The sequence below is a fragment of the Malus sylvestris genome, chromosome 4, assembly GCF_916048215.2.
Source record: "Malus sylvestris chromosome 4, drMalSylv7.2, whole genome shotgun sequence".
Classification (NCBI taxonomy): domain Eukaryota; kingdom Viridiplantae; phylum Streptophyta; class Magnoliopsida; order Rosales; family Rosaceae; genus Malus; species Malus sylvestris.
The window spans coordinates 11,800,407-11,872,495 of record NC_062263.1 but is presented as its reverse complement, the minus strand read 5'-3'; the positions used below and the strand labels follow the sequence as shown (position 1 = coordinate 11,872,495).

General features: G+C 37.6%; 4 protein-coding genes and 1 pseudogene across 5 annotated transcripts; 1 reads left to right on the top strand and 4 right to left on the bottom strand.

Annotated features, from left to right (window-relative positions):
• Positions 1-17,512: 17,512 nt before the first annotated feature.
• LOC126617767 (uncharacterized) lies at positions 17,513-22,811 on the bottom strand. 2 transcript variants are annotated; one of them, XM_050285815.1, is made up of 6 exons: positions 22,390-22,810; positions 20,705-20,820; positions 20,218-20,364; positions 19,623-19,716; positions 19,206-19,541; positions 17,513-19,105 (listed from the first exon to the last, which is right to left on the bottom strand). In XM_050285815.1, exons 2-6 carry the CDS (start codon positions 20,813-20,815, stop codon positions 17,808-17,810), a joined length of 1,986 nt encoding a protein of 661 aa, XP_050141772.1. In that variant the 5' UTR covers positions 20,816-20,820; positions 22,390-22,810; the 3' UTR covers positions 17,513-17,807. The 2 variants fall into 2 exon arrangements, with proteins under 2 accessions (XP_050141772.1, XP_050141773.1); XM_050285816.1 differs by lacking the exon at positions 20,705-20,820 and having other exon boundaries at positions 22,390-22,811.
• A 10,769-nt stretch (positions 22,812-33,580) lies between these two features.
• Positions 33,581-35,425, bottom strand: LOC126618119 (uncharacterized). The gene has a single exon (XM_050286213.1). It carries the CDS (start codon positions 35,423-35,425, stop codon positions 33,581-33,583), a length of 1,845 nt encoding a protein of 614 aa, XP_050142170.1.
• A 9,766-nt stretch (positions 35,426-45,191) lies between these two features.
• On the bottom strand, positions 45,192-47,465 carry LOC126617765 (uncharacterized). Its single transcript, XM_050285814.1, has 2 exons — positions 46,456-47,465; positions 45,192-46,009 (listed from the first exon to the last, which is right to left on the bottom strand). Exons 1-2 carry the CDS (start codon positions 46,735-46,737, stop codon positions 45,275-45,277), a joined length of 1,017 nt encoding a protein of 338 aa, XP_050141771.1. The 5' UTR covers positions 46,738-47,465; the 3' UTR covers positions 45,192-45,274.
• Position 47,466: 1 nt separating this feature from the next.
• LOC126617766 (3-oxoacyl-[acyl-carrier-protein] synthase III, chloroplastic-like) lies at positions 47,467-52,034 on the top strand (annotated as a pseudogene).
• Positions 52,035-52,237: 203 nt separating this feature from the next.
• Positions 52,238-53,818, bottom strand: LOC126617764 (probable xyloglucan galactosyltransferase GT19). The gene has a single exon (XM_050285812.1). It carries the CDS (start codon positions 53,764-53,766, stop codon positions 52,342-52,344), a length of 1,425 nt encoding a protein of 474 aa, XP_050141769.1. The 5' UTR covers positions 53,767-53,818; the 3' UTR covers positions 52,238-52,341.
• Positions 53,819-72,089: the final 18,271 nt, after the last annotated feature.

Below are 72,089 nucleotides of genomic sequence, written 5' to 3'. Positions count from 1 at the left end.
TTGGATGATTACATACAACAACCCAAAGCATTCTTCACAAGTTCTCTACATGAATTGCATAATAAAGATACGAGCAAAGATCATTAAGTTCTATGAAAATCATAAGCATTGACGAGGCACTTGTAGCTATGAATTGCATGAAACTTATGCCAAGAATTTACTTAACACGATTGTGACAAGCAACCTTCAATACTTATGAATATAAGTTCATAACGATTAGATGAAACTCCCTTATATCCTAACATCAGATTATGCATGAAAATTAAGCGTGCACTCTCAACCAACACACACAAATCAGTTTTAATTCAAACGGATAAGTAAATAGAATTCACAACTTATGAATCACAACTGGATGTAATCAAATCATATTGCAAGTATGAACATGGTTTCGAATTCCCCCTAGCTAAGAGGGGTTTAGTTCCTTATACTCACAAAACAAAGATTATTGAATTGAAACATTGAAAACAAAAGAAAGATTACACCTAAAACGTTCTAGCAATCATAGCTCGAATGGCAAGCACGTCCAAGGGCTCTCTTCCTTCCTTCTTGCTGCGGCACAAGGTTTGATGGTGAGTTTTGGGGGTTATGGATGGTGTAGAAGGATGGGTTTATGGTTTGGATCGATGTATGGTGCGACAAGGGTTTATTAAGGTCAGAAATTATGGAGAATGGTGAAGGATGGATGCGGCAGAGAGTGAGAGATGATTCCTGGCGTGAATGGGTGAATGAAAAATGGATCCCTTTGGGCTGCAAAAAGGAAGTCTATTTAAGGTTTTCAGGAATTAAAAGCTTCTCGAAAAAGGGAATAAAATCAGAAAACTAAGGGAAATAGGCTAAGATATGCGGCAAGGAGATAAAACACAATAGGAATGTATTTTAATGCAAGGAAATAGGAAAGAACACTCTCCCTTGCACGACAAGGAAGAGTAAAGGGCCAGCAGGGTGCGGCATGTGATTTAGGGAAGGATAAATGTCCTAAAACTGAAGGGAAAGAGGTTCCCCTACACGGCAAGGGAAAGGGAAAATGGGAAGAGTGCGGCAAGGCCTTAGATTGTGCAAGGAAGATATATTTTGTGTCCTAGAATGCTTAGGAGGCCTTCAATGTTGCTGGAATTTAGATACATTTAGGATTAGGAAAGGTCAAACCAAAATAGGAAACCTTGGCTTAACTTTCCTACTTCAAGTAGGAATCCTTATTGAAGTAGGAATCCTCCTTCTTCTAGGAATCCTTCGTTGATTAGGAATCCTTACATCTTCAAGTCTTCAATTTCGTCCATTCCTTTTGCTCCAAGGATGTGATAACCATTCCAAGCCCAATTTTGCTCCAAAAGGCTCCAAAATGCACCTTCTTACATACTTTGTCCTTAGAACCTGAAAACACACGAAAATGGCTTAAAAAACTAAAATAACTAAGAAATAACAACGTAAATGCACAAGAACAAGTCAACTAAGTCGCCTAAATATGCTCCTATCAAGTATTACCTCTTCTTGTTTGTGATACAACGTTATATCTTTTATTTTTAATGTTTTATTTTCAAGAACTTTTAGCAAGTTTATACTTCAGAATCGAAATAAGCATACAAATATGTCTCACTTCTTTTAATCGTATGAACTCAATATCTTCAACCTAGCATTTTTAATAATTTCAAGCACATATAAAGCGTTGGAGAGAAATGAAGAAACATAACATAAAAAGTTGACTTAAATCCTGAATGAAACATAATAATAAATGGTGACAACTGATAAGATTCATAAGAATGTCAAGTGCCCAACAGAATATGTGGAGGAGGTTCAGACGGTAAGTAGGGTCAAACTGAATAAACTAAACTATAGGGTTTGTTTAACCTATCCACAAACACATTAGTAGTAAAACATGCATCATATATACTACGCATGATTGGTTTGTTAACAATAATCTGGTTTAACATCTAGTTATCACATGACACGTTTGCGTGTCTTACAGCTGGTGAAACTACGTTCCACATTAGGAAAACCTGATTTAATTCCCGTTTTGCATGCCTTTTTAGATTTCTTCCTCCCTTTTGGTGTGAGAGTTTCAATCATGCTCAAAATCAGTGGTGCCGACTCTAGCTTCGGTGGGGTCGGTTGCCAGTTTCCCCTTTCTTTCTTGTCTCTTCTTTTTTTTTTTTCTTTTTTTGTTGCTTTTTCCCCTCCTCATCTGGATTTGCCCTTTTATTCTTACTTACCGACATCCCTTTTCCTCCTTCATTTGAGTTTCGATCTTCAACCATACTTGTCTTGGAGATGGTGCGTAAAGTTTCGATGCTTCGACCGACTCGGGTGTTCCCAACACCACCACCTTTTCTCTGTCCTCTGCCGTATTTGGCAATGTTGCTCATGATGTTCTATGGGCTTTTTTTTCTTGATGGTCGACTGATTTCCTTTAGTTGTTGATTGTCTTTACTATGTGGTTGTGCTTGGAGAGCAGATCAGAGTTGGATGATGAGGTCGGCGAGGCGATGTTCGGTGGTGGACAAGGATTTGTGCGGGTTCAGATGCACTGTTTTGGTAGAGGCGCTAGCAGTGGACTTCCCAATTTTTTGTTTATTCTGTTTTTGGACCTCAACTGTTTGGTTGGGCTCTTGTTCGTTTGATGTTTGACCAGCATTTTTGCTTGTTTATGCTTTTCTGTTTTTGAATCTTTCGTTTGTAAATATGCTTCTTCATAGTTAATAATAATTTCCTTGAAGAAAGAAAAAAAAACTGAAAAGCAAACTTGAACCATGTTCTTATCTTTTGGTGTTTTGCATGAACAGTAGGGGAGAATCACTCGTCCATTTCTATCGTGTTTCTCAAGTTATTCCAAGAAAATTAATTGGTGTTTCTCTTGAACGTGCCTCATCTTTTCTCCTACCTTAACCCTAGTACATTGCGCACGCATCATGGGTGCGTAATCCGTCTACCAATATTATCAAGGCTCTCTTATTACTCATCACATATGAAAATTTATATTTAAGTGTTTTCGTCACAAAATTATGCATTTCAATCTAGTTATATCCTGCTTTCCTACTTTAGTTTCTTTCTTCAAATGGTTTTTTTAGATTATCCTACAAGATAAATGCGAGACATATATCTTCTTTTACATCTTGTGATGTCGTCTCATGATTAAAATTGTCCATTGTTTGAGTGACCTTTTAACGTTTTTCATTTTCTGGGTCACAACCAAGGATATTTCCCATAAAAACTCAATACATATCCTATTTTTGTACTACATTTTTTTTTTTTTGGAAATTGTTATTAGCACTCCAAAAATCTCATTCTACACTCCAAATTTTCTATATTAGGAAAGAAAAATACACTTATGAGGAGTGTAGAATGAGATTTTTGAAGTGCCAATAACACTTCCCTTTTTTTTAACACGAATTAAATGAACTATTTTTTATTTGACAAATTTTTTGGAAAGGTAATTTTTATAAGACCAAATTGTATATACAAAAGAGAATATACAAACATATTTTATATAATCCGTTACTTAAATTCCATCATATTTGATACGTATGGTGTGTGTCACATCCCGACCCGGGCCCCACCACATCCCGGGCTCAACTCCACCATAGCATGATATTGTCCACTTTAAGCCTCGACCACGCCCTCACGGTTTTGTTTCAGGGAACTCACACGAGAACTTCCTACTGGATCACCCATCATGGGATTGCTCTCGCACGAACTCGCTTAACTTCGGAGTTCCGATGGAACCCGAATCCAGTGAACTCCCAAAAGGCCTCGTGCTAGGTAGAGATGGGAATATACATAAAAGGCTTAGAGGATCCACTCCCCTAGCGATGTGGGATGTTACAATCCACCCCCCTTAGGGCACCAACGTCCTCGTTGGCACACTTCTGACCAGGGATTGGCTCTGATACCAAACTGACATACCCCGACCCAAAATGTTCGCTAGGACTCCGAATCGAGCTGTGTTGGCCGACACCTGGAAGATGACGAAGCCATAAAGTATAGTGATGTGGAAAATATGAATAAATTTCAACTTAAGAGTGTCGAAAGAAGAAAGTGCGTTGTGAGGGGAATGAACCCATTTCACACGTGACGTCAGAGCATAAGTAAAGTACAGTAGTGTGGGTAAAGATCATACCCGCAGAGGTAGCCACCTATTCTAAGATTTGTCAAGGATCCTCGTTGATACGAACGTTCAGTAGCTAAAACCTGGAGGGGCGCAAAACAGAAAACGTGAGTGGGCAAAAACAAATCTTTTGAAAACGCATTTCTTTTTCTAAGCATAATAACCCCTCACAGGAAAACCCGTATAATTTCCCAAAAAATAACAATACGTACGTATATAGAAATTATGCTCAAGAGCAGTGAAAACCAAGTATATGCCATGTCAAGCATCTCAGTAATATATATGCAAGCCAGGTGAAATGACTCAATGTAAAATGATATGTCAGCCGGAGTATATAACGTGACCTGTATGGCTGAATCTATAGCTCATAAACCAATTTCCTGCACATGAGTAGGAACCACCTAATGTGGTCTGTACGACAGGGCTGGGTGTATATAAGTACGCTTAAGTGCTACGATCACGTGAAGGTTGTGCGAATAATTGCAGGTCACCTACAAGTCAGAACCACCTATTGTGGTCTGTACGATAGGACTATGCACCAAACTTGGATCCAAGGTGAGCGTGCGGTGCGGGAGGTAAACATCATGTGAAGGACTGTGCCCTGGCCACGGGCGGGAGCACTAACACCGGGGTGCAGGATAATGAGCTCTAAATGCATCTATGTATAACCATACACAATGCAACCACCATTATCATAATATACTCACCTGAAGCTTACCTGGACCTCTGCAGCATCATTTAGTAGTATGCAAAACTATTCTAATGCAAATACTAAAATATAATGCAACCTTGACATGGCATTTAAATCGTAAATTCATTTAAAAACAGTTTTTGGGAACCGTAAAACATATATACATATATATAGAAAACAAAAGCCCATTCACCTGGATTCCGTGCTACAACTCCCTAATACACACATCGATCGGCGCCTAGAACAATTATCAAATCATGTCTCAGAAATCTTATCGATAGATTACATAATTTATATAAAACACATCCCTACGTAATTCGATCCGGAAGATCCACATCATGGATTACTGATTTGATATTTCCAAAGTTCCACATTATGCTTCTAGAACAACATCCTAAAGTTTTGGAACGATCCAACAGTCGGATTTCTGCCAATTGCCAAAACCAAATGGATGTCGACGTTTTATTTTATGAACTTACAAATCCAATTCGGGAAGATCCGTAAGTTGGATTCCCGATCTGTAAGTTCCAACATTCCTCAAATATTACGTACTATAACATATTAAAGTTTGGTGACGATCCAACGGTCGGATCGTCGATACAGATATTGACCTATTAACGTATCTTAGAGAATTTAGGTTCCAACAATCAACCTACATTATACGATTACCAGAACTGAACTCAAGGCATCTAATTTAACCTAAGAATAGCATCGACGGCCCCCTGACCACGTGCTGCCTCACGCGCCGTAGTGGGTGGCTGTCGGCCGCCCCGACTCGCCGGAAAAATCTAACTATTCCAAAAATTACCACAATTTACAGGAATGAAGATCTCAATGATTAGAGTAACTGCCATACCTATGACCAAGGCCAATTAGGCCGGGAAGAGCTCCAATTTCTCTAAAACCCGTCAGAAACCCTATAGAGGGTGTTTCTTGATTCGACTCCAAACAAGTTCCGACGCCTAAACCATTGCTTGGGCTTTGTTCCTAGGGTTGAGGGGAGTCTATTAATGGTGGTACTTAGAGGAAAACATTTTAGGATTTGAGGAATTTACACTCGAACCTGCCGCACACACCGTGCGGGATTTCACATTTTCAAGACCAAATTCTCTCAAATTTGGGGTGTAATTGGTAGAGGGGAGGTTATGGTTGCAAGTGATGGATGGGTGTGTTTCGTCAGAAAGATTGTGGAAATTGGCCGAAATTACCCTGGCCGAACGGGTTGGGCGTGTGAGGGTACACGGGTCCAGAAAGATGAGGGTTTTAGGTTCCCTCTTTTCCCCTTCTTGCTCTCCTTTCTGATTGGGTCGTGACCTACCCCTCCTCTCCTTTCTCTTCTTTGCTTTCCATCTTGGCCACACATGTGGCATCACCAGATTTTTGGTCCAAAAATCTGGAGCCTTCCACAAAATAATTAATTTACCATTTTGTCCTCGACTTTAAACGTTAATAATTTTTTTGTTATAGCTCCAAATTCGATTCTGGTTGCGCCCACGCGTCCGTAGCGATGAATACTACGAGTATACGCCAAGAAAACAGATTTTACATGTCATGAATAGGTGGTCAACAAAAGTCAACATATTTACCTCGAAGGGCATTTTCGTAAATTCACTTATTAAAATTTTAAAAACTATAATTTGTAGGGACGGGTCGTTACAATCTACGCACCTTAAAAAAATTTTGTCCCAGAAATTTAAAATCATTTGCTAGACAAAAGTAGTGAAAAGACAGTAGAAAATAAATACGTAAAGGAGATATCAAGTTAGAGTGGCTGCATAAAAGAGAATGCTATTCCCTCGCGATCAGAGTGTAGTGATTCCTCTTTCATGCCTCCAAGCTCAAACTTTCCTTCTCCTTCAGTACAATACTTCAATATAAAATCCTTTACAAAAACATCCGGTCAAAAATATATATGAAAAAAAAAACATAATGTCAAATTACTTATAAATAAATAATAACATAAAGTTAAAGTAATTGTATTGAAATAAAAAATTGAACATAGAAAGATTTCATCTATGCTCTCGTAAACGGACCTAGTTGTGCACTTGCTTAATGAACCCATAATAAGTTATTGATATTACAATCTGCAGCCCACAATACCAATAACTCACTATCGTCTCGACAAGCAAGTAATGAATTCCCGATGGTGCAATTTTACCATCTTGCCCCTCATTGGGAAATACACCTACATCGCCTGAACAAAGTCATGATCGTGCTCACGCACTATCTCCTTAGGCAACATCGTCAAATTCATAAAATCTCCATGACACAATCTTGATTATTCAAATACCTGATCACAATACTCTTCTGTAAATCACATTCTATGCATAAATATTTATACCATATCGAATGATGCCATGCTCATATCTAGGAATGTAACCACAGTTACACATAGTTCTAACAAGAGTAAGTGTCTGCCAATCACGTACTGAGCGTAAAATCTCTATATGTCAGTTCCAATGGCACCATAGCTAAACCAAAATTGTAGCTGTAGTTACAATCAACAAAAGAGAGATAGTGGTATGTTACAATTATACTACCTGTGGGACAAACAAAATGCAACATGTCCACTAAGGTCCAAATAGCTCGTTCAGACTAATAGTTAATCTAAGGGTGGAAAAGTAATACTAAACAAAATCTAGTACTCATAACCTCCAAAAAGACTTCCAAAGACTTAGAAGTGATATGCGTAGCTCAGTGAAATATAAGTACGTCAAGATGATAATCTGATATGGTTTCTATTTGCCTAAACTAGCACAGAAGTCTAGAAATAGCTCTCTCATAATGATCATCCTCTAAAAGCAAACAGAGAAGAAACTGTGGTTGTCCAGGAAGTTTGGACTTTATTTCCTCAATCATCATTTCTACTCTAACCTAAGGCGGGGCGCACCTAGATTGAGAATTCTCTTCAAACACATCAAGTGAAGCCTGAATTTTAAATCTTCTTATATCTCCACATTTGATTAGATCACGAACAAAGGCTTTTAGATCACAGGGTGCAGAGAATTTAATAACAACTCACTTTTCTATCTTAGTTTGTTTCACAAGTGTCTTGTCGTTGAAATTCTAGCGCCTAGTTTAAGGAAAGAAATTGTCACCATTACCGACTTTAAGCATTGGAGCTAGAAAAACACTGCCTTCCACTTGCATAAAGCTACAACCAATTGAAACACCACATAAGTGTAGCATTAGTTTAGTATCATGATTATTGATTTCCACATTCTCTACATGTATAAAATACCTCGTACCGAGAGTGTATAATGATACTTCCCCAACTCCAATCATACACCGAAAGTGATTACAACCATTTGAACTATTTCATGATGGGTTAAAGATAATGCCATATCGATACTCGTATTTTCCAATTGAAATATAATAAAATAAGCTGAAAGTGTTCAAGGGTAGATATGTCCTTTTGTACAACCGGACTGATACACGATAATGCACCCGTAAATGTTGATTTAGTCCTTCTACTACCGCTGTAAAAAACTAAGCTCATTCCACAAGTAAGTGTACTTAAAAAGTTCTAAGGTTGATACAGATTTTGGACACGTTATCCACGGAGAAATGTCATTCGATTTTCAAGCAAAGATGGTAAATGTTGACTCTAAGTCATAGATAAGATGGCTCATTCTAAACAGTTCTACACATTGGAAATATAAGTGATACTCCGTCATGCTACCTCTACACAGCTGAAACATCCAAGGATATGTCGTCATGAATCTCCAAAAGATCAACATCATCGAAGAGTGTAAAGCGATGGTGAAATGAGACAACAGTTCGGTTGTCAAAAACTTTATTCATTTCCAACTTTCCAAACTAAACTAACTTTTCTCGACCAAAAAGTGAGGAAGGATACTATAGGTGAAAAATCACCAACAAATTGTTGATAAATCGATAGGACCAAGGATATCTCAAATTCACAACACCTTATGAGAATGTCAACATTCTTCCACTACAAGCTCTTTTTGGGAAAAGAAAAGAATCTCATCCACCGAGATCACGTCTTCCAAGATGAGTATCAATTTAATCGAAGTTTACAATCTAGGAATCTGGTACAAAGCTGACTAACAGAGTTTAGAGAATTCGGTCTCACAGTCGAAGTAGATAAGAAGATCATCGATAAGACCACTAAGAATTCGTCGGACCATGGTGGAAAACTCGGGTTACCAAGGTTGGTCAACTAAACCATCAGTTCAAAGTAGGGTTTGCACGATTTTTTTTTAATCATCACCCGATCAAGTTGCTAAAGTCTAGGCACAAACCTAGGGTTCAATCTTACGCCTTCGCGAATAAATTTGAAGTTCCCTAGATAAGGTGTTTGGTTGTGTAATTCTCTAATCAGTAAGCTTCAATGACTAAGTTCTCTCAATAAAGTAGGACCCGTTCGAAAAGTCACAAGGACAATTGATGTAAGAGTTGTTCGATAAGGAATAGGGAGAATAAATGTGGTGATAACAAGGTGAATCATTGATGTATTCTACTTTTCGCATTCGATGGCATCCCAAGTAGAATTTTAAGAAAAGATGTGAAAGGTATACCTCCTCGAAACATGCTAAGTTACTAACCAACTCTATGGCACGAACTAAAATGTCTTCACAGTCTTCTTGACACTTAAAACATTCTAGTAGTGAGATGTCATTTCATAGTTCGATTCTACTGTCCCCTTGTGAAAGTGATCGAAATGTGGCTAGTCAAAGAAATTTCAATTACCTAAATAAGTAACATGGTTAACCTAACCGTGAATTTACTATTTTAATACAAGATCTGCTACTAAGGTTCCACGATTTAATTTCTCCGGCTCAAGTAGTCACTGTTAATCAACATATCAGTGACGCCGCTAATTAACGCATATATGATAATTTTAAATTTGTTCACTACCCTGACACTGTAAGTTGACGTCTTGGCATAAGGGTATCACTTCCAGATATTAGCATGTGTCCGGTATCAAAAATCATACCGCCTGAATATTGGTTAACAATTTATGGATATCGGATATTGTCACCAATCAGTAGCACCACCATAGACTGATTACAGATTAGAACCCGTTCGGGTGAAAGGTTTTGAACGATTGGTAAGGAATTGGTTATGTGAGGCGGTTCATTAATTCTAGGTGTAACAACTCGTACACCTGTGCCTATACTCATCGAAATAACGAGTACAACACTAAAAGAAAACTCGAAAACTAGCGTTGGTTGGAATGTCCTATGGCTAGAGAAAGAATTTCCTAACAATTTACCTTAGGACGGGCTTAAACAGAAGTCGATCTTCCTTCTGAAGATCCAGAATGATCACTAATGCATTTGGAAAGATTAGTGCTATCAGGGACCAAAAATGATTGTCTCCCTGACATTCTTACTTCAAGTGCTACCTTTTAGCACCACATTGTCACATGATACATTTCTAGAAATTTTGACGAAGTGAACTTTGTAAGAATTCTGATAGATAATATACTAACGGATGCTGCCAAGGAATCAAAATTATTTTTGATTTCCAATCTCAAAAGGTTTAATAATGATGGCTAAAGAATAGAGATGGAATTGATTTATAGATCCCTGGTGATACACTGTTATTGATACATTAACTCTGTTTTAGGGCCATCAACTAGTCTCAAATCTACATCTTTCCTTGGCGAGGAAGTTCTTTGCTTTAAATCTAAAAGCATTCACCGAAGTAATCTTCTAAAATGTCGACAAGTTGACAAAATTGCCTAAAACTTAGGAAAAGCTAACACATTTTTTGTAGTCGACGAGGTGGCAAGATTCGAAAATTAGGCTCAAGGACCTAGAACGCTTTCATCACGCGTGTGATGGATGCAATATTGCCCAACTTATGCTTTGATACCAAATTGTCACATCCCGACCCGGACTCCACCACATCCCGTGCTTAACTCCATCGTAGCACGATATTGTCCGCTTTGGGCCTCGACCACGCCCTCACTGTTTTGTTTCTGGGAACTCACATGAGAACTTCTCAATGGGTCACCCATTATGGGATTGCTCTTGTGCGAACTTGCTTAACTTTGGAGTTTCGATGGAACCTGAAGCCAATGAGCTCCCAAAAGACCTCGTGCTAGGTAGAGATGGGAATTTACGTATAAGGGTTAGAGGATCCACTCCCCTGGGCGATGTGAGATGTTACAGTGTGTGAGCGAACTAATGATAAAATCAAGTTTCCTATAATAATTGTACTATTTATCATGCAGAGAAAAACTTACATTCATTAGAGTACCGTGAATTACGACACTCATTACATAATTTACATGCATAAATATAGCAGTTACAACAACTTGTTAAGTGTAAGTGTTTCCTAATCAATAATTTAACGTGAAGAACCATAAGAAACAAGTTTCGAACAAAGGATTTCGCATACTGCAACTCACTCACAACAAAATGAGCCATTACTCTCTCGGACGGTAGAGGTAAGTCAGTATGGGGCAGTGGGGAAGTAGGGTAGGGCTAACCTATGAACCAAAAGGCAGCACAAAGAGGTTCTGTTTGGTAGGTACATAAATGGGAGATCTTTTTGGAAGATAGCCCAAAGATCTTGTTGTCCACACATTCTCCATGTTCTCCCCATTCAATAGAATTCGGATCTTCGCCGGATTCATTTTGTGAGGATTCTAAGAGTTCATGAATCGTGTTTAATTAAATATAAACAGTATTTGATAAAAAATTGACCATACGATGTACGATAAACAAACACGATTTACAGATTTCTAAAATCTTCATCAAAAGGATCCGGAGAGGATCCTGTTGGCACTCGATCACCTATCAATGCAGTTCAATGCGCAGCACCAACTGGGAACTTTGGCAAGGGTTTAGGCGTAAAACAAAATAAATGCTGTCAGCATTGCTTTAGCTTATTTGTATTCTTACTTGTGCATTAATATTATGAGGTTTCTATTAATACTGTAGTAAAACTGCATTTGTTCACTTTGTTTTTAGACAAATATGAATAATACTCATAGAGCATCGGACCCGTCGTTCTGCAATCTGCATTAAACTTTGACATTTGCACGGTGATGTTAAATATTGTGTGATCATCAACAGCTATATTGATGCAATAAGATATTGTATTTTACTAGGTATCGAATTCTCGTTTATTATGAGAATTGAACTTAATATTTGTTGGTGAAGTAAAATATTGTTAAATTTTAAGATTTGCCACTTTAATTGTTGAAAAATATTACTAAATTGTAATACTAATAATAGTTTATAAAACCGTTTTAATTAGTTTAAAGTGTTTGTGGTGTTGGAAAATATTAGCATATTATGATTATTTGAGTTTGCTTGTTAGTTAGTATATGGGCCTAGGCCATCCGAATTAGGGTTTTGATTTCTTGTCTTTTAGGATTAATGTTAGTTTATTATAAATAACATGCTTGTTATTTAGTTGAGAATAAACTAGTCACAATATAGCCTCTTAGGGTTTTGTAGCCGTTCCGGCATTCTCGTTTATTTAATAATATTCCTATTATTTTTTTAATCTCGTTCGTTGCACACTCTGATTTTCAACTTGTGGAACTGTCAAATTAACTCTCTAACATGCTACTCCTGAAAGTTTTAACTATGCAGTATGTATACTGTTATATTAATCCACTGGAGAGATTTCTGCGCCTATGTTTCAACATTTCATCATATTGTGCAAGCAACCCTACACTCGCATTAACATTTTTGCTGCCATGCATGGTTATGGAGCTATGCCATTTATTAGTTAAATATATATGTCCCACTGTTTGAATGTCTGTAGATACTGAGTTACAACAACGTTAGTGGTCCTGAGGATTAGAAACGCCGAGTTCTTATGAAAAATCCAATGTGCCTACGAAATCCAAATTGCACCACGTATGTGGATCAAATTAATATTGGAATTAGGGGTCCAATATGCTTAACCCTTGAGCTCCAAAATGAGGACGTTTTGGACAAATTTAAAGATTAACATGCACACAAAAAATTAAAAAAAACAAACATAACTGACGTAGAAGTTCTCACTCAAAATTTTCAAGAAACTTTCTATAACCAAAGTTGGACATATAAAACTTACATCTCACAGGTTTTTCTTTATATTCGTAAATCAATGGTTCTGGTGGTTTCAACTCCATCAGTTTCATAGGACGTGTGACCTAGCTATATTATACATACATATATATTCTTATAGTCCTCTTGTCTATGATGGCTATGATGGCGAGGAGAAAGGAAGCGGATTGGCTAAAAAGAGAAATAATTATGGTGACAAATGTGCTTCCTTTTTGGCCAAAAACATTTGAGGGACATACTATTCACTTTTTATGAGGACAAGTTTTTCTACCAAAATGATGGAAGATTGAAAACAAAGATTCTTCTTCACGTCTATTGAAAAATGATTGTTTTTAGAAATTGCTAGCTTGTACTAGATGGTTGATCAATTTTCTCATACAACAATTTATCATATTAACTAAACAAATTAATATAGGAGTATACTTGTATACATGAGTTACCTAGAATGGACAGCTAATTAAGTATACAACACCTTGAGTAACTTTTAGCTTGTTGAATGCATATGTGCACATTTGTTTGCTTAATGTAAAAGAGAAAATTTTCTCTTTAGACTTAGATTTTACCAAATTGATCTTATCGTGGAAGATAGATTATGACATATTGTTTAACCATATATACATTATTGACCTACTTTTTGATAGTTGAGGTTTTAGTAACATTGATCTCAATATTTTTGTCCGTCCAAGTATATACATATCTTCCACTTCGCTCTCATTAGAACACCGTCAAATTGATAACATTCTGGTGAGGACCAAAATAGAGGTCTTGTCGAATCACATAAAAAATATAAAACCATCAACTTATGTCGACATCAATCTCGTTCTATACATTTATCCAAGACTAAGTAATCATAAATTCTGCTTTTGGTAAGAATAATCGAGAAGAAAAGGGGAGCATGTAGATGCAGTCTCAAGGGGACAAATCATGTAAAACGATTGACTGCAATAACCTTCAAACTTGTTTTTCTACATCGACCATAATTCGATGGATTTTCATGCTGCTTATGCTTATTATGGATGTCAAAGACTATGATATCGGGCCCTCCCACTTGAGCAAATTAGGCATCACCAATGGTTGAGAATAAATAACATAGCATGGTGCCCAACTTTATACCACACCTTCTTCTGCTAGCACTCATCACCCCATTCATGCATCAATCTACACCCATCATTCAATATAAGCATTGGTTGGAGCACATTTTTGATGAAAAAAAATAAGTAATACATCGTTTTTCTCAAAGTACCTTAATGATTCATTCTTCGATATATATTTCTATAAGGATATACACTATTGAAATGAAAGATTAAAATCCTACATCCTTCAGAAAGGAGTATCCAATGTCGAGAAAGTGTAAACGAATGCAACTTGTAGAAAAGAGAAAAGCCATAATTAGATATATGAAAAGTCCAAGTGAGTAAGGAATAGAATGTTTTATAAATGTTCAATGAAAGATGATTTTTTTGTTCTTCTCTCAAGGAGACAATCCATGGTAGAATCTGTGACTTTCTCTATCACATCTAGATTATTAAATTGCACATTGTTCGTGGTGGATTGCAATCTATCACGGGCATCGACAGTGATAGATAAGCTTTTTTCTACTAGATAAACTCAACGGGCACTAAAATGACAAATAATTTATAACTCATATGGTTGAAAACATTCACTCCTTTGCCTAAGGTCTCATGAATAATGTAAAGTGGGACAATACGAAAATGGAGCAAAAAGGGACGGTTTGACGATACAAGAGGAAAGTTCGGATTCCCTCATCCTCCAATATCGCTTCTATAGAAGGGGGACACTATTACAAACAAAAAAAAGGGATACCATTATTGAATATTATTGTCTTTAAGTGAAAATTCTAATATACATTGATTCAATTGTTAAAAGAAAAAGGATAATGCAAGGGAGACCATTTATTTATGGGAGTTTTAACGAAAAGCCCGCGGTACTATTCACTTTAACGAAAAACCACATTTTTTCACAAAAAGGTCAAATCTAATACTATTCATTTTACTCTTTATTTTGTCATTATCATTAAAACTCAAAGTTTTCAATTCATTTTTATTAGTTTTCATTTTATTTATACCATATTTGTAAACCATATGAAAATCATTACATGGTGTTTGGTACGCTTGAATAAATAATGGTTTTGTTTTATGCCTCGGACAGAATGTTATTTACATATCTCAAGTGTCAAGCCCGTGAGAACTTCTAATGTTTCTCTAGCGTGTGTTTATCTTCAAGATGGTAGGTATATATCCAGGCTAGAAATTACTTCAGACAAATTGGTGGGTCTCTAGGACTGTTTGCAAAAGATTTGTGAGAGATATGGCTGTACCAAATCGAGCGTCAGCTTGACAGCGAGGCACATAATTGTAATATAATGTCATTGTTGTAGGGAGTAGGATTCTCTTCCCTCTTTTTTTCCCTCATTTTCCATCATCTCCTATTTGAACGGTTACCGTTAAGCTACGTCAATATCTTATATTAATTTTTTATAGTAAGAGAAAAACAAAATAAGAGAATGTGAGAGGAGGGGATGGAAGGGGATGGAAAGAGAAGGGGAGAGAATTATAGTCCTTGTTGTAGGCCTAATTTTACTGAGGGAAAAAAAGGAAAGGGCAGGTGGCCGACGGAGAGAAAAGAGAATTTGGGGATTCTCTAGAGATGGTTTTTCACCCCATCATACCTTTATTTATAGTAGTAAGAAATTGACAATCCTGACCTTTTAAGTAATACATTATAACTAAGAAACTATCTAAAAGATATTATAGAATCCTATAAAGATTTACAAAACTACATTCTTGACTAATTTAGGACTGCAACAGTTCCCCTTGAGTTTGTAATAAATACCCAAACAAATGTTGCATCAGGTCTTCAATGATGAAACAAGAACAATTGATGAAGTCGTCTTATCTAGTCGGCACGATGAGTGAATGAGAGTCTAAAAAATAAACGGAAGAATGCAAGGTAGTAAAACTCACAAAACTTCACTATGGTAAAACCTAAGGTAGGATAAAACCCATAGTATAAAGAGAAATGTGAGAAGTTGCATTAAATCAACACTAAACGCCTTCAGGACACAAGTAAAGCGCACAAAAGGGTATGATTAGCTTAGGATGGGTGCATTGTTAAAAACCTTAGTAGGTAGCAAAAATCCAAAGGGGAAAAATGCTCTTAATTTTAGGGAAAAAGAGTACGTTAAGGTCAAGTGAGTATACTTTTGAATATTCCCCCCCTGAGTTGGACAAAAATTACAAATGAGAACTACAAGCATTGCAAATGAGATAGTTTGCGCATACCAATTCCTTAGACAAGTTTTTGGAATGTTGACCTCAGCAGTGACTTCGAGAAGAGGTCAGCAACGTTATCTTGGATCAGATCTGCTTGACTTCGATCTTCTAATGCTTTGCTGATATGATGGGGGTGCAATATGTTTAATGTTGTCTTTGTTGAAGTATCATGTATTTAGTCTGGTCGATACATGCGTATTTTCTTCATGGATCATCAATGATGGATAAAAAAACCGCAAGTACTTCAAATATGCTCAAATAGGAGCTCTCAATCATGTCTCTAACGTGTAGCGTAATGAGGTGCAGTGAGTCTTGGAACGATTCGAAAAATTCGCAATTAAGGTTTATATTGTGGACTTTCAAGATATACTGGTATTCCCTAACAGTAAAGACATAACCATTTGGGAACATGCCTTGTGTGGGTCTGATAAGTAACTAGTGTCAACATACCAAATAAGGCAAGCATCATTTTGAGGATCAAAGGGTTGGATCCACTTGGGATTTGTAGTGAAGACCAAATTCGCAATACCTTCAAGGTAATAGAAAAACGTCTTTAATGTCAATTCAGTGGTTGCGTGTACAATATTGTACATTTACCAACATATCAATAGTGAAGGAGATGTCCTGTCTAATGCAATGAGAATATTGTGGGGCATGCACAAGTAAAGAAGAAGAAACATAAGGATTAGAAAACTTGAGTGATGACTTGGGTTTTTATGTAGCATTATTCCACTTATCCATGAATCTAATCCAACTAATTAACCAGCCAACCAAACAACATATCTAGCAGTCTCTCTCACTGATCAAGGCTTGGTTGGACCCTCGCCATTTTATCCTCATGTGTTCATGATTGAAGCATGCTTGCTCCCAAAGGGTGGCAATCAGTCGCTTTGCTTCCACTCATCACTTTACTTGATAGTTTATTAATTTCCTGGGATTGTGTATAATCAAATCGTGGGGATCTCAAGTATAACGGGATTTTTATTGAATCCATTGCTCTAGTTCATGTCATATATTGAAACATCATAGAATTTTCGCAAATTATTGTGTCCATAGAACTCCTCATTTGGTTTGGTTAAGCTTCGGAAGAGGCATGCAACTATAACTTCGGCCAACTTGAATGCTAAAACAAAACAAACGAAAAATCGAAGTGAACAAAAGTTGCACAAACATGTATTTCGAACATGTTACATATTCCCTACTTGAACAAATTAATCCCAATTTCACTATTATTTTTCTTACAAAGTCTGTTCATTACATGGTATTTTCAAACCTTGAAAATATCTCGTCGATGACTAATCTAACAAAATTCATCGTTTGACCTAGTAAAAATGTATTTTATATGAAGAAGACGTTAATTTTGTGGTTCAATCAGAAAAGTTAGCACACATTATCCTGGTGAACTCATCCGGCACAAACCTTTTCATTTCATTTCAGATTACAGGAATGTGACAGGAAAAATTCTACATTTTTCATAATTCACCCGAAGGCACACCAATAAATGATAACAATTCTCAACCATTATTTTTGAATTTCTGAAATAACACTTATCCGGCTACCAATACTGAGATCAGAACATGAATCAGAAAGCTAATTGAATGATTCTGAAGCCCAAAAATTAAATTACGGTTATACGCAGCTACTGGTATAAATAGCACTTCCACAATCTCTAATCATTCTCAACTTCAAGCTTCTCGTAAACTTCTTTTCCTCCGCGGAACATAGTTGAGTCGCGAACGTTTGTTCTTGACAGGAGTACACCAGCTCTGACCATCAACCACCTTGCCTCTTAATTTTTTGTACTCCCTTGATCTTAAAACTGTCTCCATAATGGTAATATCTTCACGGATTTCGTGTCTGGAAAGAGAAGCCAGACCAGGAAGAATGTCCCTCTGAAAATCTTTCATTCTCCTCCCCCTTCTCAACTTAATGCCAAATTCCTTACTGTCGTTGTAATTTACTTCAGAAGGCTTTGATGACACGCAATAGTTATCTTCAGTGCTCCCTGTTAGATTTAGTGTGAGTAACTCATAAGAATCAGAAGAACACTGCGGTTGTTCACTCTCCCTCGTTTCCATCTTTGTTGAACCTCCTACTTCGTGAGCGCAATCTTGATAACAGGATGAACTCTCCAATGAGATTCCGACAAGTGCTTCAGCTGCTGCTCTGATCAAAACATCCAGTTCAGCTGAATCTCCTCCCTTGTTGAGGTCTTTGTGTTTTAATTCATTGTTGTCAGAAGATCTTTGGTCCTGCTCACCCATTAAGGTTTCTGAAACTTGAGACCCTACATGTGTTCCTGAAAACTGATCAACGGAAAGGGGATTTGAGTTTCTGTATTCAATCTCAGACTGCATAGTCTTTCCGCTGCTGGAATCATCTTCGGCAATGCAGCATGGTTTACATGAAGCAGAAGATATATTGCCATGCCCATCTCGATCAATTTTTTGACAATTATCAGTAGATGGAAATAAGGGGTCTTCTATTTTGTTGTTCTCACAATTCACTTGTTTAGCAGAAGTACACGAACTACTTCGACTGTTTAAGAGTTTCATGATGAACCCATTGTTTCCATTACTGGGGTCACTACTGTGGAAACCAACTGCTTCACAGAGGTCTATCTTTGATCTAGACGCAGCCTCCAAGCCTTCATTGACCATTCCGCTTATGCACGATCCATCAACTTTGAAATTTCCAGCATTGTATTTTTGAAACCTTTCAGAACTTTCAATTGAGCTATTACTATTTTTCTTTTTCCCAGTTCCGAAACAATGAGTGCCCTCCTCTACCTTGCCAACTAATCCGCGTAAATGTGAAGAGCTAGCGGTTGAAAGATGGGCTACTGTACGATCATTTGAGAGACAAGATGAATCATCATGCTGAATTTTGTTGAGGTCCAGAACCCCTGTTTCATATGAACCGAACAGCTCCCTCCTGGTGGAAGAATTGTTAATGGCAATGCCACTGGAACACTTTTCTAATCCTGAAATAGAGACCAACACAAATTTTAAAATTTGACAAGACTGAAATTTCAGAAACTCAATGCCATGTAAACAGTTGTGCACAGATGACTGAACCCGTACCTTGATTGAAAGGATTCCTCTCCCTGCCATCTAAATGAGGGTAACTCTCGGCAGCATGAAACAATAGATTTTTCTTCACACTACTTGAGATGATCGGATCAAAAAGGACAGCAACTTCTAAATTGTGGGTGCCCCCGACGCTTGTAATTGGAGCAGTACTGCTGAATGAAGGTGACTGTTCCAAACCCTCATTTGATGTCCTTTCAATCGATTCTTCTAAATCAATCACGTGTTGCGAGCCGGAATGAGTTTCTAAATCAAACCAAGTCCTCATAGTACCTCCCTCTATCTTACTGTCCTCTTGAATGCTCAGGGAAAGCTTCAACTCAGCTGGATCTGCGAAATTATCACAACACAGATCACCTAAGTTCCAGAGTTACTTTCAAGCAATATTATGATCCTTCAGGAGATTCTTACCAATATAGCTAAGAAATTGGTCTGAGGGAAGTTTAAGCTCAGGAGTCCTCGGCTGGATCTTATCATCTACACCCTTGCACCCTTCTAACAATTCCTGAAATTTGAATTGTGTAAAGTGAACTTCAAAGACAAGCACCAGCTCAGCACAAAAAAACCACAAATTATAAGTAGTACAAATGAAACTAGGTTAGTCATCAACCCATCTCTAGAGACTAGATGTTTCATTTATCTCTGCCGCGGGCTACAGTAAATGCAGATAGATCTTGACAAAATTAGTTGATAAGTTTGTTACATACAACAACAACAACAACAAAGCCTTTTCCCACTCAGTGGGGTCGGCTATATGAATCCTAGAACGCCATTGCGCTCGGTTCTGTGTCACGTCTTCTGTTAGATGATAAGTTTGTTACATAAGCAAAACCAAATTTCGGTCCAAATATTCTTCATTAGACCTACTGCTGTCAGTTTGAAAAGGCCAAATACGCTACAACAAAACAAACAAGGGCCAAATGGGAGCACAAGCAGTGGCTGCTTCCACTCCTCTTTATCATCAAACCATTCTTCACAACATGTAGGAAGTGAAAGATTCACTTACCATAGGTTCATCTCTAGCATAATTTTTCAGAGGTAAAAGATTCGACTCAGCTCCAGCTATGCTGTAATTGTATCTACCAAACTCCATCCAGCCAAGGTTTTGCATCAGCGTCTTCTGTATCCTATATAGATGATGGAGTTGATGAACCTGTATGCAAATCAGTAGCGAAAATTATATACAGTGGAATCTATCTTATTTTTTCACATGTTTCCCAATATGCATCTTAAACACATGTAAGGCCACTTCGGTGAAGCCTACTTTAGAGTGAAACCCAAAGTTTACAATCTTCCAAAATGAAGCAGAAAAGCGGAAACGATACAATTCTGTTTTTCTCATGCCTTACATAACATCAATGGACAACAAGGTTTTCCCATTGCAAAGCTTTTTTTATACGATAACCAATCATGCAGATGAACAAAAAACTGTAGTCCTAAATTATGTCAGGGCATGACTCAACGTTTATCCCATGTTTAGAGTATCCTAATACCTGCTTTTTAAACACAATCTCCTGGCTGAGCATAGTCTTCCTCAAAACGTCGTTTAGAGAACCAGTGTATGCTTGCACTGAATTCAGATCATGATCTCCTTGCATCAACATTTTTTCTGTTTATGTAATTACATCAAATCAGATTTGCATCTTTGAGCAAGACAGAATTTATAAACAATTTCCACAATGTACTTCATGCCTAGTCCCTACGAGTCTCTGTCTAATTGCAAGTAATAAGAAGTGGTTTCTATACAAATCACTGTACAGAAACTATTAAGTAAGTATTCAAACTGGCAACTAAAATCTTGTTCTCTGCCGTTTGAAGGAAGAGTTTGCAAAAATATCTGTTGTATTCTCTCACTAACTTTTTAGCTATGATCTCACCCCCACCGACTTTTTCTAGTGATAATCTATTTTACACCACCTATACTTCCCTCTCCTTTCCTCCATAGTTTGACCAACAACTAAATTTACCGAAATTAAAAGTAACGTCACCGTAATCAATCCAAATGCAATTCTTCATGATTGAACTAATTATAATTAAGGCTTATTAATTAATTTTCCCCTTCTAATTTTACCCCCTAAAACTGTTTTGCCTCACTTCGCCCCCGAAACTGCCATTTTCATCTCATTTAATCTCAGTTCACCAAATTTTTGTCAATTCCATGAAATAGGCCTTAAATTAAAGGGTAGTATGGACATTAGTTGTTGACTGAACTTAAGGACTGGATTCACATGCCTAAATTCCTTTCTCCTCTTTCACATAACCCTAATTTGTTTTTCCAACTTTTCTCGCCACAATTCACATTTCGCTTGGTAAATATGTGATGATCACCCAAAATCTCTACGCAAGTTGTTGCCAAGCATGGGGTTATTTCTGCCTGCGTAACAAATGAAATGTCCATACTACCCCTTAATGTAAGGTCTACTTGACAGAATGGATGAAAATGGCAGAATGGATGAAAATGGCAATTTCAGATGGCAAAGTGACAAAAAACAAGTTTAAAAGGGTAAAATGAGACTAAATGGCAGTTCCAGGGTGCAAATTAATTAATAAGCCTATCCACAAATAAGTTCAAAAAATGTAAAACAAAAGGAAGAGCCTATAAACATCCATTGAACCTGAGTAACCAATTAATGAGATCTCTATCATCCCAGTTGCAACTGTGGTAACCCATCTGATTCTCTTCTACGATTGTCTGGAATTCGTTCCCCACATCAACCACAACGTCGACAAAGTTATCACTCTTGATGAGATGATAACCTAGTTGTGAGAAAGGTTAATATCATGTTTTATCATTTCTGGTATTTGGGGAAATCCAGAAAATGGTTTTGTGGATAATCCACTCACATGGCCCATGGAAATTGTTATGCAACCAAACTAATTCGTAGTAAAGGTACTATTACTATTAATGCATCAAACTCCCGAACCAAAATTGAAAACCCAAAAGATCATTACTTTTTAACAACTCAAACAACACAGAACCAGGAAACAACAATCAGACAACACATTCCACACCCAACTACTGCAATATAATTCAAGCAACACAAATCCCATGTACCAATTTCTCTATACATAGCAACACAAATCCCATGTACCAATTTCTCTATACATAGCAACCCAATCTCCAAAAACACATCTTTCTGCAAAATTTGGAAATGTAGAGAGAGGAGAGAGAGAGTACCAAGGTGAAGAAATATCTGCTTCTTCTTCTTCTTATCCTTCACTAAATTCTCATTTTCTCCAACATATCCAAGGGACTGTGATCCAAAACCGCTGCCATGATTCAACTTGAGAGAGAGAGGGAGAAAGAGGAGAGAGAATCGGATCACGCTGCGGTCGTCAAAGGACTGATGGCGGAAAAGAAAATTCTGCCCAGAGAGATAGGAGAGGGAGGGGGAGAGTAGCGAGTAGCACGCGCAGGAAGGGCGCGTACCGGATCACAACCCAGTTGTTCCCACAACCTAATTTTTAACTCATCCTCTCTTTTCTCTTTCTGCCGATATTTTTATTATCTTTATGTCTCTTTCTAGTTTCTCTCTCTATCTTTCTCTCGGGCGTTCGGATTCCTTTCTCTCTTTCTCTCTCTTATTTCTCTCTTTTGTTTCTTTATTTTCTCTCTCTATATATCTCTCTCTTGTTTCTCTCTCTGCACTTGGATTTCTGTTTTAAGGAGGAGCTGTCACTTGTCAGACGTGCTTCTGCTAGAACAGTTTCAACTGCAAAAGTAATTGACAATGTATCTTCCCTGTTACTTGTCTTGACCTTCTTATCCCTCCTAATATCATCGAAATTCCACTTTTGTCCTTTTTGGAGAATGGACATTTTTTATATTTTAAGGTTAAGCCATCTCCAATTGAAGAAGGATCGGAGGGCTCTTTTTAGTTCTATAGCCCTTCAAAAAATTATATTTTAATAAACAGTGTTAGGCCATATTTTATGCCATCTCCAACTAAAGTGGCCACAGGATCATAGGCCAAACTTAGTCTAGTGACAAAAAATCATCATACTCTTTACATTCCCAAACTTTCTCATCTCAAAGTCTTCCATCTTCATTTGCTTGCACTAAGAGGGTGCATCAGTAACACTGCCACACCACCTCGTCACTACAACGATCCCTCTTACCATTGAACCACCATTACAATACCAGTCACCAACCTCCGTTTGAGAACTGAGCTCTAAGGCGTGTACGGGCCGAGGAGGAGTTTGTATCGGTTTGACTTTTTCCGACGAGTTTCTTCCTCCACGACCAAGCTGGGAACGCAGGAACATCGAGGAGGAATTTTTCAGTTTTTTGGGTAATCCGACCACTTTTAGACCAATCTCCCGACCAACACCGACCAAGATTGGGCTTTCAATAGGTGAAACACATCGTAAGGATCTTCGATGCTCGCAAGGCAGGTTCGACCCGACGACATGATTTGTGAATGGGTCTTTTCTTTTACATAATATATATATTGGTTAGTTTCCACATATATATATTAATGAATTTTCTACGTGATTGCCATAATTAAAATAACGTTTATAAGAAATATCTTATTTTTGGGAAATTATGAAGTAATCCTACGAGATGCACATGTAAGCTTACTATAAGGGGATGCCTTAATTATATTTATGGTCAAGAATAGTATTATATTGACTAGAATTGTTGAATTACTGTGGCATGGTCATATTTACATTATTTGCTCATCGTTGCTGCACCAGTGTTATTACTCGCCTAGGGTCAGGGCCAATTTTTCACGTGTATGTTCACATCGCACCGTACGCTGACTTTGGATCCATTGTAGGTGCCAGTCCTGTCCTAAATTGCTATATGCAATCAGGACTCGTATGTGATGCGCATAACGCCAGTTTTCACGTGATTGTAATACCTCTGCATGAACTCGTGTGTCAGCATATGTCAATGAGCACTCAATATGATACGATTGTTTATGTGAGATTATGTGACTGCTGAACGTTAGATGGTTACTTACGAAATATATTGTGATGTATTGAATTCTTGAGATATTGCAGGTTACAGTAAGTATTTTCACACTATACGTAGTATGTATATTTTAGAAACTATACTTGTTTTACAGCGAGAAGTTATTATGTTTCAAAAAGGTTTTATAAAACTTTATTTTTTGGCCCACTCTTTGTTTCGCCCCTCCAGGTTCTAGTGCTGAGTTTTCGTGTCGACGAGGATTCTTGACAAATCTTGGTATAGGTGGTTACCTTCAATGGTGTAATTATCATCCTACCTTACTGTACTTTACTTATGCTATGACATCACGTGTGAATGGGTTCATTCCCGCTCACAAGTGTACTCTTATATTTAGGCACTTTTAGGTTTAAATTTATTCGTATTTTCCTCATCACTACAATTTATGGCTTTGTCACCCTCCTGGTGGTGGCCAGCACAGCTCGATTCGGAGTCCATGTGGACACTTCGGGTCAGGATTTGTCAGTTTGGTATCAAAGCATAAGTTTGGGCAGTATTGTGCACATCGCACGCATGATGTAAACATTCTCGGTTCTTGAGCCTAATTTCTGAATCTTGCCACCTCGTCGAGCATGAAAAGTGTGTTAGCTTTTCTAAGTTGTGAGAGATTTGGACGACTTATTGACCTTCTAGAAGAACATTTTGGTCCTCTAGAGTTTAAACAAAGAAATTATTTGCCAAGGAAAATCTCAATTTGGAGACGAGTTTGTGGTGCTGAAGCAGGGTTAATATGTCGGTAATTGTGTACCACTGTAGATTTAACAACCTATCCCACTACTGTTATCTAGTCATCTCTACCAACCCTTTGGAGTTAGGAAACCAATAATAGTTTTGATTCCTTGGCAGTATCCGTTAGTATACCATCCATCAGAATTCTTACGAAGTTTACTTTTGTTGAGATTCCAAAAATGTCTTAAGTGATAACCTGGTGGTAAAGTGGTAGCACTCGATGGAAGAACATCTGGGGGACAGTCACTTTTGGTCCCCGATAACACTAACCTTTTCAAATGCACTAGTGATCATTCCGAATCTTCAGGAGGAAGATCGACTTCCGTTTAAGTTTGTTCTAAAGTATATTATGAGCAAATTCCTTTTTTTCTGGCCTTAGGACATTTCAACCAACATTGGTTCCCAGATTTCCTTTCGATGTTGTTCATTTCGATGAGTATAGGCTGGTGAGTATGAGTTGTTATACCTTTGGGTAGTAGAAATCCCAAAAGCTGTAATCAATTTCTCCTAGAATCAACGAAACCACCTCACAGGACCAGTTCCTTATCAATCATTTGAAATCATCTACCCAAGCGGGCTTTAACTTGTAATTAGCCTATGGTGGCGATACTAATTGACGATACTATCTGATCTCTAGGAACTATAAACCAGTAGTTAGGTGGTATGATTTTTGATACCGGACACATGTACTAGTATCTAGGAGTAATACCTCTTCGCCAGAACGCCGGTTCATAGTTTCAGGGTAGCGGACAATATCAATATATCATATATGCGTTAATTAGCGGTGCGATTAATAGACTGATTAACAATGACAACCTGAGCCAAAGAAATTAAAATCGTGGAAACTTTAGGAGCAAACCTTGTTGGGGAACAGTAAACTTGTAGTTGTTTCAACTTTACTTTCCACTTAGGTAACCAAAACCTTTTCGACCAGCCATCTTTTCTATCACTTCCACAGGTAAACATTAGAATTGTAGCACTAGTTTATTTCCTGTTGTAAGAATGAGATAAGTATTGAGGAAGTTTTGAAGACCTTTAGTGCGTGGCATTGTGAAATGAAGTGGTATGGTGCGTTATGAGGACGTATATCTCTAGCATCATTTCTCAAAATTTTATCTAGGATGCCACTGAAGTGGGAAATAGAATACACCATCGATCCACTTTCTCATACAACACCAATTTTCCTTGCATCTTCTTGAACAACTTAGACGTCATTGAGAAAACTTAGTTACAAAAACTTACCGAATAGGAATTTACCCAACCAAACACTATACCTTTGGGAAACTCGAACCTATTCGCGAAGGTGAAAGATTAAATCTTAGGATCGTACCCAGATTTTAGCAACTCAGTTAGGTGACGATTAAAACCATTAACCCATACTGTGAATTGATGGTCTACCTGACCAACTTTTAGAGTTCGAGTTTACTTCCATAGCTTGACGAATTCGTAGTAGTCTTACCGATGACTTTTTCATCTATCCCAGCAACAAGTCCTCTAAACACTAACAATCAACCTTATACCAAATTCCTCAAATGTTAGTTTTGATTAAATTGGTACTTTTGGGCGAAGTGATCTCAGCAAATGATATTCTTTTCATTTCTCCCAAAAAGGTTGTTGCTAAAGAAGTGTGACATTCCCATAAATTATTGTGAAGTACGAGATATCCTTGGCCTTATCAAGTTTATTGGTAGTTTCTTAATGACTTTTCAATTGTAGCGTTTTATTCCCAAGTTGGTTGAAGAAAAAGTAGTTTAGTTGAGACGTGGAATATGATTAAAGTTGTGACAACTGAGGTGTTGTTTATTTCCTAACCTTGTTCGTACACTTTTCGATAACATTGATAATTTCAAAATCCACGATGACGTTTTCTCTGGACATTTTGGCTATATATATGTAGCATGACGGGATATTGCTTATGTTTCCCAACGGTTGGAACTGTACGAAATGAACCATCTTACTTATGACCTAGAGTCAATAATTATCATCTTTACTTGACAACTGGGTGACACCTCTATGTGGAGAAATGTGTCCAAAATCTTTACTAACCTTAGACCTCACAAATACATCTTCATTTGGAAAAAACTAAATTTCTGACAGCAACGGTGGAAAAACCAAATCAATGCCTATGATTGCACTATTGAGTATCACCCCGGTTATGTAAACGTAGTTACTATTTACCACGACAACCGATATATGTACACTTGAACACTTTTAGCCTATTCTATCCCATTCTTGCATCCAAATGGAGATTGGGAAATATCACCATAAACTCCCTGTACGAGGTATCTTTTACATGTAAAGATTATGATGATGTCTCGGTGATTATCAACTGACTGACAAGTCAACTCACTTTTTGTTGGTCTAGGGAGACTACATTTATATCACTTGGTAAAATTTCTCATTCCTGAATTTTTCAGATTTTCTGGTGTTTCGATCAACATCTACTCTGAATGTGATTCTACATTCATCCTCTTGTGCTAGAAAACATTTCAGTCAACCGTGAGTACATGTCTACCCTATTACATTACGTACTATTTTTTTGAAGCAGTCAAACAGTCTAGGAAAATTGCTCGAACCTTAGAATTTTAATTATAACCTTTAATTCCTCAATCACCCAACAAATACTCTGTTGAACGGATCTTTACTGTTGGTGATTGAATATTCTGGAAGCTACCATTGTAGCGACATGTTATGCATTAAGTCCAGTTATCTTGTACTCTAGATTTGATGTTTGCTTTGACCCTCAAATTCTTGAGTTTTCTTTTAGCCTTCTTGACATAGTTTTTCACTAAATTCGAGAGAAATTCACTATGAATCTGCTTGTTATTTGGTACCACACTTCACCCTCACGCTAATGGCCAGTCTGAACGAATTATCCAAACCTTCATGGTGTGTTGCGTTTATCCGTTCTATAGTTTTAGGATGATTGTAGCTGACACTTATATTTGTTGAGTAGCGTGCAATGATGCTTATTATTCCGGTTTGGGTGTGATATTATTTAAAGCGTTGAATAAAGATTTTATGCACAGTACATAATTGATGGAACAGTATTGTGAACAGGTATTTGAAGAATCGAAATTACGATGTAGCAAATTTGTATGCTAGTGACGTTATCACTTGATGGGGTAGTACATGTGCGTGATTGAGGCAATAATCAGACGATTTATGTGTATTTCCCAATGAGGGGCAATATGGTAATAATGCACCCTCGGGAATTTTTTACTTGCTTATCATGACAACAGTGAGTTGTTGGTATTGCGGGTTGCAGACTGTAATATCGATAATTTATTTGTTGGATTTGTTAAGCAAGTGGATAAGTAGGCCTGTCTATGTTAGTATTTTTTTTTAATTTTATTTATCTATTGTTGGGCTTGACCCAAAGATACTACACGCTTATTCTCGGAGTATGTGACACTATGAGTGCGTAGGTGAAATTTATCCATGTTCGGTTTTGATTTCAGTACAACTGTTTTAACTTTGCTTTATTATATATATATATATATATATATATATATATATTGAGGTTATGTTATTATATATCTATTTTCAACTTTATGTTTTTATAAAGAATTTTATATTCTAGTATTGTATCGAAGGAGAATGAAAGTTTGGGTTTGGAGGCATGAAAGAGGAATCATTGCAATCCGATCGCGATGGAATGACACTCTCTTTTATGCAACCACTCTAGCTTGATTTCTTATTTTATGTATAGCAACTTATTTCAAATTTTAGGGACAAATTTTTTTAAGGTGGGTAGATTGTAATAACTCGTCCCTAATTTTACAATTTTTATAAATTTTTAAAATATGAATTTACCAAAATGCCCTTGAGGCGAGGATTGTTGACTTTTGTTGCCCATCATTTAAAGGGATTTACGATCCATTCTTTTTACGTATTTGTGTAGTACTCGACGAGATGAACGCGTTGGCACAAGCAGAATCAGATTTGGAGATATGGTGAAGATTTTATGGACTTATGAATGTGAAAGGCAATTTGGTAACATCCTGTTGGGAGATATTTTGTGTGTGTTGTTTTGTAAGCTGGTGGGGCCCACACTTTATTTCTTCCTCTCTTCTGTGTCTCCCACCTTTCCGGCCCATCTCTTATTTGTCACTCACACTCTCTCTACCTTCACACTCTCTTTTTCTCTCAGCTTCTTCTCATATCTCTCTTTTTGCAAGTGCAGAATGCCCATGCCACACCAAACCAGCCTCGCTGGAGCGGCAAACACCGACCCACTACCACCAGCCTTTTGCGATGGTGGACACTCCGATGAGCGTCAAATATCCAGATCATAACCTCACCCTACTCCTTACACTCCCAAACTCTCTCATCTCAAAGTTTTCCATCTTCACCTGCTTGCATCGAGATGGTGCAATAGTAACACTGCCACACCATCAAGTCACTCCGGAAATCCCTCTGACCACTAAACTAGCACCACAACACCAATTAGCAACCTCCATTCAAGAACTGAGCTCTTTGCGCGTGTATGGACCGAGGAGGAGTTTGTATCAGTTTGACTTTTTCTGGCGAGTTTCTTCCGTCCACGACCAAGCTGGGAACGCAGGAACATCGAGGAGAAATTTTTCAGTTTTCTAGGAAATGAAAACCGTGGTCATCCGACCACTTTTAGACCAATCTCTCGGCCAACACCGACCATGATTAGGCTTTCAATAGGTGAAACACATCGCAACGATCTTCGATGCTTGTAAAGCGGGTTCGACCTGACGACATGATTTGTGAGTGGATCTTTCCTTTTATGAAGTAATCCTACATGATTCATAAGTAAGCTTACTATAAGGGGATGCCTTAATTATATTTATGGTCAGAAATAGTATTATATTGACTAGAATTGTTGAATTATTGTGGCATGATCATATTTACATTATCTGCTCATCGTTGCTGCACCAGTGTTAGTACTCGCTCAGGGCCAGTGCTAGTCTTTCAAGTGTATGTTCATATTGCACTGTACGCTCACTTTGGATCCATTGTAGGTGCCAGTGATGTCCTAGATTGCTATAGGCAATTAGGACTCGTATGTGATGTGCATAGTGCCAGTCTTCACGTGATTATAGTACTAGAGCGTAATTCATTACTACACCCAGTCCTGTTCATGTCAGAATACCTCTGCATGAACTCGTGTGTTAACATGTGTCGATGAGCACTCGATATGATACGTTTTTATGTGAGATTATGTGACTGCCGAACTTTAGATGGTTACTTACAAAATATATTGTAAAGTATTGAATTCTTGAGATATTGCAGGCTATGGTAAGTATTTTCATACTATACGTAGAATGTATATTTTGGAAATTATACTTGTTTTACAGCGAAAGTTTATAATGTTTCAAAAAGGTTTTTATAAAACTTTATTTTTAGGACCACTCACCCTTGTTTTTTCGCCCCTTTAGGTTCTAGTGTTAAGCTTTGATGATATAATTCTCATCCTACCTTACTGTACTTTACTTATGCTCTAACATCACGTGTGAAATGGGTTCATTCCTTCTCACAAGCACACTCTTATATTTAGGCACTTTTAGGTTTAAATTTATTCATATTTTCCACATCACTACACTGTAACATCCCACATCGCCCAAGGGAGTGGATCCTCTATGCCTTATATGTACATGCCCATCTCTACCTAGCATGAGGCCTTTTGGGAGCTCATTGGCTTCGGGTTCCATCGGAACTCCGAAGTTAAGCGAGTTTGCTCGAGAGTAATCCCATCATGGGTGACCCACTGGGAAGTTCTCGTGTGAGTTCCCAGAAACAAAACCGTGAAGGTGTGGTCGGGGCCCAAAGCGAACAATATCGTGGAACGGCGGAGTCGAGCCTGGGATATGGTGGGGGCCCGGGCCGGGATGTGACAATTTGGTATCATAGCCAATCACTGGTCAGAAGTGTGCCGACGAGGACGTCGGGCCCCTAAAGGGGGGATTGTAACATCCCACATCGCCTAGGGGAGTGGATCTTTTATTCCTTATATATACATGCCCACCTCTATATAGGACGACTTGTTTTGGGAGTTCACTAGCTTCGGGTTCCATCGGAACTCCGAAGTTAAGCGAGTTCGCGCGAAAGCAATCCTATGATGGGTGACCCACTAGGAAGTTCTCTTGTGAGTTCCCAGAAACAAAACCGTGAGGGTGTGGTTGGGGCCCAAAGCGAACAATATCGTGGAACGGCGGAGTCGAGCCTGGGATGTGGTGGGGGCCCGGGCTGGGATGTGACAATTTGGCATCAGAGCCAATCATTGGTCAGAAGTGTGCCGACGAGGACGTCAGGCCCCTAAGGGGGTGGATTGTAACATCCCACATCGCCCAGGGGAGTGGATCCTCTATGCCTTATATGTACATGCCCACCTCCATATAGCACGAGGCCTTTTGGGAGCTCACTGGCTTTGGGTTCCATCGGAACTCTGAAGTTAAGCGAGTTCGCGCGAGAGCAATCCCATGATGGGTGACCCATTGGGAAGTTCTCTTGTGAGTTCCCAGAAACAAAACCGTGAGGGCGTGGTCGGGGCCCAAAGCGGACAATATCGTGCTACGGTGGAGTCGAGCCTCGGATGTGGTGGGGCTTGGGCCGGGATGTGACAACACTTTATGACTTCGTCACCCTTCTGGTGGCGGCCAGCACAGCTCAATTCGGAGTCCAGATGGATATTCTGGGTCTGGGTGTGTCATATATCCTGATAAAGTTGAGATAAATACAAGCAGATGAAGAGTGAGTTAGCTTGATTGTCTTATGATAATGTCTTTAATTTCTATTGCTAATTTATTGCAATTTGGCTAATTAATGATTTGGTTGTGATGAAATATTTGGTAGTGTTTGTTTTTAATTTATTGCAATTTAGCTAATTAACGATTATTTTAAATTCCATAAGAAATAAAATTTCAAATTGATTTAACATTTATGGGCATTGATGGATGAAATTAAATTTTTTTTTTTTCAAAATTGTACGATATAATTTACCAATTAGTGCTAGGTAAATTGTTGTATTGTATGTGAAAATCAAATCATTTCAAAGGGCAAAGTGGAGGTTTGTATCTTTCAACGGATGAGATTGAGATAAGAAAGTCAAATCTAACGAACAGTTCATAAGTGATAAAATCTAACATTGTCAGCGTTGGAACTTTTTAATGTTGAAAGGTTCATAAAATTTTTTAAGATAAAACGTCTAAAAATCAACTTAAGAAAAGTTAACACACAAAAAAATTATCACATAATCAAATTATTATATAAATAAATATATATAGCCTGATATAGAGTCTGAAAGAAATAACCCCTCATTGGGAGAGATTGTTTTATAAAGCCTCTTCTTGGAGCTTTAAAATGGGATATATTCACAATTTTTTTCAGCCCTATATATAGCCCCTCACTGGAGATGCTCTTAAAAGCCAACCAGATCAAATTTACTCTACAAATATGACATTGAAATGCATAAGGTAAGACAGAGTGAAAGGGAAGGGTACATCTTAAATTTAGGTTACGTCTAAAAATATTTAAAGCATTTGATTTGACGGCAAAAAATTAACACTTTCTAAACAAGAATTAGGCATTGCAGATAAGAGTACGGGTAAGTTTGAAGTATGTGGGACGCAAGGTGAATGTGTAATTTAAGATTTGAGATTTGACTACAATCTTACAAAGTCTAGACTATTGTCATTATTTGACAGTCATATATGATGTAATCACATCCAATTAGTATATATAATCATCAGATGAAAATGAAGATACTAAATATTTGCAAGATTCATTTCACCAACCAAAACACAACCTATATGTTCTTTTAGCCATTTACAAAGACAACTTAACAAATTCACACCGAACTCAGGTATTTTTTGTGACTTTAATACACCGTATATAATGTTCTTAAGATCTAATCTAATTAAAATAAGAGGAAGGAATTACACATAGGTCATTCAAATGCGAAGGTAAGATTTTTTACTAGCCACACTGATAGTCTCCCAACTTGCATCTTGCCATCTGCACAACACTGTAGTTCTGTTGTGAAAATTTTATAATAAAAAACTTTTGAGTAATTAGAAGTGCAAGCACTCAATATAAGTCATAATAAATTCTGTTACTTTCCAATATGGAGATTTTTGTATTCAACATAATTTAAATGCAAAGGGAGAATGTTGTTCCATCCAATTTCATTACGTTCAGCCGCATAAGTCGGTTGAAAAATGGCACTTACAAGAATATTTCGAAAAAGTGCAACGCTTAATATAAGTAATAATTAATTTTGTAATATAGTCAATATGCTCAACTCCTTTATTTGTTTGCAAAATGAATAACATTTTAACATTTTATATTGTCTTGGAGAGGTGTGATCAGGAAATGACCAAGAATAACATTGTGAAGGGAAGGGAACGTGTGACCACACCCAATGGCGAAGCCAGGAATTGACGGGAGGAGGGGCGAAGTTAAAAGATTGCAAGGTTCAAAAGAATAGCAACAACCAAATCCTTTTATATAGTAATGTCTTCCATAATTTATTAATACAATTACAATTGTTGCCGGCGAGGTTTCATATCATGAAAACGTCGCATAATAGGCTCATTATCAATAAAAGTAAATACATCTCTCTCAATGTAAACAAGCATGCTATCACTTAACCATTGATCTCCCATTTTGTTACGCAATGGTGTTTTCACAATCTTCATAGCAAAAAAAGCTCTCTCCACCGAAGCGGTTGCAACCGGTAACACCAAAGCCAATGTAAAAGCTTATACACTAAGATATAGCTTGCACACCTTCCGGTCTTCACCAACTCCTTTGCAAGATCACCAATTCCTCTCAATGATGAAAACTCACTATGCATCTTCATATCGTGAATGTAATTGTCAAGTTGAATTGGAAGATTTATGAGGTCCATACGATCAAAATCTTGAGGATAAAGTTGGGCTAGACGAACAATTTTTGCTTTATCAAAAGATGCAAAATTATTCATCGGACTCAAACATGCCATACAAAGAAACAATTCGGTGTTTACCTCATCGAAGCGATCATTCAATTCCTTTAATTGCGTATCAAGGACTTGAAAATAGAGGTCCACACGATAGTAATGGAAGTTTGTGAGTCTTGGAGCTTTATGCCTTGATTTTCCGGGTACAAAATGCAAATCCTCCATGTTAGGAACAACAATATCATGCTCTTCACAAAACTTTTTTACATCATCAAGCAAGTCCCCAAAATCATCATCTCTCAAGGATTGTAGTCTTTGCTTGCATACCTCCACTAACGCCATCGCATTCACAATATCTTGATCTTTCTTTTGTAATGCTTGTGATAACTCATTTGTAATTCCCAATATGAGTCTCATCAAAAAAAGGTGAAACACAAAATCAAAAGTTTGTATGTCATGGAATACCTTACTTGCTTCTCCGAAATTATCTTGGTTGGTATCATCTTTAATCCATTCAAGCACCTCCACCACGGCTTCAAACATGACAATAATACTCACTATAGTACCATAATGTGAGTTCCAACGTGTATCACAAGGACGCATGAGATTACTCTCTTGATTTAACCCTCTACCCGTTTCAAGATCACCAATATCAAGAGCTTTCGTAATTTGTTCTAGTTGTTTCTCTCTAAATGCATCACGACGCTTACACGATGATCCAATAGTATTGACCAAGATACTAACATTGTTGAAGAAAATGGCGACGCCCTCAATTCCCTTTGCAACGGCTACAAGAGCTAGTTGAAGTTGGTGTGCAAAACAATGAACATAAAATGCTTGAGGATACTTGTTCAAAATCTTTGTTTTAAGGCCATTTAGCTCGCCTTTCATATTACTAGCTCCATCATAGCCTTGTCCCCGTAACTTGGACATACTCAAATTTGTTGTAGCAAAAAATCTCTCAATAGCCTCTTCAAGTGAGCTACTAGTTGTAGAAGTGACATGTTGTACACCCAAAAACTTTTCAATTGCTTCTCCTTTTTTGTTCACATAACGCAATACCACCGCCATTTGCTCTTTAGTTGAAGAATCACGTGATCCATCAACCAAAAGAGAAAAAAATGCACCTTCCATATCTTTAGTGATTGCATCTATAGTTTCAATGGCACAAGCATGGACAAGATCTTTTTGAATATCGGAAGAAGTATACTTAAGATTCTTGGGAGCATTCTCAAACACAACTTTCCTAACTTGCTCATTATGCTTGGAAAGAAATTGCATAAGCTCCAAATAATTACCTCTATTGCTTGATTTGAACGATTCATCGTGGCCACGAAAAGGCAAACCTTGTCCTAACAACCATCTTGTACACTCAAGTGAGGCATTCAATAAAGTACGATAATTAATGCGAGCTTCATCGGTTTGCTTACTCACAAATGTTTCAATGTGTTGTTTTTGTGCCATCAAATCTCTAGCTTGTTGTACAGCTATATTATGAAGACTTCCAACACCTCCCTCATGGACACGAAGATTTTGGGGTCCTTTCTTCCAATTTGTAAACCCTTTCTCAGTGAAGACATCACTTCCAGTGCTACCCATTTGATCGAAATCACATTTGAAAAGATAGCAATAACGGCAAAATGCAGTAATGATGGTGTTGTTGTACTTTTATGCGAAAATGGAAGCGAATTATAACAAAGTATCAAATATCAACATCGTAGGTGAAAGCTAAAACAAACAATCTCAAACTAACACAAGAGATTTACGTGGTTCGGCATAAAGCCTACTTCACGGACAAAGCACGGCAAGGAATTTCACTAAACAAATGGAGATTACAAAAGAGTGTTTAAACTCTCACAACCCAAATCCTACAAATTACAAACCCTAAACCAAATGAGTAGAGAACTGAAACAAATAGAGAAGATTCTCCCAAATTGCTCTCCAACTCACAAACTCGCAAATTGACTCTCACCAAATTGCCACACGAATGAGCCACACAAAATACACTAACCCTAAGGTCCTATTTATAGTGCAAAGGACTTAGGTTACAATAAGAATCCTAATAGGAAGTAAATCCAAATCCTAATCAAATAGGTAATTAACAAAATCTCTTCACAAAGGAAACCAACTAAGAAGTCAAAACCAAACCCAAATAGGACACCAAAACCAAATAGGGAACACAAACCTAATTTATTGCATCATCCTAATTTTGAGCCAAAAACCCAACAATCTCCACCTCGGCAAGAAATTAGCAAACGTCCAAATTTGGATACCAAAATACAAATGCAAACGTGCACTAAATTCTTTCGAAACTGATCTCCACCTAGACTCAAAAAATCCAAAAGTCTTTAAACTTGAAATTTCATCCAACGCCTTCTCCAACAAATTTCATTATGGAGACTATCAAATACAAAACAAAAATCCAAGCAAAAGCTTGAACATACGAACAAAAAAGTGCGAATTGCACTCCACCCAAAGAGCTTGAGTACCAAGCTCCACCTCATCACATAACCTTTAGAGGAGTTCAGAACAATGATATTCTGCAATGTTTGCATAAACACTAGCAAAAGACTTATTAAACGGCTTCTTTTTGCCCTTGAGTTTAGGGCAATCTACTTTCCAATGGCCTTCCTTATAACAATAGCTACAAGTGTTCTTTCCAAGTTTGCTCATTTCCTTATTCCTTCCTTAAACTACCAAAGCTCCATCTTGTGTATCAGACACTTTATTCTTTAGTTCTTTAGAATTCAAAGTGGCTTTAACATCTTCCAAACTAAGACTTTCTCTACCAAATAGCATGGTATCAACAAAGTGTTCATACGAAGGAGATAAAGAACACAACAAAGTTATCGCGTAATCTTCATCACTAATTTGGTTGTCCACACTTTTCAAATCCATCATAAGTTTATTAAATTCATCAACATGTTTATGAATTGACGTACCTTCATCCATACGAAGAGTATGCAACTTTTCTTCAAATACAACCGTTTTGCAAGGGATTTGGTCATATACAAGCTCTCTAATTTTTGCCACAACTCCAGTGCAGATTTGAGGCTACCAACTTCATGCAAGACTTCATTTGATAAAGTCAGCAGGATTGCTCCAAGTGCCCGCTCCATAACGTCTTCTTTTTCTTCATTAGTCCACGAATTTGGCAAAGCCTTCACACCCTTTAGCATTTTTAAAAGCCCTTATTGAACTAACAAAGCACGCATCTTCTATTGCCAAATACCAAAGGCATTGCCGTTGAACTTTTCAATATCAACTTTCACCGACGACACAGAAGGCTTCATAGTGATTACCAAGCAAAGCCCAAGCCGAAACCTGGCTCTGATACCACTTGTTGTACTTTTATGCGCAAACGGAAGCGAATTATAATAAAGTACCAAATATCAACGTCGTAGGTGAAAGCTAAAACAAACAATCTTAAACTAACACAAGAGATTTATGTGGTTCAGTGTAAAGCCTACTCCATGGGCGAAGCATGGCAAGGAATTTCACTAAACAAATGGAGATTACAAAAGAGTGTTTAAACTCTCACAACCCAAATCCCACAAATTACAAACCCTAAACCAAACGAGTAGAGAACTCAAACAAACGGAGAAGATTCTCCCAAATTGCTCTCCAACTCACAAACTAGCAAATTGACTTCACCAAATTGCCACACGAATGAGCCACACAAAATACACTAACCCTAAGGTCCTATTTATAGTGCATAGGACTTAGGTTACAATAAGAATCCTAATAGAAAGTAAATCCAAATCCTAATCAAATAGGTAATTAACAAAATCTCTCCACCAAGGAAACCAACTAAGAAGTCAAAACCAAACCCAAATAGGACACCAAAACCAAATAGGCAACACAAACCTAATTTATTGCATCATCCTAATTTTGAGCCAAAAACCCAACAGGTGTCTAATGGAGTGGAAGAGTGGGGTGTTCAAAGCCCAACAAAACAATATTCAATCTTCCATTTGCCTTTATTAAAGCCAATAATTTATTATGTAACACCCATGTACGAAACCCACCATCAAACTTTCATTTGGACTCAATAAATTAGTAATTAAAGGCCACTTGTTTCTCTTAGTCAAGTCAATCAGCTTATGCAAGCATTTACACTGCACAATGGCTGAATTCATGCTCCAGATAAGGACTAGAATTCTCTCCCTTCCTTTTTCCATCTCCTTCCATTCTCTCCTCTCACATTATCTTATTTTGTCTTTCTCTTGCTATAAAAAATTAATATAAGATGTTGACATGGCTTAACCGTGACCATTCAAATACGAGGGGAGGAAAATGGAGGGAAAAAAAAAGGGAGAGAATCCTACTCCTCTGGATAAAACCCATGCAGTGGTGCACACTGCAAAAGGAGAGATTCTAAGTTTTAGATATGCCTCTGATACTTTCATATAGTTTCAAACATAACTTGTTCGTTATAATTCCAAATTGAGTTCTGTCTACGACCACGTGTTCGTAAAAATGAGTATTATTCAAGAATAGTAAAATAAGAGTGGAAAAATGAAGGGAAAATTGAGATCCACATGGAAGACCTACGTGGCATCTTAAGGGTATTTTGATAATTTCACTACTACTAAGAACAAAATATGATAAATCTCGGGACGGGGATGTCACAATCTACTCCTCTTAAGAAAATTTCATCCTTGAAATTCGAAACAACTGAATTTAATCAAGGAAGAAGTACGGATACAAGTCTCTCACACGTTCTTCGGTTTCCCATGACGCGTCTTCAACATAGTGGTATCTTCGAATTCCGTATCGCTCGCATCCACGCGGTCGTAATGGAGAGCACTACGAGAGTATATGTGTGTGTGTGTGTGTGTGTGTGTGTGTGTGTGTGTGGGTCAAGCCCAAACAATAATTAATTAGGCACGAGGCCTAATTAATAAAATACTACCAGAAATGGGCCTACTTGCCCACTTGCTTAACAAACCCAACGAATAGGCCATGTGCATAAATCATCTGATTTACACATTGTTCGCACTCACGTGTTCGTAAGAACACGTACTACCTATAAAGATGTGAAAATGAACAAATAGTAATAAGGACTCAGATGTCCACACCTGAAATCCGCATAGGATTTCCACTTAGCCGGTCAGGGGCATTGGTGCGAAAATTATCTTAACACACAAATTTAACCCTCTTTTGGCCTTTGCTGCAATTAAATGAAATAACGTATTAAAGGTCAGTTGCCTTTTGGAGAAGAGATAAATTTGAGGGAAATGAGAGAAATTATAGTGGAAAGAAGGAAGAGAGAAGGATATGGACGAAATGCACTGTATGTACACGACATGCACATCTTATGCTCACAGATTTGAGCTCAACCCAAAAACGCATAACTCACAGCTCTCTCTTCGAAATCAGAAAAAATGATGCAATCATATAAATGACCCTAAACTTTATATGAAGAATTGAAGATTCATTATTTGAATTTGGTATCAAATTTGATTGGGTTTAAATATTTCAAGGATTTGAAAATTGCAGTTTGAATGGGCACGAAAGAACCCAACTGAATCAAGGAAAATTGTTTGACGAACTCGTTCACTTTTTTCGTATTTGTAGGGTCTGCCTCTGAATCAAAGGAAAAAATAGTAAATTACGTAAATGTGAAGAGTATCAAAGATGCAAATACGCACCATATACACTATATGCACACCACATGCAAATAATATGTATAGTATATGCACATGATATGCACGGAGCAGGAGAAACTTTAATGGAAATATGTTGTATTTCTTCTGTCTTTTCTCCTCTATGCTCTCTCTCTCTCTCTCTCTCTCTCTCGATTCAAATTTACAAGCAATAAAATAGGGTTTGGCCTTTGCTGCAATTAAATGAAATAACGTATTAAAGGTCAGTTGCCTTTTGGAGAAGAGATAAATTTGAGGGAAAAGAGAGAAATTATAGTGGAAAGAAGGAAGAGAGAAGGATATGGACGAAATGCACTGTATGTACACGACATGCACATGACATGCACATCTTATGCTCACATATTTGAGCTCAACCCAAAAACGCATAACTCACAGCTCTCTCTTCGAAATCAGAAAAAATGATGCAATCATATAAATGACCCTAAACTTTATATGAAGAATTGAAGATTCATTATTTGAATTTGGTATCAAATTTGATTGGGTTCAAATATTTCAAGGATTTGAAAATTGCATTTTGAATGGGCAGGAAAGAACCCAACTGAATCAAGGAAAATTGTTTGACGAACTCGTTCACTTTTTTCGTATTTGTAGGGTCTGCCTCTGAATCAAAGGAAAAAGTAGTAAATTACGTAAATGCGAAGAGTATCAAAGATGCAAATACGCACCATATACACTATATGCACACCACATGCAAATAATATGTATAGTATATGCACATGATATGCACTGAGCGGGATAAACTTTAATGGAAATATGTTGGTATAGTGGATACAATTAAAATATAATTGTTACGTATATAAGGTTACAGTGACAGTTTGAAAAGTCTTGTTACGTATATCAACTACCACTTAACCGTGCACGTAGAAAACATGATACTCGTTATCGTTATTTAATGGACACGCATGACTCTTAACTTCCTCTAAGCCTTTTTTTTTTTTAATTTTGTTTTTCACCTTGGCCAACTAGGTTGTGGTCACACTCGCTAAATTCCGAGGGACAGTATACATGCATCATAACTTGTGAACATTCCATCTTCTCATATTTAAGATGTAGTCATGCACACCATTTGCACACAACATGCACATTACAGAAATATTTTTACAAAATTTTGCAATTGGACACTTGAACCAGAAATTGTTCATCCTAGTTTCTAGCACGTCAAAGCTTCAATTTTATTCAACAACCCATACGCCCCAACATGAAACACAAACTCTAATTTAACTTCTAAGTATTAATTCATCTTACAAACAACTTGGACTGTACATACTATTGCCCTTTGAGGCCTTGTTTGACAGCTTGGACTGTACTTACTATTTTAGTTGGATAAGATAAATAGTCATCTGATAGTACTTACTAAATTAGTCATGGTGCAATTTTAGACTAAAGACCGTATTATTTATAGTGTATTTGATACTCTACCTGATAAGAGGCTTCCAACTAGTTTTAAGGGAACATTTGATGATTTAAATAACATATCACAACCAAAACTTCAAGTGACCAAACCTCAGTAGCAGTTAAAGGCAACAAAATGGAATTCAGAGATTGAAAAATGGAAAAAACCAAAGAGCAATCAAATAATGCAAATTGAAAAAAATAGTATGTCTCTTGGATCTGAAATTCTCTCGGTGCAAGTCTGACCCCTGAACCAAATCCCACCACAAAGGCAGCAACAAGAAACCCAGCAAAACCCACCTTCCAAATTCTCATTGGTTTTTCCCAATCCTTCTCTTTGTTTTTTTTTTTTGCTACAAATCAGCCCAGCAAAAGTATAATGGTTCTGAATAGGGATGGACAACGGTTATGGCGGACGGGTAACCGCGGTTATTTATCCATAACCATTTATTCTCATACCGGTATAACCGTTTACCCGTTGGGTAATTATCTAAACGGTTATACCCATACCCATAACTGTTTATAAACGGTTAACCATACCTATAACCGTGTACCCATTTAATCGTAATCGTTTAGTACTCGTTTATCCATTTATCATTTTTAAACCCATTTATCCTGTCTTTTTTACTATTTACTCATTTTCACCCGTCTACGTGTTTTTTTAACAACTTGAAAATTAAAAAAGAAAAATCATAATTTGGTTTTTCTAACAATTAAACACCGTTATAGGTACATTCATCATACATTTCCGCATTTTAATTTTTTAAGTCCGTATACCATTCCAATAATTGAAATAATAGTTTATATACGATATTTTTAACTGTTAGCAATGAAGGTAATATAAAATTTGCTAAGTATTCTTGGGTTACGAAAATTGTTAAAAGACAGTATTCTTGGTTATTTGACTCGGAATGTAAAATATTAACATAATATATATATGTAATGGACCATGAAATTTAAAGTGGTTAAAGAAAAATATATTATATTAGCTATAGAAATCATGCATTATAGTCAATAACATTGATCTAAGTTTTGTCCGATAGAGAACATGGTTTGTGTTAATTTTACATATATAAAATAAATGGGTAAATGGTTACCCATTTATAACCGCGGTTAATACCCATAATCGCCTATTTAAATTTCGTGGGTAAATGGTTATACCCATAACCGTTTATTTATCTAAACGGTTACCCATAACTGTAATCGTGAAATTTAAATGGGCGGGTAACTGCGGTTACCCATAACCGATGGGTATCTGCCCATCCCTAGTTCTGAAGGATATGACCCAATGGAGGCAGATGGGTTCTTTAGCAATTGAAAATTTATAAAATCAATTGCAAAATTAGAGAGAAAAACAGCAATCAGATTCATTCTAATTGAAAAAAAAAGTTGGAAGAAAAATAGGAGGAGGGCAGAAGAGAGAGAGAATAAGAAAAAATGCAAGAAAAATAGGAGGAGGGTAGAACAGAGAGGAGGAAGAAGAACCTCGAATTCACAAGATGAGGAAGAACCTTGATTCAAAGGAGAGAGCAAGCGATGTGAGAGGAGTAGAGCGATGAGAGGAACGAAGAGGACAAGAGACTACCCGACTAATAATACAGAGTTTTTGGGTTGGATAACTTAGCAGGTCTACACCGTATAAAAAGTGTGGAGTCAGTATAATTAGTCGGGGTATTATTTAGTACAAAACAGCACGAAACACCTGTAACCGTATTAGTTATCCTATCCGGTCTGTTAGAGCAACTCCAGTGTAGGAGCCCTCCCCCCAGGCAATTCACTATTTAATCCACCTAGTGAACAGTAACTGCCCTTAATGAATAGTGCATTCCCCTGTCAATTGCCTTTTGCATCTCCACCCCTGCACTGAATAGCCCTGGCAATTGGCAATAAAATATTAATATTTTTTTATTTATAAAATAATACATAATAATTTTATTTGTAATTTCGGATAAGATTTTTAATCGTTCTCGTTGCACCACGTGTCATTATCCGAAAAGCCAATAGCAATAAAATTTTTGTATTTTTGTATTTATAAAATAATTCAAAATAATTATATTTGTTATTTCGGATAAGATTTTTAATCGTTCTCGTTGCGCCACGTGTCATTATCCGCAAAGAAAATTATTGGTGATGGATTTCCGATAAGATTTTTAATCGTTGTGTCAAGGCACGTGTCATTATCTGAAAAGACAATTATTGGTAATGGATTTCTGATAAGATTTTTAACCAATCACGTCGTGCCACGTGTCACAATCCGATTACAATCTTTGAGGATAGATTTCCACCAGATTTTTAACGAATGACGGCATGCCACGTGGCATTATCTACAACCTAATCCCTTCTAAATCCTCCATATAATCCCCCATCCATCCTCATAAATCTCACACCAATTTTCTCAAGATCTCTATCATTATTCATAGTTTCTGCTTCCTTCTTCGCCAAAATCCCTATCATTATTCATAGTTTTTGCTTCCTTCTTCACCAAAATCCCTATCATTATTCATAGTTTCTGCTTCCTTTTTACAATGTCTTCTTCTTCTTCTTCAAAGATGATGTGGGAAATCGAGCAAGAAGAGGAAGAATTGTTTAACCAATCACAAGGAATGTTCAATGTTAGGGATTGGGCCCAAAATGAGATGGAAGAGGATGACGAGCGTAGACGGAGAGATGACGAATCAAGAATGGCAGGAGCCTCACAATCCCGTCGAGTCGTCCAAGCTGTGGCTCATATCTGCAGGCCCAACCGTGCTGTAAACATTGATAGAAACAGGCAACGACGAGGTCAGGAGCTCTTGGACGATTATTTTGTCCGTAACAGTGCATTCCCTGAAACATACTTCCGACGTCGTTTTAGAATGGAACGACATTTGTTCAACAAAATCATGGGCGCTGTTTGCAACCATGATTCTTACTTTGTGCAAAAGCCGGATGCTTTTGGTGCTATGGGTCTCCTGCCTCAGCAAAAAATTACTGCTGCCTTGCGGATGCTTGCATATGGAGCAGCTGCAGACCAAGTGGACGAGATAACGAGGATGGGACAATCAACCATTCTTGAGTCCCTCATGAGGTTTTGTTCGGCAATCGAATCTATCTACACCGCAGAGTACCTCCGGAGACCTACTCATATGGACTTGCAAAGGCTTCTGAAGAAAGGCGAGATGCGAGGTTTTCCAGGGATGATTGGAAGCATTGATTGTATGCACTGGACTTGGAAAAACTGTCCAAGTGCATGGCAAGGCGCTTATGGGGACAGAAAAGGATCAAAAAGTATCATTTTGGAGGCGGTGGCATCTTTTGATACATGGATTTGGCACGCCTTTTTCGGGGTTCCGGGAGCTCAAAATGACCTCAACGTCCTTGCCCAATCCCCAGTGTTCAACGATGTCCTGCAAGGAAATGCACCAAAAGTCACGTATGAGGTCAATGGACGTATGTACGACGGGCCATACTACCTAGCTGATGGCATTTACCCAAGGTGGTCAACATTTGTCAAAACAGTGCCACGTCCGCGCAGTGCAAAGGAAAAACACTTTGCAAGATGTCAAGAAGGGTGCAGGAAGGATGTGGAGCGTTGTTTCGGTATCCTCCAAGCTCGCTGGGCGATCATCAGGGGTGCTGCCAGATTGTTTGATGTAGAGTCGCTTCGATCCATCATGATGACGTGCATCATTCTTCACAACATGATTGTGGAAGATGAGTACGATTATGAAGCCGTTGATGAATATGAGCCAGACACGATGAACAATTCAAGAACACGTATATATTGTGCTCATGACGCCACCGATGAGCCCGTGCAACATGAGCCATTAGAAAGGGATGGACGTTACAATGAAAGGATCATCCAACGATATACTGCACTTCAAAGGTCAAATATGCACAATGCCCGCCAACTTGACTTGATAGAGCACCAGTGGGAATTGAGGGGTGCTGACGATACTTAAGTTCATTAGTGTTTGTTTTTATTTGGTGTGTTTATTTTATTTTATGTGGTGTGTTTTTTTAGTTCATTTAGTGAGTTGAAATGTAATTTTATTTTATTTGGTGTGTTTATTTTATTTTATGTGGTGTGTTTTTTTAGTTCATTTAGTGAGATGAAATGTAATTTTATTTTATTTGGTGTTTGTTTTTATTTGGTGTGTTTATTTTATTTTATGTGGTGTGTTTTTTTAGTTCATTTAGTGAGTTGAAATGTAATTTTATTTTATTTGGTGTTTGTTTTTATTTGGTGTGTTTATTTGGTGTGTTGATGTTATTTTATTTGGTGTGTTTAAATGTGTTTTGAATAAAGTACTAAGTTCAATAAATTGGAAACAACATAAAGTACTCTATTCAATGAATAAGAAATTACAACCCGAATAAGAAATTACAACCCGAATTGATTGGAAAATTATGGGTTCGTGAATGGATGATAACCATCACCTAACCAATTTGTGGTGCTAGGATGATCTTCTCTTGTCATGCTAGGATAATCTTCTCTTGTGGTGCTAGGACCATCTCCTCTTGCTCTCGCTTCTCTTGCACGCCTCCTTCGCAACACATCCGCTTTCTCTGACTTCCAAAAATATTTAGAGTCTGGAGACTTCCCTTCTAAAGGCTCCTTCATAATGTCACGATCTCGTTCAGCCATTCTTTCTTCTCTTCTATGTTCCCTTTCTTGCCGAAGTAGTTCTCTTTCTCTCTCATCAGCTTCAAATTTTCTCTCAAAAGCTGCAGCTTTTGCATCCTCTCTAGCCTTATCAGCCTCAAATTTAGCCATTTCCCGGGCCAAATTCAATTCACCTTGGCGGGCAAGATCTTCCATATACTTTGCATAATCATTCTTGGAAGCATTACCTTTTCTCTTTGAAGCCTTCTTACCTTGAGGCCTAATTGGATAACGGGTTGACCCCGACGCTTGTTCAACGGGGGGCGTTTCAGGCACTTCTTCATCATCTTCATCATGATCATGCGAGGCATGCTCAGGTGTAGAGTGTAGAGGGGTGCTGTTCATGAAAACTTCTGGACCGACATGCACAACTCTAAATTTAGGACAATCTTTGACAATATTCCAACATTCAAACCGGGTGAATGTTTTGTTTTTGCTTTTGGTTTTGGCACCATACCAAGCTTGTGCTTGAAGTTCCTACACAAACAAATAATTATAATGAGAATAGGTAACAAATAAATAATTATAATGAAAGTATGTAACAAATAAATAATACAAACAAATAATTATAAATGAAAGTAGCTAACAAATAATTATAATGAAAGTAGGTAACAAATAAATAATACAAACAAATAAATATAATGAAAGTAGCTAACAAATAATTATAATGAAAGTAGGTAACAAATAAATAATACAACCAAATAATTATAATGAAAGTAGGTAACAAATAAATAATACAAACAAATAATTATAATGAAAGTAGCTAACAAATAATTATAATGAAAGTAGGTAACAAATAATACAAACAAATAAATATAATGAAAGTAGCTAACAAATAATTATAATGAAAGAAGATAACAAATAAATAATACAAACAAATAAATATAATGAAAGTAGCTAACAAATAAATAATATATTGTTACCTGATCCGTTAAATTTTCCCCACTTCGAAGATTACCACTAGCTTGTGCCAAGGCGTCTCTCCACGTACTAAACGATTGACTAAGTAATTTCCAACGACTGGACATCGATTCCTTAGTTCTTTGCCCACCCATTTTCTCAAGATAATTGGTATGAATAAGACTCCACATTTCTCGCAACTGCATCTCATTACCCGTAATCGAATCATGAGTAACTTGAACCCAACTAGTACACAACGCAACATCTTCAAGAAGCGTCCAATTCGTACCTGGTTGAGTAGTCATTTTGTTGGAAAAAAATTGGATTGAAACTTTGAAAGAAAGATAGGAATGTGGTTGAAAGTAGTTGAGAAAATATGAAATTGTGGTGTAGGGTAGAAGATAATGAGAAGGTATTTATAGGTGAAGTGAAATCAAAATTTTTTATAATTTTTCATAATTTTTTTTCGGATTTTTAAGAATTTTTTTACATTTTTTTTAAATTTTTATTCACCTAATTAATCTCTGCCGTTGGATTTAAAAAAATTTAAATTCCAACACTCCAGATTGTGCCACGTGTCACAACGGTAACATTTTAGATTTTTAAACTGTTTTTTCTTTTTTTTTTTAATTTACAAAGCCTAATAACGTGGACCGTTGATCTTAGATCAAACGGATGAAATTAAATTAGATTTTTAAATGTTTTTTACCGTTGGAAATCCAACGGCCCATAAAATAGGACCGTTTCAATCAAACGGACATGGGGAAGCCACGTGGCTTCCCCAACGGTAACTTTTCAAAACTGAAATCGCGGGCCCCTGCCCTGTTTTTTTGTCGGACGACTCGCGCCCACGCGCGCGTGAAACGCACGCGCCTGACGCAGCCCTCGGGCTCTCGGGCTGGCAATCCTCGACGGGCCTGCTCCTCGGGCCTCGCCTGTCGCTCGGGCTTCCATACGCTGGAGGTCATCCCCCCAGCAATTTGCTACTGTTTGACCCACTGGCCCCCGAGCAACCTCCCCCGCTGGAGGTGCTCTTATAGGGCTACCAAACAAGGCCTGAATTTTTCTGTAGAACAACATCTCGGAAAGGAGCATAGCATGGCATACGAGTGACTGACTGCCTCTCTCTCTCTCCTCCCCTGCACCTGCTAATAACTTTTAGAGAGAGAAAATTGAAAGCATTAGAGTTTGCTCATTTGGGTTTGACGTAATCGCCTAAACCCTATTGATTTCGTAAAAATTTCATCTTTTTTTTTCTTTCTTGCTTTGGACCCTCCGAAGAAAGAAGGGTCCCTCCTCCGCGATAGCTGTTGATCTATCCCTCTCATGGTTTCGTTTACGCCAATCATTGCATGCTTCTGGTTTTCAAATATTAGCTGAACTTAATCTCTCTGGGGCTCTGGTTATTTTTTTTGGGTCTGAAATTTTGCTTTGTGGGTTTAAATAAATGGCAACCAATGCATCTGGGTTCTTCACTGCTCCTACAGTTCCGACCCTGAGGAGGAAGATTCAACCTTCAATACGCATTTTTGGATCTGGGTTCCGTTCCCCAGAGGGAATCTCCGAGAGGGTATTCTGCTCCAGAAATTTTGAAGGCGCAGAGAAGCATGTTGGAGCCGCTTCTGAATCTCGAGCATCCAAGTGAGTTCAATTTCCGTTCTTTCATTCGTTTTGGGTTTTTTTTTGCCCCTTCATTATTTTGTATGTTGGATTTTGAATTTGATTTATTATCTTTGTTAGAAAGCTTCTTGATGTGCATTTAGTCATAAAGTTGTTTAGTTTTCTGGATTTACTTTTGTCGGCTCGATTTGTTTTAATATGATTGTAGTTATGGTTGGCATGTCATTGCATAGCCAGCTTCTGTATATGAAAGGGAAGGAGTTCCCATATTTAAACTTCTATTGCACAAAGTTTTTAAATTTCGGTTTGGATATAATCACAAGGAGTTGAGAATTAGGTGATCTTATTCATCTCCATTGGAGTAGGATTTACTAGGCTTAAGCAATGAAGCCGACTACAATCTATCAGAATCAATCAAGCCGAATTTTCTAGTAATTACAATCAATTTAAGCCTCAAAGTGAGGGAAGTATACATATACATAGATGTTTAAGGCACAGTAAAGTAACCGTCTCTAACAAACCATTTTTAGGACTAACTAGAGGATGCAAATAAGTTAGAAGCATTTTCATTGATGTAAGTCGGATTGCGGGTATGAGTTTAGGTGAATCAGTTTTTGGCAAAAACATTAGATTTCCCTTTTATGATAAAGGGTGCTAAATTACCATATTGCCGTATCCCTTTATTAAATGCCTAGTGTGTTATTGAACTTTGTCCTGAATGAGTTGGTTATTTTATTTGTGTTTTTATAAAATTTAAAATGCAATTCCTAACAGTGGCTCATGGCTTAGGACGGATCTTTTAAAATTGTCTCCTGTGTCTAATTATAATTTTTCTTTTTTAAAGTTATCCCTGGTTGGACCGTGGCCAGTGCTGTGTGTTTTATGTAATAATAAGAGTCCCTTTGCCACGAGCCGCTGTCAGTACTGAGATTGCATTTTGGTTAAATAGGGGTATGAATACAAGCTGGTAAAATATAATCTGACTGATCTTAATTAATCTCTATTATTTCAGGCTTGTCACTGCAAGTTAATTGGATGCGGCTCAGCAATACCCAGTCTTAAGATTTCAAATGACGATCTCGCAAAAGTAGTAGATACTAACGATGAATGGATAGCTGTTCGCACTAGGATTCGAAATCGACGTGTTCTTTCAGGTCAGTTCATACTTTTCTGTGCATGATAATGTCATAAATTTGGTAAACAATTTGACGTGGCTTAGCCTGTGTTGAGCCTCATGTTTTAAATCACATGCAATGAGTTTAACTTGGGAAATTCAGTTTCATAGTCTCATGCACTGCATTACAAGAGGAAACTATCTGTTGGACCTCTCAGGTATATGACCCTTTTTCTCTGCCCCTATTGAACAATATCTGTTACAGTCACTGTGGCTTCACCATTCTATTCAGACAACCAAAACGATAAGCATATGGCGTGGTTTGACCTCATTGATGTTGGTAGTGTAAGATGTGTAAGAGCCTAAGGGGGGCTTTCTTATAGTTGTACTGGATATTTGAATGCTTCTACATTTTATTTGAACACTTATTTTATACAACTATCTGTCTCTTCCCTGGTCCTCATTTCTAGGTGTACTGGATATTTTATGTTATCATTTCTAAAATGACAGGATATTTGAATGACTTCCTTGTAAAATTACAGGCAAAGAGAGCCTGACAACGTTAGCAGTTGAGGCAGCGCATAAAGCACTTGAGATGGCACAGGTTGATGTTGATGATGTGGACCTAATCTTGATGTGCACATCTACGCCTGATGATGTCTTTGGCTGTGCTCCTCAGGTATATAGGTCACTAGGTGGTATCTGGATTAAGTTGTTCAGATTTAAAAAAAGAAATAGGGATTGAGCTTCACAGTGGTGTGCAATATATGATTGTTATGCCAATATTTGATTCTTCATGTTTTTAGGGGTTTATAAATCTTTAAGTGATGAACAAAATTTCATCTATCTAGGTGTGTATTTATTTGTTATGAATAATGAAAAGACCATTTCTTATTAGAAAAATAAAAGGAACAGATCATTGCTAGCTTCCTTAATTTATAAAGGGGTTCTATTTCGGACAAAAGTAGATTCTTGCCTCCTTGGGGGCATCTATGTCTTAAGAACTATAGAAGAGTTCCCATTATCGTGATTCATCTTGACCGGACTGGAGTTTTGTACTAAATATGGCATGTTTTTTTGTTTTGTTCGGTATTTGGTCAGACTACTGCTGGCCAACTTTTGAAAACTGTGGCTTTTTCAGGTCTCGTCTTTATATTTCTAGTAGGTTATTTTGTTGATTAAGTTTGTTGTGCTTATATAGTTTTATGCTTTTTCCATGGCACGAACTTTGACCAAAATACTGAACTATATCGATCACCCGTAATATAATAAAAGAACAACTGAGTATTACTCTCTCAGTGCTTATGCTGTTTTATTAATACAGTAAATGCTTACCTTTTGAATTTGTGTTATATTGTAATTTCAGGTTCAGAAAGCACTTGGCTGCCGAAGGAACCCTTTAGCTTATGATATTATAGCTGCTTGTAGCAGATTTATTTTGGGTCTCGTATCTGCTTCTTGTCACATTAAAGGTGACGACTTGGTTAACTTTACTCTAAGTACGCCACTGTTATTTTCCATATTTAATTGATTTAACTATATTGCGCAAACTACAGCTGGTGGAATTAAAAATGTTCGAGTTATTGGGGCTGATGCTATTTCTCGGATTGTCGACTGGACCAATAGAGGAACATGTATTCTCTTCGGGGATTCTGCTGGGGCTGTATTAGTTCAGGTGCGTTTGTGTTGCTTAATGAATATTTTTGGCATATATCTAAGCTCTAGTTTTCTATATAAGGGCATTGAAGTCCCTCTCAGCTTCTAACTTTGGACTTTGGTTTATTTGGCAGCAATTTTTGTCCCCATTTTTTTTAGAAACTCATATTATACTATCTTAATCTCGTCATTTCCAGAATTGATCAAATGAATTATGAGTAAAGATTTCTTTCTAAACATTTCAGTCCACAGCTTAAATTTCCATAATTGTGTGGGCCTGCGACAGTGAGGATGATGCTTTGCTTTCTTTTGATGTGCATAGTGATGGTGAAGGAAACAGGTTTGTGATTTCTCGATTTCTATGTTTGTTTTATGCACCTTTTTAGCAAGTACAGCATTTTTCTGATACTGACCGATCACTCTCTTTGCAGACATCTCACTGCCACCTTCGAAGGAAATGAAACAGATGATGAGTTGGGTTCTAATGGCTCAGTCCTAGGCTTCCCTCCAAGACCCTCTTCATATTCCTGCCTTCAAATGAATGGTAAAGAGGTCTTTCGCTTTGCAGTGTGTGCTGTGCCAGAGTCACTTGAGTCTTCTCTTGCAAAAGCCGGTCTCCCTCCATCTAGCATTGATTGGTTACTGCTCCATCAGGTATGACGAATGATATCTTTCAGAAAGTTTACCCCGGGTTTACTGATTAAAATGATTGCTCTGCTCTACTGTCATTCTTTGTAGTGGGAAGTTTGAATGAAAATAACTCTTTACGGTAGCTTCTTATTTTGATAATGGTGATCCTAGCAAACAAGCGACGGGGGTACTTCTTGTTTTGATAATGGTGATGGGTTATAGCAAAAACAAATCAATAACGCAGGCAAACCAGAGGATCCTCCATGCGGTTTCTACTCGCATGCAAATCCCTTCAGAGCAGGTGATTTCGAACTTGGCAAACTACGGAAACACGAGCGCTGCTTCAATACCTTTGGCGTTGGACGAAGCTGTGAGAAGTGGGAAGGTGAAACCAGGCCATACTATCGCAGCTGCCAGCTTCGGAGCAGGTCTTACTTGGGCTTCTACCATTTTCAGATGGGGTTGAACTTGAAACCTCATCGCCTCCGGCCACTGAAACGCAGTTTTGCAATACTTGCCCCAAATTCCAATGTATTAGATATTGTTGCATCATAATCTCCATCGGCTCCCTTTTTGTTTGTTTGCCTCTGCTTTTTTCTTCCCTTAGTTTTTGGCACCCTCAGAAAAATTGTTTTCTTTTTCTTGAGCCACAAGTCAATGCTAAAAAAAATTCTAATACTCTGAATCTCATGTTTGAAATGATATTTTTTCTAAATTTTTGTTGTTTACAGGTGATAAGATAATTACATGACATAAATCTAAACCACGAAAATAAAAATCTGAACTTGGGTAAAGACGGCGGAGCACATTGAGAAATAGCTAAATACAAGTTCAACGTAATTAATAATTACAGTAACTCAAATGCCAAGAAAAGAAAAATTAAAGTAGGTCATTGAGCAAAAGCTTGACCTCTAGGTTGAACTTGAACCCTAGATTTAATCTTCTTCAAAGCACCCTCAATTGCAAGATCAAAAGCATCTTTCTTGGCTCTCAATCCCATTGAGCTTCCATGCCTTCTATACATAACTCTTGGTATCATCTCCAACACTCTCTCCCTCATCCTCCTCACTCTAGCCCTAGGAATGCTCCTAAGCACATCCAAAACCCTAGTCTCCTTGTACACCACATCCTCCTTGGGTATAAACACCGAGAAATCTCCGTACTGATCCTCCGGCAAGTGCCACCCGTACTGCACTTTGGCGGACAAGGACTCGAAGAATACGGGGATGCAGCCGGCCACAATGCTGTCGAATGTGGACCGCCTGGTCGGGGTGTCGCCCGGCGGTTGCAAGCAAAAACTAGCTTGCAACATTGGCCTCATGAACCTAATTGGGTCATGCTCACATATACCATTGGAGCAATCCACGAAGTCACAAAGCCTTGTGTACTCAGCAAACCCACTTCCAAACATCCCCAAATTGTTGTTGTTTGACGTCACATTGTTTTCTATGGTGTTGTTTTCACACTCGTTCCTAATACTCTTCCTAATGTTCGGATTATTTCCGACACCGCCACCGCCGGCGAACATCATTAGCGTTGTCCGCCGGGACCGCCTCGCCCGCTGCACCCACGCCTCTAATAAAGACAAATTGGGCGGGTGAAATGACGACGGATAAGGCACAGCGTGCTCCTGCCACGGCCAGGCACGCGCCTCCAACGTCAGAGCGGTGACATTAAAGAACTGCGGCAATTCGAGCAGCGAAGTTCCCCACACCCGCGGATCGTTCCCCAGCGGCTGAGAGAAATCCAGAGCGGGTCGGGCCAAAACCAAGAAATGGTCGTGACCCATATTCCGATTCCACAAATCCGGGTCGTCCCGGGTCAAAAATTCGAACAAATTGAGGCCCTGCTCGGAGCTGGAATTGTAATCGGGGCCGTAGAGGTAGCGGAGGGCGTCGATGCCGGCATAGTAAGGGAGGTAGACGGCGTCGGCGGATTGGGGATCTGAGGTGAGACATGGGTATTCGAGCATCCGACGGTGGAAAATAAGCTCGAGCATCAAGGGGTCGGTTCGGTACCAGCTGTGAGAAAGATTATGGGTTTTCTGGCCGAGGCCATGGTTGGCCAAGTAAGGGCAGAAGTCGTCGAACAGACCGTAGCCGGAGCAGTTGGAGAGGAGATCGAGGTTGAAAGCCGGCGGGAGGCGTCGGATGTGGATCCAACGGCCAGTGCAGTCGGGGTCGGATTGACTTGGGTCGAGATTGTTTCTGGGTACTTGGGCGGAGCTTAATCGAATGGTGGTGGTGGTGGTGGAGGAGAAGAAGAAGAGGAGGAAGGAGGTGGTGATTAGTAAAGTGGACTTGGAGGAGGCCATTGGAGGAGCGAGAGATGTGGGGAGGAGAGAGACAAATGGGGTTATTTATGGGGATATTTTTACAGTTAAATTCTTTAAACTTTTGAAATGGTTTAAGGGGTTTTGGGTATTTTTCTGTTTTGTTAATGGTAATTTTGTTTGTTTTATCTTTTCCTGTTTATCTTTCCAGTTTGGGAGGAAGATTAGTTTTGTCTGTTAAAACTGTATTTTTTTAATTGTTTTATTTATTTTTTTGGGTTGGAAAATGGAAATCCAACAAGAAAACAAAAATGTTGTTGTGTGGAGAGAAAAAATGACGAGGTTGTTTTTTTAAATTGTATGAGTGCATGGGACGTGGGGTTTGACGCGTTTATGTAGGTGGGGTTTGTTGGTGTTGGTTGGGATGGCGGTGGTGGTGGCGATGGTGATGGTGGGGTGAAGCTTTGAGCTAATACAACTAGGGGTGGTATTGGTACGATTACCGTATCAATACTCATTTACCAATTACCTTACCAAATTTTTGGTATAATAAAATCTATTACCATTATAGTGTCAAACTTTTGGTATACCGAATTTCGGCATGCCAAATAGTTTGGTTGACATAGTATGGTAATGGTAATTACCACTTTGTTTTAGGCTAAAATTTGGTTTTTTTCCAACCCAATTTAAGACTCAAACGTGTTTTGGCCACTCTCTTGGGGTTTTTAAAACTTTTTTAATTAATTATGAGAATTTTATAGAGATTCATTTAAGAAAAAGAAGTAAATAGATGGAAGATTGCTGAAAGAACTCATCATTCCTAAAAAAAATAGTACAAAGATTCCTAAATTTCATCTCTACATTCTTTAAAATTGTACAAAAATTAACTAAATATACGAAGTCAGGGAGAAAGACAACCCAATTTGATAAAGGAGAAGATGAGATGGATTGCGAAGAGAAAGAATTGCCGAAATGGGAGCAACAGAAATGAAGTCCATGGCAAGATGAGTGAAAATATGAAGTGATAACAGAGAAGGCTTAGGTATTTTTATTGGGAAAGTAGAGGTTAGAGGGTGAGAGGATGGTTTTGGATAAATTACTAGGAAAAAATTATAGAAGTGCATATATAATGATAATAATACATAATTACATATATAAATGAATAAATAAATGATTTAATATTAATAGGAGTAGTACAGTACGGTATACCACTGGTAATAATTTTGAATACCATTATCGTATCGAAAATATATGGTATAGTATAAATACCATATCATTACCAATAGTTCAAATTTTTTAGTACAACTTTAGTATGGTACAGTTTGTATGGTAATTTGGCAAAACATTTCACCCCCTAAATACAACAAAGTTTTGTGGCACCGGTGGAATTTTTAATTTTTTTCGACGCATTGTCACATGTTAACGGTTAACCAAACAAAAATTTTAATTTATTTAGGGTTTTTTATTAGCACTTTATATATATTCAATATACTCCACATTAAAATTTAGGAGATTTTACACAAGTACCATCCGGAGTTAATGACGAAAATGTAACAACCCGTCCAAGTGGGGCTCACACCACTCCTCCCCTCACTCTCGTGTCCCCCTCTTTTCTGGATCTCTCTCTCTCTCTCTCTCTCTCTCTCTCTCTCTCTCTCTCTCATTTTCAAACTATCTCTCTCACTAAAACTCTTCATCTATGCAAACCGAAGCCATCACCACACCTTCGCCATTCCGGCTAACTTCATACCACCACCTCATCTTTCTTTGTCACTTGCCTCCACCTCAATTCTCTCTATCACTCGTCCTGCACCTAGCTCCCTTGACCTGTCATGTTTTCACCCCTGCAAACATAGTACGGCCGAGAGGCCTGGAATCACATCACCGCCGTCGTGGTGATCCACGAATAACCAACACCAGATCACCTATCTCAATTCTTCTCCTCTTCATATTTTCAAACCCAAAAAACACTGGCGTTGAACTCAAACCCAGACGGCGGGTGTTGCTGTTCCTCTACGAATCCGACGAGGCTGCCACCACCCTTAACGTTGGTAAACTTTGAAATCCCTCAAATTCTTATTTTAATCATGATCTAGGGCTGTTTATAACTTATATGCTCGATTTGGAGGAAGATTGGTGCAGAAAAACGTGTTGGGAAGAATTTCCCCAGTTTTTTTAGGCCCTTTTATCGGCTGTCTCCGACCATGTTTTAACCCCTTGATGGCATGATCATATTCTCCTCATTACAAACTTCAAATCCATATGTAGAACTCTGAAAATGGTGAAGTATCGAGCTAGAAATTAGCTTTGAAAGTCGGCCCATAAATCTGTCCAAGCCTTGTCTTCGCAAGGAAGACGAGAACTGTTGTACGTGCAGGCCCGGTGCGTGCCTGCCAAGTAATTCCTGACACGACCCGATAATCCGACATGATACGACACGAAATTAACAGGTATTCGAGTCGACACGATAACGAATCGGGTTGTTATCGGGTAACCCGATAAGCACCTGTTAAGATAACGGGTTGATTCGGGTATAGACATGGGTAACACGATACACGATAAACATAATATTAATTTTATAATTTTATAACCCTAAAAAAATATTGTAATAATTATATATATTAATTTAACAATTTTATACCCCTAAAAACTATAATAAATATATATATATATATATATATATATATTAAATTAACTATAATAATTATAATAATTATATATACTATAATAATTATACCCCAAAATATTGACTATCTATAATAATTATATATATATATATATATATAGATTAAATTTTGAATTATAAAAACTATAATAATTATTAATTAATATATATGCATCCATTGATTTGAATTTTGATTCCATAATTGATCCATTCCATTCCCTGCTGCAGTGTCGTCCTTTTTGAAGAAAAAGGGAGGGAAAATGAAAATGATAAGAAAAGTTGAAAAGGAAACAAAAAAGAGAGGGAATTAGGGAAAGATGGATGGATAGGGTGGAGGGAAAAGTGAAAATTATATGAAAAGTTGAAAAGGAAACAAAAAAGAGAGGGAAAAATGAAAATTAATAGAAGTGCAGTGGTGAGAATATTTTTTTTTAAGTTATTAACTTTTTATCGCACATGATATATCCCATTATTTTTATAATGACACGTGATGTACTACTTTGTGTACCGGTCAATTATACATACAAAATAAATATATTTAAATCTACTTAATATATATATACACACACACATACACCATTGAACTTGATGGGATACGAATTCTCCAAAACAAATTTCAACGATCACAACCGTCAAACTTGTTTGTATATGCTTCGAGATCACATCGCCAAAAAATCACAAAAAACAAACATTTAGAGATCAAGTAACGGGACAAATCTTTTCGACGGTTATAAACGAAAAATCACGATTTAACGGTTATTTTAACTCCGATTTTGATGATTTTTTACAGCTACACTCCTTGACCCTATATGAATACAATGAATGAATTCGATCTTCAATTTAAAATATTTACACAAGTGGATAACACAAAATCTTATGTTATACTTAATGAAAGTATAAATAAACTCTAAGTGTTAGTCAATCTATTGTTTTGATAGGATACAAATTCTCCGAAACTAATTTCAACGATCTCAACCGTCAAACTTGTTTGTATATGCTTCGAGATCACATCAGCAAAAAATCACAAAAAACAAACATTTAGAGATCAAGTAACGGGACAAAGCTTTTCGATGGTTATAAACGAAAAATCACGATTTAACGGTTATTTTAACTCCGATTTTGATGATTTTTTACAGCTACACTCCTTGACCCTATATGAATACAATGAATGAATTCGATCTTCAATTACACTCCTTGACCCTATATGAATACAATGAATGAATTCGATCTTCAATTTAAAATATTTACACAAGTGGATACCACAAAATCTTATGTTATACTTAATGAAAGTAGAAATAAACTCTAAGTGTTAGTCAATCTATTGTTTTGATGGGATACGAATTCTCCGAAACAAATTTCAACGATCTCAACCGTCAAACTTGTTTGTATATGCTTCGAGATCACATCACCAAATAATCACAAAAAACAAACATTCAGAGATCAAGTAACGGGACAAAACTTTTTGACGGTTATAAACGAAAAATCATGATTTAACGGTTATTTTAACTCCGATTTTGATGATTTTTTACAGCTACACTCTTTGACCCTATATGAATACAAAGAATGAATTCGATCTTCAATTTAAAATATTTACACAAGTGGATAACACAAAATCTTATGTTATACTTAATGAAAATATAAATAAACTCTACGTGTTAGTCAATCTATTGTTTTGATGGGATACGAATTCTCCGAAACTAATTTCAACGATCCCAACCGTTAAACTTGTTTGTAAATGCTTCGAGATCACATAAGCAAAAAATCACAAAAAACAAACATTCAAAGATCAAGTAACGGGACAAAAAATTTCGACGGTTATAAACGAAAAATCACGATTTTACGGTTATTTTAACTCCGATTTTGATGATTTTTTATAGCTACAGTCCTTGACCATATATGAATACAAAGAATGAATTCGATCTTCAATTTAAAATATTTACACTAGTGGATGTGGATATCACAAAATCTTATGTTATATACTTAGTAAAAGTATGAATCAACTATAATAATTATATATATTAATTTAACAATTTTATACCCCTAAAAACTGTAGTAATTATATAATATAATTATATATATTAAATTTAATTTAAAAAATTGATGACCATTTGGATCGGCTGAGATTTAATCTTTTGAGAAAGACTTACAACCTTGAAAACAAAAACTCTTTCATTTTGCATATCCTTGCACATTTAATATTTGTAATAGATTAGTAGTGTATGTATTATTTTTTTATTAGGCTCTTATTTTCGAGTGTAGTTATAGTACTTAAATGACAAATGTTTTAATGTTTTGAAGTAATTGATAGGAGCATATTTATGCTACTTAATTGGCTTGTTCTCGTGCATTTAGGTTGTGTTTACTTAGCTATTTTAGTGTTTAAAGTCACTTTTGTGTGTTTTCAGGTTCTAAGGTCAAAGTGTGCAAAAAGAAGCAAAATGGAGCCTTTTGGAGCAAAAGGAATGGATGAATTGAAGTCTTGAAGAAAGTTGGTTTCCTAATCCAAGAAGGATTCCTACTCATTTGAGGATTCCTAATTGAAGAAGGATTCCTACTCATTTGAGGATTCCTAGAAGAACAAGGATTCCTACTCCAACAAGGATTCCTACTTGAAATAGGAAAGTTAAGCCAAGGTTTCCTACTTTGGTTTGACCTTTCCTAAATGTTCCTAAGTCTTATCAACTTTGAAGGCCTCCTAAGCATTTTAGGATGTCAAATACACCTTCCTTGCACCATAATCACCCTTGCCGCACCTTACATACCCTTTCCACATTTTCCTCTTCCTTGCCGTGCAAGGGAGAGGGTCCTTTCCTGATTTTGAGCATTAAAACACATTCCTAATATGTTTTAAACCCTAGCCGCATATTTCCTTGACCTTTCCTTTTATTTTCTGATTTGTTTCCTATTTCTTGAAGCTTTAGACTTAATTTCTGATTACCTAAATAACCTAGGGTTTTAATTTCCTAAACTCTTTAAATAACCTTCCTTGTTGCAGCCACAAATCACCATTGAATCAACCATTCACGCCAGAATTCATCCACCATCCCTAGCCGCACCTATCCTTCACAAAACTCCATAGTTTCTGACCCCAAACCCCCCTAGCCGTGCCATACACCCATCCTAGACACTTTTCCACCATTCGACTTCATCCAAAACCATCCCAAACCATCTCCATACCTTGTGCCGCAGCAAGAAGGAAGAAGGAGTGCCCTTAAATGTGCTTGCTAGTCTATTGCAGATTGCTGGAACTTTTAGGTGTAATCTTTCTTATGTTTTCAATGTTTCAATTCAATAAACTTTGTGTTGTGAGTATGAGGAACTAAACCCCCATAGTTGGGGGGGTGATTCGAAACCATGTACATGCTTGCAATATGATTTGATTACATTCAGTTGTTATTTCATAAGTTGTGGATTCAATTCGTTCATCTACTTGATTGATAACTTATTTGTGTATGTTGATTGAGAGTGCACGCTTAGTTTTCATGCATGAATATGATGCTAGATTATGAGGGAGTTTCACCTAATAGTTACAATCTTATAATCACAAGTAGTGAAGGTCGCTTGAAAACGATCGCGTTGAATGAATTCTTGGCACTAGTTTCATGCTCATCATAGTAACAAATGCCTCGTCAACACTTATAGTTCTCATTGTGCTTCATGATTCTTGATTGTATCTTTATTGTGCTCATCACGTAAGGAACCTTTGAGGAATGCTTTGAATTGTTGTATGCGCTTTCCCATCCAATTCATTAACTTAAGGAGAACTTGAAGGTTAATTTAAGCGTATCTAATTAACTTGGGGTGTTGAGTTTCATAATTTATTGGAAGAACAACTGAAAATCGTTTTGTTTGCAAGTGTGTCATGTGTGGAGAAGAACCTCCTAACTAGCCTTTTATCCATCCTTTTCATCCAAAAACGTTTTACAATCTGTTTTGTTTTAAAGTTTCTGTTTTGTTTTCAATTTTCGTCCAAAACAAATCCCCCTTTATTTTGAAGTCTTAGATTAGTTAGAAAGTGTTTTGATTTGTGTTTCTAAGTGTTTTGATCCAAGTTTTCATCCAAATTCGTCCAAGTTCTTGTTAGGTTCTCAAAACTGCCCAGAAAGTGGTTTTTAGGCAGTTTTGAGTCATTAGGTTGCTGTTTTGAGTTTTATGTTTGTTTAAGTGTTTTAACTTTTAATTTTACATTCTTTGAGTCTAGTTTAGTGTTTTAAACTTTGTTTTTACATTATTGAGTTAGTTTTCAAGAGTTTAGCAATCCCTCCTAATCCCTGGTTTAGAACGATCCCTACTTACATCTTTACTACAATTTGACAAAAGAGGGTTTAATTTGTGTGCTTATCTATTTACGCATCAAATTTTTGGCGCCGTTGCCGAGGATTAGCAATTTTGCTAATCCCTTGGATTGTTTTTGTTTCTTTTATTTTACTTTGCTTCAGATTTTATTTTAGTTTCTGACCTATTTTGTCTCTTGTTTCTTAGGTACTAGTTTATGACTAGAAGTTCTCAAAAGGTTCGTGCGAACATCTTGGACTTTGACGACGACTTTGAGAGGAATTTGAGAAGAACTAGAAATCAACAAGAGCCAATTCCTGAACCTGACCTTGAAGAAGAAGTCCTAGAAGAGGAGGAGGAGCCCACGGCACAAGTGGGTGAAGAGGATCAAGGCATGGCGGTGGACAACCGTACACTCAAAGAGCTCTCGGCCTCGGGATTGGATAATGCCGCACCCTTGTGCATTCAATACCCCACGGCTGCCCAAGGTAAGACGGAAGAGTTTGAATTAAAGTCAAGTTTGCTTCATCATATTCCTAAATACCATGGCTTGTCCATGGAAGATCCTAACAAACATTTGAAAGAATTTGAAGTAGTTTGCTCTAGTATGACTCCCGTCAATGTTGACGGAAGTATTTTAAAGATGAAGGCTTTTCCATTCTCTTTGATGGATAAAGCCAAGGATTGGTTATACGAGTTAGCTCCTGGCACTGTCACATCTTGGGAGAGTATGAAGAGAGCGTTCTTGGAGAAGTTCTTTCCAACTTCTCGCATCATCCTCCTAAGTAAAAAGATAAGCGGAATCCAGCAAGAAGAAGGTGAGTCTTTTCCTACATATTATGAACGATTCAAATCACTTGTTGCTTCTTGTCCACAACATCAGATGAAGGAGGAGTTGCTTTTGCAATACTTCTACGAGGGTCTCCTACCTCTAGAACGTCAAATGCTTGATGCTTCGGCGGGGGGAGCATTGGTGGATAAAACACCCATGGCTGCCAAGATCTTGATCTCTAATCGAGCGTTGAACGCTCAACAATATGAGGGAGTAGGCCAAAGGGGACCCCCACGGCACCAAGTACATGAGGTAAGTTCAACTTCCGATCTTCATTCACAATTGGCTAATCTTACTTCTATTATGTCTCAGATGGCCGAGGGCATGAAGATGCAAGAACCAATTGTATGTGGCGTATGTTCCATCCAAGGACATGCCTCTGAAAAGTGTCCACAGTTGATTGAAAATGGTGGATGGGAAAGCGCCCATGCAATTGGGTTTCAAGGTCAAAACCAACCAAGGAATGATCCTTATTCAAATACATACAATCCCGGTTGGAGAGACCACCCAAATTTCAAGTGGAGGGAGCCCCAGCAACCTCAAAACCAAGGAGGCTTTAGGCAACAACCCCCGGGGTTCTTCACCAAGCCGTACACACCCAATCAAAACCAACCACAATTTGACCCAAATGCTTCAGGTACGTCCCTAGACAATGATGCACTTCTTAAGATACTAACCAAGTTGACTCATGGGTAGGAAAAGCAAACCCAAGCAATGCAAAGCACGAACATTAGGGTAGATCAATTGGAGAAGCAAATTGGGCAGATTGCGGAGTTTGTTGGGCAGTTTAGAGAACAAGGAAAGCTTCCGAGTTCAACCATTGCGAATCCAAAAGGAGGCTTTGAAACCGCAAATGCAATCATGCTAAGGAGTGGAAAAGAAGTTGGGGCAGATCCTACACACCCAAAATCAGGTCCCAAAGAGGATGAAACGTTGAAATCTGAAGAGGAGACACCAAGTCCACTCACGACAAAGGTAGCACCACCTTTGCCGCAAGCACCCATGGCCCCTAAGCCATCCAATCCGTCCACCCTAGGTAAGATGAGTCCAAGTTTGGTTAATTCTAACATTATTCCACCCAATGTGCCATTTCCTAGCAGATTTTTGCAATTCAAGAATGAAGAGGAGGAAAAAGATGTTCTAGAGACATTTAGGAAGGTTCAAGTTAACATACCTCTCTTGGATGCAATCAACCAAATCCCGAAGTACGCCAAGTGTTTGAAGAAGCTTTGTACGACAAAGAAACGTTTTCGGGAGAAAGAAGTGGTACAGGTAAGTGAGAATGTGTCTGCCATGATACAACGTAAACTACCTCCTAAAAGCAACGATCCGGGTAGTTTCACCATTCCTTGTGTCATTAGTAATACTAGGTTCAAATCTGCCATGTTAGACTTAGGTGCATCCATAAATGTTATGCCAGATTCAATTTATGCATCTATGAACCTAGGCAAGTTAAAAAATGATGGTGTAATCATACAATTGGCCGATAGATCTAATGCATATCCAAAGGGAGTTGTGGAAGATGTTTTGGTGCAGGTTAATCATTTGATCTTTCCGGCGGATTTCTATGTTCTTGAGATGGATGAATCGGATCATGCTCCTTCATTGCCCATTCTCCTTGGAAGGCCATTCATGAAAACGGCTCAAACGAAGATTGATGTGGCCAAAGGATTAGTCACTATGGCATTTGGTGGTGACATGATTAGTTTTAAAAGTTCTGAATCCATTGAGACTCCTAATGTTGTTCATTCTTGTTGTGCCATTGGTAAAATTGAAAAGATAGGACCGGACCATTCAGCACCAAGCACGAAGGATGCATCAAGAACCATGCAAGAAGAGGGAATTGGAGTGGAGTACAAGGACCATACCGCCACTGCCCTCAAAGTGCTCAAAGTGGCCGCAAGCACCATGGGGAAGAATGTTCATCTTGCTGCCACTTCATCACATCACATAGGTAAGCCACCTAATCCAAATCCAATTCCCCTTAAAGTTGATAGGTGGTTGCCTTCTTTGGTGCAGATACCCAAGCAGATCCCCGATGGTGGGCGCATGTACACGACCCTTAGGCAACACAACGCACCCATCAACAAACATCACTATCCATTACCGTTCAAAGATGAATTGTATGAGAGTGCCGTGGGGCAGGTTGTGGAGGAGATCCCACTCCTTGCCGTGGGCTCCAATGGGGCATGATTGTGTTCTTCGTCTGGCTTCACGACGTTAAAGAAAGCGCTACTTGGGAGGCAACCCATGCAATTCAACAAAGGAAGCCCTAGGAATCACTCCAATTCCAGATTTGCGTTCCTAAAACCCTTCACTTTGTTGCTTGTTTCTAATCTGCCCAGTTTTGTTATTTACTTGCTGTTTGTGTGTTTCTTTTTGTTTAGTGTGGTTTTATGCTTGAAACATTGAGGACAATGTTTGATTTAAGTGTGGGGGGGGGGGGTAACTAAGTGTTTTAGATGCAAATTCGTGGGATTTTATCACCCTTAACTTGGAGACTTGTTCCTTGTTGTTTTGAAGTGTTTTTGAGCAGTTTTGGTGTGTTTTAGTGTGTTTTGATGCAAAAATCCGAAAATCACATAAAAATTTGAAAAATTTGTTTTAAAAACCCAAAAAGAGTTGTTTTTGTGTGTTTGTTTGTGTCTTAGGATACCTTCCAACACAATGATGAGGATTCGGTTTGTAATTACATGGCTGTTAAAGAGAGTGATTAAAATGGATGAAAGTTTGATTTACCCTTTGTTTATGCTTAGTTGTGGTTATAACTCATGAATTCACATGCAATCATAAAGGAAAAATCAGTTTTTGTAACATGCTTGAAGGAAGGAACTCAAACTAACGATACAACCTTGTGAGACTTGAGCCTAAACGTTTATTTGGAGAGTTAAATTATGTGCATTCTTTGTTTTCTAAGTCGTTGCATGATCTCATTATTCCTTGCTTGGTTGCTACTTAGAAGGCGTTTCATCATTTAGTTCCAAATGCTAGAACTCATGCCCATTTCATTCAAAGCATGTCATTGAATTGTATAACACATATTCAAGATGAAGTTGTGTAGTGACCACCACCTTAGCCAAAAAGCCGTGTGCCCTACTCCATTATATGTTTAAGTTTAACCCCGTTGAGCCTTGTTTAGCCTTTTCTTTGTTAACCCACATTACCCTCACCTAGCCTAGATTAGGACCATCCTTACCCTTGTTCTTGAAGCATAGTAAAGCATGATTCAAATTGAATTCCTTTTGATTTATGTTGGCAGAAAATAAGTGTGGGGGAAGTGTTTTTCATGAGGAATTGTGTGCCATGGGCACGGCAAAGAAAAGAAAAGAAAAAAAAATTTCGTGGAAAAAGAAAAATTGAAGAAAAAAATATGAAAAGTTTGAAAAAAGAGTTGAAAAGTTGAGAAAAAGAGTTCCAAAGTATTGTTTGTTGAAGTAAGGGTCCAAAACAATGAATTCGGCCCTAAGGAGTTGTTTAAGTCTTCCCCTTGTGTTTTAAAGTTAATTTCTGCAATCTAAGTGAATTCTAAGTCTCAATTTCATTGCTTTGCTTACTATTGCTTGAAGAACGTTTGTTTTCCCTATCCTTTCCTTGTTAACCAACACCCCAAGCCCCATTACAACCCTTAACTTCTATCTTGAGTGTTATGTGTTTCAATTTGTGGAGTTTGAATTTGGTATGAGCATATGGTGTCACTGGTTCTCGCATCGAAGTAGTAGCATTCCATTCATGAGATCATATCTAAACATGCTTCTTAACTCTAGAAATTGCGTTCTTTGTGATACATATATGTGAGCATTCGTTTTCATATCTACATCAATCTTCTCACATATGATTAGTGTAGGGTGTGGAGTTAGAAAATCTAAGTGAAAATAGAGTGTATATCTTGTAAGGAATTGAGGGAATTCTCTAAGGCATGTTACTACATTCAAAGCATTGTTTTAATTGATTACTTGTGAACTAGTAAGTAGTGGCTTTAATTAAGTATGTGCTTGTGTAAAGATGACTCAAATCTGTGGGGATAACAATCTTTAACATGTCATGTGCATTGGAAATCCCTGAGGCAAATGTTGGAAGGTTTAGGTTTTGTTTTGGTTAGTTTGTTTCGTTTTGTTTCCTTTCTTTTGTTTGTTTTGCTCGAGGACTAGCAAAAGCTAAGTGTGGGGGAATTTGATAGGAGCATATTTATGCTACTTAATTGGCTTGTTCTCGTGCATTTAGGTTGTGTTTACTTAGCTATTTTAGTGTTTAAAGTCACTTTTGTGTGTTTTCAGGTTCTAAGGTCAAAGTGTGCAAAAAGAAGCAAAATGGAGCCTTTTGGAGCAAAAGGAATGGATGAATTGAAGTCTTGAAGAAAGTTGGTTTCCTAATCCAAGAAGGATTCCTACTCATTTGAGGATTCCTAATTGAAGAAGGATTCCTACTCATTTGAGGATTCCTAGAAGAACAAGGATTCCTACTCCAACAAGGATTCCTACTTGAAATAGGAAAGTTAAGCCAAGGTTTCCTACTTTGGTTTGACCTTTCCTAAATGTTCCTAAGTCTTATCAACTTTGAAGGCCTCCTAAGCATTTTAGGATATCAAATACACCTTCCTTGCACCATAATCACCCTTGCCGCACCTTACATACCCTTTCCACATTTTCCTCTTCCTTGCCGTGCAAGGGAGAGGGTCCTTTCCTGATTTTGAGCATTAAAACACATTCCTAATATGTTTTAAACCCTAGCTGCATATTTCCTTGACCTTTCCTTTTATTTTCTGATTTGTTTCCTATTTCTTGAAGCTTTAGACTTAATTTCTGATTACCTAAATAACCTAGGGTTTTAATTTCCTAAACTCTTTAAATAACCTTCCTTGTTGCAGCCACAAATCACCATTGAATCAACCATTCACGCCAGAATTCATCCACCATCCCTAGCCGCACCTATCCTTCACAAAACTCCATAGTTTCTGACCCCAAACCCCCCTAGCCGTGCCATACACCCATCCTAGACACTTTTCCACCATTCGACTTCATCCAAAACCATCCCAAACCATCTCCATACCTTGTGCCGCAGCAAGAAGGAAGAAGGAGTGCCCTTAAATGTGCTTGCTAGTCTATTGCAGATTGCTGGAACTTTTAGGTGTAATCTTTCTTATGTTTTCAATGTTTCAATTCAATAAACTTTGTGTTGTCAGTATGAGGAACTAAACCCCCATAGTTGGAGGGGTGATTCGAAACCATGTACATGCTTGCAATATGATTTGATTACATTCAGTTGTTATTTCATAAGTTGTGGATTCAATTCATTCATCTACTTGATTGATAACTTATTTGTGTATGTTGATTGAGAGTGCACGCTTAGTTTTCATGCATGAATATGATGCTAGATTTTGAGGGAGTTTCACCTAATAGTTACAATCTTATAATCACAAGTAGTGAAGGTCGCTTGAAAACGATCGCGTTGAATGAATTCTTGGCACTAGTTTCATGCTCATCATAGTAACAAATGCCTCGTCAACACATATAGTTCTCATTGTGCTTCATGATTCTTGATTGTATCTTTATTGTGCTCATCACGTAAGGAACCTTTGAGGAATGCTTTGAATTGTTGTATGCGCTTTCCCATCCAATTCATTAACTTAAGGAGAACTTGAAGGTTAATTTAAGTGTATCTAATTAACTTGGGGTGTTGAGTTTCATAATTTATTGGAAGAACAACTGAAAATCGTTTTGTTTGCAAATGTGTCATGTGTGGAGAAGAACCTCCTAACTAGCCTTTTATCCATCCTTTTCATACAAAAACGTTTTACAATCTGTTTTGTTTTAAAGTTTCTGTTTTGTTTTCAATTTTCGTCCAAAACAAATCCCCCTTTATTTTGAAGTCTTAGATTAGTTATAAAGTGTTTTGATTTGTGTTTCTAAGTGTTTTGATCCAAGTTTTCATCCAAATTCGTCCAAGTTCTTGTTAGGTTCTCAAAACTGCCCAGAAAGTGGTTTTTAGGCAGTTTTGAGTCATTAGGTTGCTGTTTTGAGTTTTATGTTTGTTTAAGTGTTTTAACTTTTAATTTTACATTCTTTGAGTCTAGTTTAGTGTTTTAAACTTTGTTTTTACATTATTGAGTTAGTTTTCAAGAGTTTAGCAATCCCTCCTAATCCCCGGTTTAGAACGATCCCTACTTACATCTTTACTACAATTTGACAAAAGAGGGTTTAATTTGTGTGCTTATCTATTTACGCATCAGTAATATTTATGTGGCAATATGTGGTATGTGCAAATTTAAAAACAAATATATTTTTCTTAACGGGTCATAACGGGTCGGGTCACTTTACCCGTTGGCTAAAGTGACACGACCTGTTAAGGACCCATTAAGATAATGGGTGTGACACGACACGACCCGTTAAGATAACAGGTGCTACACGAAAACGACACGAACACGACAGACATGACCCGTTTGCCAGGCCTACTGCCAATGCAATCACCTTGTGGCAAAGTGTGCGGCGGATTAGATTAATGGGGATAAAGTATTTTCTACGTTATGCTTGTATTAGATTAACATTTATAAGAATTAGCTAAATGATGAAAATTACGAAATTATGCTAAATTCTACAGAATGCACATGTATGCGAATTATTATGGGATTTATTTACGGCCATGATTGATATTTTATTGAATAGTATTATGTCGACTAGAATTATCGATTTACAATTGTATGATCATATTTACGTTATCTGCTAATCATGTGGTGTTAGTACTCGCCCGGGCTAGGGACAGTCTTCACATGTATGTTTACATCGCACCGTACATTCATTTTGGATCCATTGTAGATGTTAGTCCTGTCCTACATTGCTATAGGCAATTAGGACTCGTATGTGATACGCATAACACTAGTCTTCAAGTGATTGTAGTATTAGAGCATAAATCATTTTTTTACACCCAGTACTGTTCATGTCAGAATATCTCTGCATGAACTCGTGTATCAAGATATGTCGATGAGCACTCAATATGATATGTTTGTTTAGGCGAGATATTGTGATTACTAGATGTTAGGTGTTTATTTACGAAATACTTTGAAATATTGCATTCTCGAGATATTACTGTTTATGGTAAGTATTTCACACTATATGTAGTATACATAGATAGAGACTATACTTCTTTTACGGCGAAGGTTATACGTTTTCGAAAAGGTTTTTACAAAGCTTTATTTTTAGGCCCACTCACCCTTGTTTTTCGCCTGTCTAGGATTTAGTGGCAGTGTTCATGTCGACGAGGGTTTCAAGAAAACGCTGATATCGTAGGCTACTCCCGATGGTATAATTTTTATTCTAATTTTACTGTACATTACTTGTGCTCTGACATCACGTGTGGAATGAGTTCATTCCCGCTCACAATCACACTCTTATATTTAGGCACTTTTAGGGTTAAATTTATTCACAGTTTCCACATCTCTACATTTTATGGCTTTGTCACCTTTCTGGTGTCGGCCAGCAAAGCTCGATTTAGAGTCCAAGTGGACATCCTAGGTGGGGGTGAGTTTGGTATCAGAGCATAAGTTTTGGGTAGTATTGCGTTCATCACACGCGTGATGTAAGCATTTTTGGTTCTTAAGCCTAATTTTCGAATCTTGCCACCTCGTCGAGCATGAAAAATGTATTAGGTTTTTTAGTTATGGGTTACTTAGACGACTTATCGACCTTCTAGAAGAACATTTTGGCAACTGCCCCTAGACTTAGACAAAGAACCTCCTTGCCAAGGAAAATCCCAATTCTGAATGAATTGTTGACCCTAAAGTCGGGCTAATGTATCAATAATTGTGCATCATTAGAGAATTTCCAATCAATCCCCATCACTATTCTCCAGCCATCATTACCAAACCTTTCAAGATAGGAAACCACAATTAGTTTTGATTCTTTGGTAGTACCCGTTAGTATACCACCTATTAGAATTCCTACGAAGTTTTACTTATCATCGAAATCTCTGGAAATGTCTTGAATGACAATGTGGTGCTAAAGTGGTACCATTCAACCGAAGAACATCTAGGGTACAATCACCTTTGGTCCCCTACAATACTAATTTTTCAAACGTAGTGATAATTCCGGATCTTCAGGAGGAAGATTGATTTCCATTTAAATCCATTCTAATGTAGTTTATTAGCAAATTCCTTTTCTGGCCTTTAGATATTTCAACCAACACTAGTTCCTAGAATTCTTTTCAAGGATGTACTCGTCATTTTGATGAGTATAGGCATGAGAGTATGAGTTGTTATACCATCAGGTAGCAGAAATTCCAGAGCATCAATCAATTTCCCCTAAAACCAACGAAACCAACTCTTAGGATCAATTCCTTACTAATCATCCGAAACAATCCACCTGACCAGGCTCTAACTTGTAACCAGCCTATGGTGGCGCTACTCATTAACGATACTGTCCGATATCTAGATGTCGTCAACCAGTATTCAAGCGATATAATTTCTGATACCAGACACATGCTAGTATCTGGGAGTGTTACCTTTGTGCCAGAACGTCAGTTCACAATTTCAGGGTAACGAACAATACCAAAATATTATAAATGCGTTAATTAACGGCGCGACTGTTAGACTGATTAACAATGACAACCTGGGCCGAAGAAATTATGATCTTGGAAACTTACGAGCAAGCCTTGTATCTAGGTAACCAGAACATTCTCGACCAGTCATTCTTGTGGTCACATCCATAAACAAATATTAGATTTGAAACACGAGTTAATTTCCTGCTGTAGGAGTAATTTGAGTATCGAGAAAGCTGTGAAGACCTATTAGCACATGTCGTAGAGAAAGAAAGTACTGTTATAGGTTTCGATGATGCCCATCTTCGGCGTCATTTCTCAAAATTTTACCTGGGATACCACCGAAGCAGAAGTAGAGTGCACCGTTGATTGGTACTCTTCTTAGGAGGCGTGATCTCAGCAGACGACATTCTTGTCAATTTCTAAAAAGGTTGCAAATGTAGAAAATTGGATATTACCACAAATTGTTGTGAAACATGTGATATCCTTGGCTTTGTCAATTTTATCAGTAGTTTGTTAGCGACTTTTCAGTAGTGGCATTTTTCCTTCCAAATTGGCCGAGGAAAATCAATTTAGTTAAGATGTGAAATATCATTAAAGTTTTGACAACTGAGGTGTTGTCTATTTCCTATCATTGTTCGTACACTTTTCGATAACATTGATAATTTCGAAATCCAATATGACGTTTTCTCTGGATTTATTGGTTGCGTGTAGATGCAACATGACGAAGTATCACCTATGTTTTCCCAACGGTTGAAACCGTATGAAGTGAACCATCTTATTCATGACCTAGAGTCAACGGTTACCATCATGTTTGAAAGAAACTAAATTTCTGACAATGGCGATGGAAAAAACCAAATCAACATTTACGATTGCACTATCATGTATTACCTCGGTTGTGCAAACCTAATTATTGTTTACCACAATAAAAGACATATATACCCTTGAACACTTTCAGCCTATCCTATCCCATTTCATTTGGAATTCACGAGTATTGATTTGACATTACTTACAAATGATCAAGAAATCGTTCGAGTGGTTATGATCACTTCCTATATCCGAATGGAAATGCGGAAATATCACCATAAGCTCCCAGTACGAGGTATCTTGTACATGTGGAAATTAAGATGATGATTTGGTGATTATCGACCAACTTGATAAGTCAGCCCATTTTCCATTGGTCCCCTTAAGGACTACATTTTAGACCACGTAATAAAACTTCTCATCCTTGAATTTATCAGATTTTCTGGTGTTTCAATCAACATCTACTTTTACCGGGATCCCTTATTCACCTCTTGTGTTGAAAGACATTCCAATCAACTTTAGACATGTGTCTACCTTACTTCATTTTTGTATTATTTCTGAAGAAGACAGACCATCTAGGAGAGTTGCTCGGATATTGAAATTTTAGTCGTGACCATTAATTCCTCAATCACCCAACAAACACTATGCTAAATGAATCTTTGTCGTTGGTGATTGAATATCACTACTACAATATACCCTATCACTGGCGAAGCAAAAACCGACAAGAAACCCAATTTTTGTCGGAAATTTAGCAAAAATCCGACATAAAACAATGCAATGTCGGATCGGAATAGCAACACTAATGCTAGCGTCGCGAAAGGGCTTCAATGTCGGTTTGTACGCTTAATCCGCCACTACGCAGCGTCGGTTTAAAGCGACACTGATACTAACGTCGATTTAGAGCAACACTGACACTGACACTAACATTGGTTTAAAGCGACGCAAATTAGCAATTAAATTATAAAATATCCAGTCTTACGTCGATTTAAAGCGACGTGATGTTTTGACATGATGGCGGTCATAACCGACGTCAACTAGCAGCTAACAAATAAAATACTCAATCTATTGTCGGTCCTAACCTACATTACCCAACATCTCGATAAATAAAATAATTATCATGCATTCCTACACAGATGGTAAATGAGATGCAAACTTCACAGATTCAATTTATTCAAGAATTCAATTGGGGTCTTTTGGGTGTAAAATTGCTTGTTAAATGTATTCTATTTCATATAAATAAGGAAGTACAAATAACACATGTAT

Coding starts and splice junctions, on each gene's coding strand:
- LOC126618119 (XM_050286213.1), bottom strand. CDS start 35,425: ATGGGTAGCACTGGAAGTGATGTCTTCACTGAGAAAGGGTTTACAAAT.
- LOC126617767 (XM_050285815.1), bottom strand. CDS start 20,815: ATGTTGATGCAAGGAGATCATGATCTGAATTCAGTGCAAGCATACACT. Junction 20,365..20,704: donor AGATTGTGTTTAAAAAGCAG/GTATTAGGATAC, acceptor ATTTGCATACAG/GTTCATCAACTCCATCATCT. Junction 19,542..19,622: donor CCAATTTCTTAGCTATATTG/GTAAGAATCTCC, acceptor ATAATTTCGCAG/ATCCAGCTGAGTTGAAGCTT.
- LOC126617765 (XM_050285814.1), bottom strand. CDS start 46,737: ATGACTACTCAACCAGGTACGAATTGGACGCTTCTTGAAGATGTTGCG. Junction 46,010..46,455: donor GGGAAAATTTAACGGATCAG/GTAACAATATAT, acceptor TTGTTTGTGTAG/GAACTTCAAGCACAAGCTTG.
- LOC126617764 (XM_050285812.1), bottom strand. CDS start 53,766: ATGGCCTCCTCCAAGTCCACTTTACTAATCACCACCTCCTTCCTCCTC.